Here is a 72089-nt window from a genome sequence, read left to right as displayed (position 1 = left end):
TTGAAATTAAATTCAAATTTATGGGTGAGTTTAAATAAAATACAAATTTAGTTTAAATTGGATAACCATTGGATTACTTAAATGCCTATAGATTTGAGATCCATCCTATCCCAGAATCCTGCAGAATTGTAGGGAAAGGAATTACTAGTATTAAGCGAGTGAATCCTACATTATTGCGACAAAAATGAGAAATCTACTCTTAAATGGGTGGGTAACTTATAATATTAAGTTTTAAAATTTTTTAAAATTACAAACTAGCCCTTGATTGAATTAAAATTTGCAAAACGACGGCCGGTAAGGACCTAAACCCCGGCATCTTTTTCTCCTTGTCCTGGTGAACGGTGGGTAGTAACAAAGTGGACAAGAATACAACTAAGGATCTTTTGCAAATAAGATGAAGACAAACATAAAATAAATAAGATCATAAAACCACAAATATTTGTAACATGATTCACTAATCCAAAATGTTCGAAATTAGCCACATTTACGATGAGGAATTTTACCATTCCAATCTTCAAAATATTACATGATTTTAGAATAATACAATGATTACCCCAAACTGATGGCATCACTATTCAAACATCCAATAATACATCATCTCGCATTCAAGCTCAAAAAAAAAAAAAACATTTCAAGCCAAACTTGAGCTTCAATGGAGAAGAGAGAACAAGCAACACAAGACCAAAAAATATTCAAAAACTTTCCATCCCCCCTCCCCCCTTTTTTTCTTCTTAAACTTCCTCTTGAAACTCACTAGAAATTCTCTTTTACTTATCTATTTTTTTCTCTTTCAAAACCCTCTTAAAATGTTATCTGACACCTAATTACTCATGTTTAACACTAAGTGTGATCCACCAAATTAAAAAATAGAACCCAAAAATCTCAAGTGATTCTCATCATCATTACATGATGTCATCCTCTCCGCTCCTAATTACCTCGCAGAAATGTGTAGGGAGATTTGAAGAACAGGATGATGGGCTTCAAAAAAACTTAAAATTTTAGATTTTAGGGGAATTGCATAACTAAATACGTGATAAAAATCAAACGTGAAACATGAGAATGAGAACCTCTATTTTGTCAAAAAAAAAACAAACAAGCATCCTATAGAATCCCTATAGAACTTTTGGTATGAACACGAAGAGTTAGGTATGATCTTTGAAAGAATTCTTTTACCGAAAAAAATATATATATTCAAAGAATTTTACAACCATTTAACAATTAGAAGAAAAGACCAAAAAAAAAAAAGAAAAAAGCCTTAAAGGTAGCATTTCTATCATGAGAGAAGAAATAGGTTTGGCAATGTTAGGTGAATAACGTATTATGTATCTTGAATTTCATCATGGGTTGGTTTCAGTTTATTTGTGTTGGGTAATTGTATTACAAATTTTTCTAACACACAAAAATGAAATTGTAACACAATTAAGAGATGAAGATCCTTAGCCAATTCGGAGAACTTGATGTTGCAACCGAACGAACCACCGGTCAATGAAGTCGAGTCACACCTTGAATGCTGTCTTTAAGGTAATTGATGCACCCTACTTCCAAGGGTTCTTCGCACCACCACCTCTAAGATAAAGCAACCCCCAACTAGAAGATGAGGTAGTTCTTCTAGTCCCTTCAAGGAGCCAAAAGTTAGAACACAACATTTAAACAAATTCAAAGAAAGAAATTAACTTTGTAACACAAATAATGTGAGAGTGAGGAGTGTCTCAATTGCACACCACATGCAAGGAAATGTTGGATTTATATAGGCCCAAACCTCACCTTACACCCCTTAGGATTCTGAAGGCAATGAATTGGAGAATCAATGGCTTGTCCCTTCTCCACTAATGAGAATAAACCACATTAACCTAACATCCCCACTACTTGGAGAAGTAACTCTCATATTCATTTCTTTGGAATGAATTGGATTTAATCCATTCATAGACCTTAACCCCACTCATGGTAATGGCCATGAATGGTCATGAAGTTGAAATGAGAACCGAAGGTCAAGAGTTAAAATTTGAGTAAATTCCACCATTCAAGTAAGCCCATCTCATCACCATGACCAAGACCTTTAAGACCCATGACCAATGTCATAGAGAGCCTCATAACCAAGGTCATGAAGGGCCTCCTTTACTCATGGTGCCTCATTACCATCATTACCTCATGGGTCCCACACACATGCAAAATAATTAAATAAAAGAAATACAAAAACTAATTAATTTTAAAATTTAATATAAAAATAATATAAATTTTAATAAAAAAACCTAACAATTTGGCTTTAGTTTTGGCTGACTTTTATTGGTGTATGCTTATTTGGTAAAGTGGAGATAGGAGCAACAGAAGAGTAGAGAGAGAAAATAAGATTTTGTTCTAAGTTTTGATGATTTAATCTTTTTACCCTTGCTTAAATAGCAAATTTGCACATGTTTATTAATTGTATATGTATAAATACAAATTATCAGATTATGTTGATAAATCGTAAACTTGTTTTGATTTATTTATAAATTTATGTTTGAATGGATTTATTTTAATGAGAAATAATGGTCCTAACTTATACCAAATGCATCTTTTTATGCTTGCATACCAAATAATTATGAATTTAAATTGTACCATATACATCCTTAATAAATTACATTACTATTCATTCTTTTTACCGTTGATTTGGTATTTAACATGCATCGCAACTTGCAAGACTATAGCGTCCGCTAAAGATATCTGTGCAAGAACAAAATTCCCAATAAAGGTGAATCCAAGGATTCGTAAGCTTTTGTATTAGGACTGAAATCCTTAGATTTCATTTCAAGTCCTTGAATCACAGGATTCTAATTTTCAGAGAAAAATAAAGATTATTGGGTTCTGTTTGTTTGAAAAACTTGAAGTATAGTAGAAAAAGAGTAAACTTTTTTATAAAATCCTAAATTATGATTTATTTAGTTGAATGTTGTTGGAAAATGAGCATTTAATGAAGTTTGTTTGTTGAAGTGACACTCAATATCATTAAACGTCATACATTTTTAATGGATTTAAATGAGGAATGATAAAAATGAAACTCATATTTTTTAATTTTTTTTTTGTTTGCCAACCTCGGTTATAACCGGTGTTCCCGGGGGGGCGGGGATTTTTGTATCCACAAGGACGATCCGGACCTTGCTTAACTTGGGCCAATCCCCGTTGGAAACTCATATTTTTAACTTTTCAATAAAACCTTTTCTTTCTTATTTTTCGATCCCTATATTTTATAAAAAGTTTTTTTCTTTCTTCGATTCATTCGGGCCAGCTTGAGCGCACCTTGATTATATCCTCAAAGGGAGATTTGTCATCTACAAAGGGTCGAATGCATAACCTCTCCACTAAGAAGTATGAATCTTACCACTCTACCACTACAAGTGAGTTCCACATGATATTCCCAACCAAATGGTTTTACAAAATTAGAATCACGATTCTATGATCTCAAGTCCATAAAATTCAATAATCAAACATACCATAAGCGGTTCAATTCACATTACAAAAATGTTGGGCCTCTACTGTTATCCTTCAACACTGACACACTAAAGCCATAACCCTAAGAGGTGGTTGAGTTAGTTGAAAAATAACACCTCCAAGTAAGAGGTTAAAAGTTCGAATCCCCTCATGACCAATAGCGTAACCCCACCTTATATCCGGCTACATTTGTTTGCTGAAATAAAAGTGGGGTGAGAAAATTCTTAAAAAAAAAAAATTCATTTAAATTTTAAAAATGTAGGTTTTTTTGGTTGCTTGAGGTAGAAAAATTAGAGACAAATTTTCTAGTGAGGTGGCAAGCAAATTTTCTCATCCTAAGTCTTTTTAAAACCCAACAAAATGTGTGATACTTTGTGAAAAATTAAAAAATAAAACCCATAAGGGATAATTACTATTGGCCCCCTGTACTTTGATTTTATTACTACTGTATTCCATGTATTTTTCAAATTTACTAATCAAACCTTCAACTTTGTCTACAATTACTATTGTCCCCCTACCGTTAAGTTCCATTAGTTTAATGATGATGTGGCATCTTTATATTTTCTCAAAAATCCCAAAATACCCTTATACTTATCTTTTTACGTATTTACCCTTTTGTCAAGTTACAGTAGTACCCTTAATTAATTGTGGACAAAAAAATAATTATAATCCATTTTATTTAAAAAAAAAATCACAAAATAAAGAAAGAATGATTGAATAACACTCAAATAGAAACCAAAGAGGAAGGTTGGTCCATGTGGTAAGCAGCTTGGTTCGCTTAAGCAAGGTTTCGGTATCGAAACCTTGTGGATGCAAAAAATCACCGCTGGAAGACTCACCCACCACAGCCAGGTGTGCGACCTGGGTCGAACACCGGATTAGTCATGGCAAAGCCTTGGAACCGGGGTTGGCAACAAAAAAAAAAAAAAACGAAGAGGAAGGAAAATCAAATTCAATTCATATTGGAAATTAAAAAAAAAAAGAAACCGAAGAGGGAAGGAAAATGGAATTCAATTCATATTAGAAATTGAATATCACCTCAAATATTTTCAAAATAAATGAAGTTTAGTGAAGATGAAAACCAAATTGGATTTGGATTTTGCAAATCATTTTCAAAAATAAATGAAGTTTAATGAATATCCAAATTAAATTGAAGTTTGCCCAGTGCATTAATGTGGGAAACCAAATTGAATTTGGATTTTGCCCATTTCATTAATTAAAAATAAATGAAGTTTGGGATAAAATTGATATTTAATTTGGTTTTATAAATGGGGAAGCCTCTGGTTTTATAAATGGGAAGCATCGTCTTTTGATTTTTTAATTTTAATGAAGGGCAAATTAGACATTACATATTCAAACTTAACGGCTACTTAAGAACAAGATTTTATTAATAATAAAATCAAACTATATAGGACAACAGTAATTATCCCAATCCATAATTATTATTTTTTCACAAAATCATTTTCTTCTCTTTCACCTCACTACACGTGGGACTTACATATTTTTTTTCCAACCCCCATCTTCAAAAACAAACGCAGCCTTGAGGAATGCCCTAAATCTAATCTCCAATAAATAAAATCGCGTGTTTGAAAAAAAAAAAAAAAAAAGAAGAAAAGAAGACACACTAAAGCCATGGCCCACCGACAAACACCGCATGCAAGTTGCGTGTTCCTCCTAACTATGCCAACTCTATAAATACCAAGTGTCCCTTACATGTTTTCCATATTTTTCCTTTTTCCGAGGCGAGACTTTTCAGTCGTATCGCTTTCCTCTTCGTTCTTGAGAGTTGAGACTTGAGAGATCTTCGTCTGCAATCGATCGAAAATGGCGGACACTTACTGTAGTGATTGTAAGAAAGAAACAGAAGTGGTATTTGACCACTCCGCCGGCGACACTGTCTGTTCCGAATGTGGCCTTGTTCTTGAAGCACACTCCGTCGATGAAACTTCCGAGTGGAGAACTTTTGCTAACGAGTCAGGTGACAACGATCCTGTCCGTGTCGGTGGTCCTTCTAACCCTCTTCTCACCGACGGTGGCCTCTCTACTGTTATCTCCAAGCCTAACGGTGCTTCCGGTGACTTCCTTTCTTCTTCACTTGGTCGCTGGCAGAACCGTGGCTCCAATCCAGATCGATCTCTGATCCTTGCTTTCAAAACCATCGCCACCATGTGCGACAGGTAGGCTTAGTAGAAACCGTTTTTTCTAGCCCTAATTCAATCGAAGTGCCGAATTGCAACCTGAACTTATACCCGAATTAGCGAGGAATTAGTCCCCATCTTAGTGTTAGCATTTAGGTTATTGGTTGTTGTTTATTTACTTTCTTATAATCTTGTTTCAGTTCATATTGATCTAATTCAATCAGTGACACTCATGACTATAGACTGCATCTAATTGATCAATTCTTCCCACGACGACTGTAGCTGTTCTAACAGTATAGTGTTTGAGCTTAACATCCTAGCAGAGCTTGTATCGTTCGATGTTGTTCAGATATTTTAACCAGGTTGGCTTGATGTCTATAGCTGCCAATAAAGAATATGTCTGTGGTCTCTAGTTCTTTATTGATGCTTGAACCTAGTGTCAGTTATTGCTAGAGCTCGTATCATCTATGTTATTGATTGTGCAAGATTTAACCCAATAGGGTTGAATCCCAAATGCTTCATTAAATAAAGATGGTGCTCAATGTGACTGATGTTATCTGCAATTTTTTGTTACAGGCTGGGCCTTGTGGCGACAATTAAGGTACCAATTTCTACTTCTTGTTATACCTTCATGGTTTTCGCTTTATAAGAATGGCATTTTCTGGGTTACCAAAAAAAAAAAAAAGCATGGCATTTTCTGGTGTTCACTATTCAACCTTCCATACAGCGTGATTAGTGACCAATGCTTTTGAAGTTTCTTAAAATATTTTTGTCAATATCCTTCTGTACACTGTTGGGTTTTTCTGCAATTGGAGTGAGTGAACTCCCATGTATTTGTACAATAATCTGAATGACTGATGTACACATTAAATCTCTGAGGGGGGGGGGAAATAAAAAAAACAGTAGCTGATTACCAAGTCACAGTTGTGCATGGTAATGTCCAAGTTGAAGGAGCCTGAAAGTATGTTCTTCTGATGGATAATGAATTTCTCTGTAACCTGGAAAAAACACATTTGAGTTTACATAGAGATTGCTTTTCCTTTTAGTTTAATGGTTTGGTATAGTTATTAAATCTCTATAATTTAGCATTTTCTTTTACCCTTAAGTATGTGATGGTTCTTAAATTTTCTGTTGAAGGACCGGGCCAATGAAATATACAAGAAGGTTGAAGATCAAAAATCTATTAGAGGAAGAAATCAGGATGCAATTTTGGCTGCTTGCCTGTATATTGCGTGCCGCCAGGAAGACAAGCCTCGCACTGTAAAGGGTACAGCTTATGCTACCTTAACACCTGGGTGCTTGCTGATTTATCTTTCTCAATGTGTATGAGCTTCCTGAATCTGTGGATTTCAACTAGAAATTTGCTCCGTTGCCAATGGTGCCACAAAGAAAGAAATTGGCCGGGCAAAAGAGTACATTGTGAAACTACTGGAGGTTGAGATGGGTCAATCAATGGAGATGGGAACTATTCATGCTGGAGATTTTCTGGTTAGTTTCTTAACTACTTAAAGGACTCCGGTTTCCTTTTTCTATATAGTACGTTATATCTTTTCATGCAGTGATTTCCTGTGGTACTGTTAATTCTCTCTGAATTAATGCACCACTGTTGAGATAACATTGGACCTACCTGCAGAGGCGTTTCTGTTCTAACCTGGGTATGACTAATCAAGCTGTTAAAGCTGCCCAAGAAGCTGTTCAGAAGTCCGAAGAGCTGGACATCAGGTAACTAATCAATTTTTTTTCTCCCTGCTTTGCGATCACAACTTTCTTTTATTTATATTAGTTCTGGTTGTCTGCTCAATTCTGGTGTTCTTTACTTTGTCTCATCTGTTGTTGGATGTACTCTGAAAGCTGAAAATATTCTTTTATTGCTTTGTTCATTCCTTTATTTAAATTAGTAAAGCATGTATAGAAACACTATTGAGGTGAAGAATCTGCACCCTGTAACTGAATAATCTCTGTAGAACCAGAACCGAGAAGAAGAGGAATGGAGAGATGAAGGGAGAAGAAGAGTGGAGGATTGTCAAGAAACCTATCGAACTTCAGAGCCTCCCTTAAACTGCCTTGCTTTTACCTATATAAATCATATTACAGCCAAAGGCGGATTCCTAATTCTATTAGGAAATCCTAGTTCCTTTGAGGAACTAAACAGAAAATAGAAACTAGGACTAAGCAATCCTAGTTATAGACCAAAAAGAGAAGGAACACATGGGAGTGAATCTTGTGTTAACTTGTATTTCATCCACTGGTACCAATAGTTCTGACTTGGTGATGAGCATGTACTCAACCACAATTGGCAACAAAGGTTAAGTTGTCCTTGAGAGTAGTATCAGTTTTGAATGGATTAGCCAGATGATTGATATGAAAAAAATACTTAATTGAGGGAAGGAAACTTCTCCCTTGCAAGTAGATGACTCTTCAGAGTTTGATATTTTGCAAGATGGAGCTTCATTCTTTGTTGTTTCAATTGTTCCAAATTGGTAGTGGTTGGCTTATGTATGTGGAGTTCTTCAATCGTACCATTTTTGCTGGCGAAGTATTCATTCATAGATTTGTCTTCCTGCAGGAAAGTGAAAAGTGTCTCATAGAGATCATAACATGCAAGATATATTTGTTTATTTGGAGCACCTTCCACTTAAATAATTCCAGATGTGTGTTAGGGGTGTGTAACATCACACTGGATGCAATTAAACAGACTCAACGTTGTTCCATAACCATATTTTGATAAAAGAGTTGTCACTCCTCCGCTTGCCATGAACTGTTGATCGTGGAGGAATCCTTTGGCTCATTAGTTAGAGGATCATCTCTTCTGTACAATTGTCCTTTTGCATGTATGCATGCATGTGCAGCCTGGGCCATCACTAAATAATTTGGATCCCAGAGAGTTTAGTTGAAGTGATCTGAACTAGGACATTTCAACGCTGGTTTAGGATCAGCCTTAAGGATAATTGATCAATCATGACTGGTAGCAGTAGTTCTGAAATAATCAGCTCTTCAATTGAACCAGATTGGGGTTTTACCTCAACACAAATGTAGTACACTGGTTGCAAAATTGGCAATATAAGGTTAATAACCTAAATCTCTACAATAATTGAATTTAAGGTTTTCTAACCCCAAAAGCCAGCAGAATGAATAGGCTGAGTGCTGTTTTAGAGCAGAGGAATCAAATCCTGAAAGCCTATACACTCCACAGATTATTGGATGGACTAGAGTGCTACTTGAGATAAAAGGTTGAGGAAGGCACTGTAGAAAAATAAAATACTTTGAAGCAACCAAGTAGATTGCATCTGCGGACTTAGATATTAATAGACCAACTGGATCAGAAATAAAATTAGTGTTGGTCTTCAAGAAGAAAATGCAGCTTGTGATAAATGATCTTTAATCAATCTTGCAGTTCAGGTAAGCAGTATAACCCTAGTTTTCAATTGTAAACTTCATCTAGGGTTCAGTTTGTAGTAGTATGCAGCATCCATCTGTTTAAGGAAACATGGAAGAAAAACCTTCAAACCAGAACTGCAGGCAACAGCCAATTAGGCTGTGCTCTGATACCATGTAACAGAATAACCAAATTGAGTAGAAGAGTGGAGGACCCCCAAGAGATGTATCAAATTTGGCAGCCTGCTTCACACTTTTAGTTATATGTACCTTACAACTGAAGGAGGATTCCTAAGGGTTAGTATTACAAGGCATAATCTCATAGTAGAATAGTTTTCCTGACCATTGTATTTTATCTTATCTGTTTGCACTGATGGTGTTAGAGCTGCTGAATGGCATGCACAAGGAAACCGATCCACAGTTTCATTGTGGATCATTCCCTTTTGGACTCGGTTTTGCTGTCAGACCTGGGAGCAGCGTAGTTTCTTGTGCCCCCCCGGGCCCCCTGTTTTTTCTTATCTTTGTATTTCGACTTCATAATTTGTTTGTTCACTTACTTGTTATGCTTGTGATTTTAAACCCTCCTTCCCTCGTGTTTTGTTTTTCCTTCCTGGCTCTTGGTTCTGATTGGTAACCGATCTACAGTTTCATTCCGGTGGGGGGGGGGGGGGGGGGGGGGGGGGGGGGGGGGGGGGGGGGGGGGGCCGCGGGCGATCATTCCCTTTGGCTTGTCACGACCTGTCCCTGAATTTTTGCCCTGGCCCTGATTCTGGCCCGAATCCTGTCCCTGATGCTTGATCTCAATGAATTAGGAACATGGACAACAAAGATAGGGCCAATCGGGGCTAGGGCCAGGGCCAGGACCAAGTATAGGGTCAATCAAGGCTAGGGCCAGGGATTTGGCCAATCAGGATTAGGGACAAGGTCAATCAGGGCTAGAGATGGGGGCCGGGGGGGGGGGGGGGGGGGGGGGGGGGGGGGGGGGGGGGGGGGGGGGGGGGGGGGGGGGGGGGGGGGGGGGGGGTTATCCCTGGCCGCGGATTGGGGGGGGGGGGGGAAAGGGCTTATATTAGAATATATAGGGCTGTGCTCATCCCCCCTTGTTTGGCCTCCGTGCTAGGCTCTGCTTGTGCTTTGCTTTGAAGTTGGTTAATGTCCATGACTCATTCAGTTTGGAGAGCTACATTTTTGTCTGGTTGTTCTCTCCTCTCATGCACAAACAAGCCTCCTCTTGTTTGGAAGCATGCTCTGCCATAAGCTAGAATATCTAATGCTGATCTTGATCCCCTGATTGCAGGAGAAGTCCCATTTCAGTGGCAGCAGCTGTTATTTACATGATTACTCAGCTCTCAGACGACAAGAAGCTTCTTAGAGGTTAAAAACCATGGCCAACTTCACCTTCATGGTACATACACTGAGATATGCACATGTACATAATAATTGAATCTCTCTGTGCAGATATTTCGCCTGCGACCGGAGTAGCAGAGGGCACCATCAGAAATTCGTATAAAGACCTTTATCCATATGCTTCCCGGTTGATACCAAGCTGGTATGCCAAGGAGGAGGACCTGAGGAACCTCTGCAGCCCTTGATATATTCCGACATAACATTGGCAATAGTAACAAAGATTGATAGTAATACAGGTCCAAATCAAGCGTTGTTGGACTGAGCATATAGTTAACATCGAGAGTTATTTATACTTCAAATATTTCTAACCCTTAGTAGCCTTTTCATCACATTTTGGTGAGTGCATGTTGTTTTACCATGATGTGTCTTCTTTGACTCTGATTATAGATTCCTAATTTTCAAGGACATCCAGTTTTCACAGATTTTCAGGGATACAAGTTTGGTAGTATGAAAATGTTAGGATTGCTAAGCCCCCCAATGGTGTTGCGATGAAGTAATTGATTCTACAAATCTTTCAGAAACTTCATTCCTTCAATATAACATACACCGTTCAAAATTAAGGAAAATAAAATAGAATTTGGTTCGAATAATCAGTTCTTGACGTCCTACTGTTGTATGTATAGTGGGTTAATGTGTAATACTGTACTGCCTATGGTTGAGATTTCACCGTAAGTTGCAGATGCTGCGCATTAATTATGCAGCATCCAAGCCAAACATTATATTCATTTTGAAAAACTATTTGGTTACTTAAATTTGTGGAATGAAATCTTTGGATTTCATCTCATGTCCATAAATTTACATATTCACGTTTTTAGTGTAAAATGATGAATCTCTAGATTCATGGAATCTAGAGATTTTCACAATCAAATGGTATAATTTCGCATTCATAAATCCAAATATTTCAAATCTCTGGATTCATGAAACCAAGCATGCCTTAAGTACGCAATGTTCAAAACGTCTTTCTCGTACACTAAAAATAAAGTCAAAACATTTTTAAAGCATACAAAAAAAAAAGGTTTCTCGCAAAGAACTATGGTAGTAGAAATGTTACTAAACACACTCTAGTAATCCCCCCTCAAAAAAAAAAAAAAGTATTGTTTTTTTTTAACAAATAAATGAATAACCCGTCCATAATTTATACAACCTTTTAGTAGTGTTTTAGAAAAAGTGATGGTCAAGGCCATTGCTAGGCTGGGCTTAGCGAAGACTTGCAAATACAATCTAATCTTATCTGTCTTTTTGTTTGGCCCAAAATTTGCATCTTGCATCTTGCATCCTCCTCACAGTGTTGGGGTCATCTGACACAACATTGGGTAAGAGATAGAAATTTTGTATTTTTTTTTGACCTGTCGGTTTGGCTTGCTTATACACGTTATAGCCCAATGTTAAAAATGCTAAAAAAGGATGTATAAAATTTAGAACAAATTACACTGGCACCCCCAAATTGAGGCCTTAAAGCACTGACACCCCACTTTATGTTTAAAAAGCAAAGAGACCCCAAAATTGGATTTTCATTGGACATATTTGTCTAATTTATCACTGAAAACCTTTCAGACACTATTTATTATAGATATATTTTTGAAAATAAATAGTAATTTTAATTGTTTTTAGTGATAAACTAGACAAATATATCTAACGAAAATCCAATTTTGGGGTCTATGTGCTTTTTAAACATAAAGTGGGGTGTCAGTGCTTTAAGGCCTCCATTTTGGGGTGTCAATGCAATTTGCTCTAAAATTTATCACAATGATGGTTTGCAAATAAACAACAAAAGGGAGATTTGAGATTAAATCACTCGGTGTCACAAGGGGAAGCGTACTTAGTAATGTATGGTAATGTTCTAATGGCAAGCCAGGCAACATTGCACATATCGATATCCCTAGAAAACTATTTGCTTTTCTATTTTTTTATCCACTATCATACGTTAAGAATCAAGGAAACACAACTTAGGTGTTGGATGCCCACATTTACCTACGCCTAGATATTTCCATACACGAATTTACCACCATGCCCATATGTTACCCGACAACGGAAATTGAGTGTTGTCGAGTTTTAGTCTCTTTATTAATATAAAACAAGGCGAATTTTATGTAGAAGGAGAAGTGAGTTTACAATAAGGAGCATGTTAAATTTTATTTCATACAGTCACCCAAGCTAGGAGATAGACAACCAACTCAACTTCCTTACATTTATATGTTAGCACATTGATAACGAGAGACTTCAAACTTCTCTACCACTAATGTGGATTTGCATAATCTAGACATGTTTATTGATCTTCTTCGCCTCTAAGCACTTTCACTTCACCTCACCCTGAAAACATAACAAAAACCAAATGTTAGTCATAAAAGAATCATTTAACCATTATGAAATTCTCATATCTAAGAGTTTGAGATCCACGGTAGGAATAGAAAGGATTTGAAAATTCATGGGGTTATCTAGATGAAGAAAATATACTTGGAGCAATCAATGGAAGGGCTGATCTTGTAGGGAAGGTGGACACCACATTTTCCAGGAAGTGCTGCAGCATTGACTGCCTTGATACCGGAAGTGGCTCTGTAGGCATTCTTGAGACAGTGACAAGCTGTTCGACGGTCAGGAGTGGTTCTTGCAGCCGAGTTGAGTACCTTCACGGAATCGCAACAAGCCCAAGACACCTTTCCTCCATTGCGCAGAAAGGTGAGGCAAGAAGCCAATCGAGAGACCACTTGCCCACATGTGAGGGCATCTGCAGCATGTGGTGCTGCCACAACCATGCAGACCAGAACAAGGCACACAACCTTCATGACACTAGAATTGGCCATAGTTACACGTACTTGCAAGTTCCTTGATGCTCACTTGTCTCTTTCCTTTCTCCTACTGTTTTGCTAGATGAATGCAATGACATACTCCTCTCTATGTGTTTATTTATAAGAGAATGGCGTAACAGACTTCTTAGGTGGTTCTGGTCTGCTTGTTTGGCTTGGAAGATTGATGGTGGTTGAGATTTGAACGTTTTTCGATGTGTTTGTTGTTTTGCTTGCGTGGATTCTCTCTAAAATTGGAAAGCTTAAATGATTTTTCTAATTAATTATTTTTGATTGGTTTTGCATTAGAATTCTAATTTGAATGAACAAAATGGTAGGCTAAGTGGACAATTTTGAGAAGCATGGCCCACCTACTCATTCGATTTGAGTTTGGTTTTGATTTAGTTTTTAAAACCAACTAGTATTTACATATCTGTCTGTAAATTTCAATCATTTAATGATAATCATCTATGTAGTTCTTGCACCCACTACATAAAGCATACATAGACGAGTGTGTGGAAAGACTAATCAACCCCCAGTGCAACCGAAAATCCTTACAACTCAATATATTTATTGCATTCCCATCCGTCTCCTTCTATATGCAAGATCCATGCGGGCGGTTGGTATTCTTTTTTATTTTAATATGTATCATTTCTTTTGTAGAAATCTTGATTATAAATCATATGTCCATGGGAATGTCGAAGGACAAAAAAAGTAATATGTGGAAAAATGTGAACAAAAAAAAAAAAAAAAAAAAAAAAAAGAAGGAAGAAAGCAAGGGGCCCGCCCGCGCCCCCCGCCCGCCCCCCGCCCCCGCCCCCGCCCACGGCCGCCAGGCCGCCCCAAACCCCGCCCCGTTGGGGAAGGGGTGGGGGAAAAAACCCCCCCCCGTTTTGAAGGGTATTTGGGGTCATTTTGACATGAAATTTGACGTGTAACCTAATTTGAGGCCAATAAACACATTGGGGGTGTTATTTTGACCTAAAACATCACCTAACCTAAAGTTTATAATTGGCACATGTCCAACTATATGGACCGGAAATGCGGGAAATTCATATAAACTAATGTAAATATGCAAAGAGAACACAAATACACAAGTAGTAAAGAGATGTACTAAAGTTTACAATTCCTTATACAACTATGTTGAGTATGGCTCATGCTTCACATATTGTTGCCGACGGATACGGGGGTCCCGCGCGGGACGGGGAACCAACGAGGCGGGGGCAGGGGGGGGGGGGGGGGGCGTAGCCGCCGTTTTGGGGGGTGTCGCCCCCGCGGCCCCGCCGGCGGGGCGCCCCGGGGGGGCGCGGCCCCCCCCCCGGGGGGTGGCTCCCGCCCCGGCGGGGGGGGGCCCCGACACAAGGACCCGGGGGAAAAACAAGGGCGCTATTGTATGAAAAAGAGAGGGGGAAGAAAGAAAGAGAGAGAAAAAAAAGGAAAGGGGGGAGGGGGGGGGGAGGGGGATGGTGGGCGGAAGTGCGGCCGTGGGCGGGGGGGGGCACGCCGCCGCGGGGGCGGGGGGGGCGCCGACGGGGGGAAAAGGGGGGGGGCCCCCCGCCGGCCAGGGGGCAAAAGGCGCACGGCGCGGGGGAAGAGGCGCCCCCACAATGAACCATGGTGTAAATACAAGAGTCGCTATTGTATTGAATTATATTGTAAGATTTGAAGAGTGACCAATCTAGGCCGTGTACTCTCTATCAAATTATCAAAACAGATATATCATTCATTTCCCCTTTCTCAATCTTACTGCTTTTGCTCTGAGTAGCCATATTAGGTTAGCCGTTGAAAATCCTAGAAGCAATTGAATGTTGCTTTCATGTTTTTTATTTTGGATTATCTTTAATCAGTTATAGTTTCAACTTATCTTTGATTTTGGGGGGGGGGGGGGGGATGGGATCCTTCTCATATCACCTAGGAGTTGTGCATTTCAATCCTCAGGAACCATTAATTTATGCCACAATAGTGAAACCTCCAGTAGCAAGAGCTTCTTTTGTACGCTAGAGTCCCAACTCTGTACGACAAGTATAATGCATTTCTCACCAATTTAGACAGTCTATCTGATTGTGGTTATTTATCAAAATTAGTAGCAAAGAAGAGAGTTTCTTTTGACTTGCAACCTTTTCTTCTTCCTATTGATAATGAGATGTAAGCTGATGCTTCAAAAAGATCCCAGTTCTGAAAAGTTTTTCACTTTAATTGTTTGGCAAGCTTGTTGCGATGGAAGCTGATGCTTAAAAAAGATCACAGTTCGAAAAGTTTTTCGCTTTAATTGTTTAGCAAGCTTGTTGCTTGATACTCGTAAATGAGAAAATGGAATCCAACCAGGTGTGTATTTTTTAATTTTATATTTTTATTTTTGGAGAATAAAGTTAATTTTATTTCCTTAAAATTCAAAGCCCCCTTTCAATGAGTATTATATATTCTTTCAATGTTATTTTTTTAATTATTAATACTTGTTAGGAACGGACTCTCTAGAAGTTGTTTATTCGACGTACTCTTATTTCGTAATTGTTTAAGAAATGCTTTTGGAATGTGTTTATCACACACTAAAAATAAATTCAAAACTTTTTAAAGCATACAAACAAGAAAGGGAAACACAATTGCTTTTTTTTAACAAATAAAGAACATTTTTATAATTTATACAACCTAATTTAGTAGTCTCTTAGAAAAAGTAATCGTCAAGGCCTTGAATTGAGACTTTGCTAATACAATCTAATCTTATCTTTCTTCTTGTCTTTGATCCAACTTTTGCATCTTGCATCCTCCTCACAGTGTCGGGGTCATTTGACACCACATTGGGTAAGAAATAGATATTTTTGTACATTTTTTTGACCTGTCGGTTTAGCTTGCTTATGCACATTATAGCCCATACAAATAAGTTTTTGTGCCAGCAAACTTGATGAATGTCATTTCTGAATTCTGATATACGTCTGTTAGCTAGTGCCCCCATTTCATGTGTTTTTTCTTTCATTCCAAGGGATGCCAACATTGTGGCTCATTCCTTGGCCAAGGAAGCCTTGGCACTTGAGACAACATTAGTTGACATATTTCCACTAACCGATTGAAAGAGCTTCTTCTTCAACCAGTCCTTGTGTCTCCTTTTGTTTAATTTATATTTCTATCCAAAAAAAATAAAAATATCCTAAAGAGGTTTTCATGTTTCCTAAAATACCTTCTTTTGTCGTCAATGCAAGGTTGGTTGAGTGGTAAAGATCCAAACTTCTCAGTGGAGAGGTCTTTGGAGAGGTCTTGGGTTCGACCCTTGCGACATTACATTTCAAGTATTAAAAAAGCACCAGTACAAAACACACACACACAAAAAAAAAAAAAAAAAAAACCTCTTCCGCGCATTTAAACCCCAAGTGTTTTTTTTTTGGGGTAAAAAATTCGATCAACCGTTAAGAGTAAAAGACAACGATTCTATTGGACGAAACATGTCACGAGGAGAGAGAGAGAAGCGGTGAATTCGCATTTTTCTCTTTTTCCCTCTCTGATCTCCATTTTTGATTCATGATCAGAAGAAGCAGAAGAAATAAAAAAAAATCTGAACGGAATAAGCTCTAGGCTCTGCATTAAACCACTGTTTTTCGATCTATAGATCTGTGCCGAATTGGAAGAAACTCACTGACGTTAAGCTTTCCAGCAATGGCGAGCATTAAGGGTGTAAACAGATCAGCGTCTCTCGCCTTCACCCATGACTCACCTTACCTTGCCGCTGGAACCATGGCCGGCGCTGTGGATATGTCTTTCAGTTCCTCTGCTATTCTCGAAATATTCAAGCTTGATTTCCAGTCGGATGATAAGGAGCTACCTGTTGTTGGTGAGTTCCCTAGCAGTGAACGGTTTCATCGACTTTCTTGGGGTAAGACTGGATCCGGAAGTCAAGAATTGCCTCTTGGTATCATTGCTGGTGGCCTTGCAGATGGCAACATTGATATTTGGAATCCACAGAAACTAATCAGGTACTTCTCACTTCCTTCCTCTCCTTGATTGAATTCGACTTCGTTTGCCTGTTATATGTGACATTGCAATCGTCGTGTATACAATTCAGATCATTTATCTGACCACTTCATTCGTTTTAGGATTCACTAGAGTTCGCAATTCTCAGACACGGGCATGTTGGGATTATAGCTGTTGGTTTTTCTTGATCAAATTTAAACCCTTTTTATTTGTTTTCTCAATGGGATCAGGGTGGCTTTTGTTTCTTATTGGTATTTCCCTTCTTCCACCTGTTCTTATTCTTCTTATCTTTTTGCTTTCGGATCTTTCCCTTCAGCATGAGGGTTATTTTGCAGTTACTTTGTTAGTTTCCTGGATTATATATTTTAATGTTTTCCTTCCCTAAATATATTTACCGGTCGGCAGATGCGGAGCAAAGCTATTTCATGCTCCTATTTTATATGTGCTCGGAAAGTTCCTGCCAAAAAAATAAATAAAAGAAATTGCATTTTCATTTTGTTAAGGAATTGGTTGTTTTGACTAGACATTTAATCTAGTGTCCTTTCGGCAAATGCTCTTTCGAAAAAAGAAAAAAAAAATCTTAACAGAAGAATCTAATTGGTGTCTAAATTTATTCTTTTGTTTTTTGGTTGGATCATTTTTGGGGGCGGGGGGAAGGGTTTTGTTCCTCGCGGGATTTACCTATTTGTTTGTCTTAGTTCAATGGTTTATTTAGTTTTATTCCTTCTGCATCATTGACATCAAGAATAGTAGATAAAAACCTTAATTATATTTTATGACCAATATCTTGAATTACCTACAGTGTGGAGGAAAATGAAGGTGCCCTCATTGGACGTCTTAGTAAGCATACGGGACCTGTGAGTTTCCTCATATGTATACATTTATCCTCTCTATGCTGGCAATACGGTTTTTTCTCCCTCTTCCTTAATTGATGTTTTGTTATATCTAGCACCCTCAGTTAGTCCTTAAAAGTTTTGCCTGAATACAGGTCCGTGGCCTGGAGTTTAGCAATATCTCAACAAATCTACTGGCTTCTGGGGCTGATGAAGGTCAAGTCTGCATCTGGGATCTAGCTAATCCAGCAGAACCCATTCACTACCCACCTCTCAAGGTATGTTGGCATCATATTTGCCTCTAGGACATGCTTATAACATCAGCATAAGTGCGTGTAACATAATGATTCAACCTTTGAGTGTCTTGCGCTCAGTTTTTGAGTATCTAGAGAGGCATTTAGTGTTTTTGTGTGTGTGTGTGTGTGGGGGGGGGGGAGGGGGGTAGCTTTATAATAAGTTACAAACGAAAGAAAAAAGATCACAATCAGTAATAAATCATTCCATTGGCATCATTCTGGGCAATCTAGGAGAGAGTTTCAGGAGGATCAGAGTCAAACAAATGAATCTCATGGACAGTAGCAACTAGATACACAAGGAAGTCAGCACCGTGGAGTTTTCTCACATTGTGGTTAACTGTACAATAATTCAACTGGGCAAGCTCTCTGATATCATCAATAAGATAAGCCACAAACCAAGGACGCAAAACCTTCCCCAGATCACTGACACAGCCGTGAGTGAGTTTGAACTAATCTGAACTTGCTTGATCGAAAGTTGCAAAGCACAGTGAAGTCCTTTCTTGATTGCTAGTAGCTCCATGGTCAATATATTTGTCTCCCAGATAGCACCAGCAATGGCAAAAGTCACGCTTCCAGTATCATCACAAGCAAGGATACCGTATCCACCCAAGTCCACCCGAAAGGAACCATTGCAGTTAATGGAAACCCAGCCTGAAGGAGTACAATTCTGGACCATTTCGAGGTGGGGATTCTGAACTGCACCTTGATCTTTCAAGTGTAAAAGAACTCACTGTCAGTGGTTGAATTGGTGACTGACGCCTGCAAATTGGAAAACCTATTATGTGTATCACTCAGTATATGTTGGAAGATGTTCAACGTCAATTCAGACTCACCTTGAAGATTCTGCCATTTCTTTCTAGCCATATTTGATAAACTGTGCAACCGAATTTGAAACTCCAATGTGGCCGGTGAGAGTGTCTCCATCGAAGTGATTGACGGTCCATTGCACTTCATCCTTCCAAGTTGCTTTTGGATTATAGTTGAATCTGTTAACTTGAAGTAAATTTGTTCTCTCCTGTCTTGTGTACGGGCTTCATTGCTGTCACTCTGAAGACTGCATTTAGTTTCAAAAACAGCGCCCCCTCCTCTCCACCTCTTAAAAAAAAAGGGGGAAGTATGAGGCATTTAGTTGATATTGGATGTGAGTCTTACATGCTCTACACGTACCATAGGTTCTTCTTTCTTTCTCTCTTCTTTTTTTTTTTTTTTTTTGGGGGGGGGGTTAAAGGTACCATAGATTCTCATAGTTATATATAATCTGTTGATTGTTTGTGCGTTGCTGTTTGCAAGCATATTTCTGCAAGATGTGTGCCATATTTAACTTAGTTTGTGCAAATTTTGCCAGAATGATAGATCTGGTGTGCAAGGCGAAGTTTCTTACTTATCATGGAACCCCAAGGTTCAGCCTATATTAGCATCCACTTCATATAGTGGAAAGACAGGTAAATGACCATGTGCACTTAAACTTCAAAAAAGCAAAGGAACATGTACCAATTATATGTTAGTTTATCAATGCACTTATGTTGCTTTTGCAACATTCCCTCCTTTTAACATGCACTTGTGAATTTCTACGTTTTCCAGAGGTTTGGGATTTACGGAAGCAGAAGTCGGTGATAACGTGAGTTCCTTTATATTGATCACGAAGTGTTTTATGTACTTCCAATTTGTAGATCTATATGTGTGTTTCATGTTGATATTACTTTGTGTTCCCTGGCAGTTTATCAGATTCAAATAGAAGGCGGGCTTCAGTGTTACAGTGGAATCCTGATTTTGCAACCCATCTTATTGTTGCATCTGATGATGATGCTTTGCCTTCTTTAAGAGTATGATGTTTTTGCATTTAATGGTTTGTGTAAGACATTCGTAACCTTGATTAGTCCTGTGTGGTAGATTTTGTAATTTTTCTGATATTTGTGACAGCTTTGGGACATGCGGAACTCATTATCACCATTGAAAGAGTTTGTAGGCCACAGTCGAGGTCAGATAACTTCTTTGATAGGGATTCTTCCACCACCACCTTATAAATAGATAACTTTGTGGGACCCGTTTGATAACTTCTTTGATGTTGCTTCATTTATTTTGTATTCTAAATGTAGTTCGCGATATGGCGTCATGATTTCTTCATCCCCTTGTTGGCAGGTGGGAGGGTAGGGTGGGGGGAGGTTCCAAGTGTAACTTATGATCTTTCTTTAGTTAACAAAGTTGAGGTTAACTTCTCAGTAATTTCTTTTTTACTATCCACTAGCTGCTGTATTCTGTTGAATTATCCTAATTATGTTTCATTTCAATTCAGTTTTCAATTTGGCTGCTGAAAACCTTACTGTATGATATTTTTGCAAAATTCAGCTAAAGCTCAATTTGTTTTCATATATTTGTGGGTTTCCATGTATAGCAACATGTTTGCTTGAACCAATCTTCTGTATGCATTTTAATCATTATGTTGCCGAATTTTTGCCACCTCTTCTTTTAGATGTTGATCTTAAACCATTTTAATCCTCTTTGCTTGTTTATATCTTCTCTGCAGGTGTAATTGCAATGTCATGGTGTCCTAGTGACAGTGCATATTTGCTTACTTGTGCCAAAGATAATCGAACTGTTTGCTGGGACACATCCACAGGAGAGGTAAGGATGTGTTTTGTTGAACTTCTCTCTGAGTTATTTACTTTTCCATAATCCAGTTGCCCTTCTAATATCTTGTTGTGAGACTGGTTTTCAAATGGTTTAGATCGTCTCTGAGTTGCCAGCTGGCACCAACTGGAATTTTGATATTCACTGGTACCCAAAGATACCGGGAGTCATATTAGCTTCATCATTTGATGGAAAAATTGGCATCTATAATATTGAGGTTGGTGGGAAATGTCTAATCACAGATCTATTATATTATTTGCATTTCCATACAGTTTTCTTTATCTTTGAGACCTATTTTCAGAAACTAATTATTATTATTATTTTATTTTTTCAAATTGTGTTAGTCATGATACATGAGTAGTGGTCTTTATTATGATTAATGCCATTCATATTCAACCTAATATGAAAGATCATATTTGCTTAATTGCTTTTGCTTGTTAGAATGGTCTTTTCACTCTTAATAACTTTTTTGTCATTCCGTACTAATTCATCACTGTGCAGGCTTGCAACAAATGTGCTGCTGGAGATGGTGTGTTTGGCATGGGTATGTTTTCTGAGCTGATAAGGATCTTAAATATTCAGTTCCTCCCATCCCTTGAATTCTACATCATTGCCATTCAACTGTTCGCTGCTTTGACTTTTGATATTCTTTCCAATCAGTTATACGACTTCCTATCTGTAATGAGTGTATTTTGTTTTAGAAGGAAGAAGGGATATAGAGAGTTAAAAAGAAGAGGGAATAAGAACAATATGGTGCTTGACAATGGTATCTTAATTACCTTAAGCAATACATTTGTGGATCCCACTGACATAATGACATTACAGCTTGTTGTAGGTACTTCAGGAAAAGCTAGTTTTGTAGATTTCTCAATTTTTTTTTAACTCATTTAGTCTGCTGAAAGTTCACTGAATGAAAGAGTGGTGCAGCAGTTAAGAGTAGAATAATGGAACTTACGTAATAGAGAGGGAAGTGGCTGGGACCCTTAAAAAATTTGTGTTCTCATGAATGGGATGTTTGGAAGAATATGAGAAAATTGTGGACTATTTAATGTCTTGTGTAATTATGAAGTGGTCCAATGCAGATTTGGGAGGATAGATTGGTTGCTGATAGAACTCATGCTTTTGTATCTCCACTGCCTTTTTCTTTTGGGGTTGGTTAGCCCTTTGGTGAATTGAACTCATGACATCTTAATTGTGAGCTCTAGATTTGTGCTAACTAAGCCTACCATGTTGATGTTTTCACGCTGGAGTTTTGGGGTGAACTTTTTTAGTTTAGTGGTCTATTGTAATCTGTAATGGGCACCAATTGGAATATGTAGTTTCAAAAAATTTAATGGATTGGGAGTTGGATGATTTATGGTGTTGCAGTAGGTGGCATGGTAGGAAATCTTGATCTTGAGGCTGATCTCAGTCAGCCTGAAATCTGAGATCTTGCAAGAGCTGCAAGATCTTGGCTAGGATATGCGATTTTTTGTGGGATAACTCGAGTGGACTCGAGGTGTTAGGTTGCTGAAACTTAGTATTTAACCTATTTTGAGCCTTCTAAACCCACTAGTGGCCTTAGATTTGTGAGGAAACAAGCCTATATATGAGTTGCAACTTGACTCTAAGTTTGAAATCCAAATCCTGAAGCAATGAAGATGCAGTCTTATAAAACATAAAATACAGAACCATTAATTTATATAAATGAAAAACAAGTCATAGCATATGTTAGAATCATTTTTTTAACCTAAGTCTTTTTTAATATTTTTTAATTTGAATTTATTAATAAATAAAAAAAAAAAAAAAATATATATATATATATATATATATTTATTTTAAATATGTAAATTAAAAATCTCCGTTAATAAAAAAATTAAAAATTTCTCCTTAAAATTGTAGATTAGACAATGTTGTTAAATATATATTCTATCCACACTCAACGACCTACTCTAGAACGTAGTATTTTCAAATAATGAAACTTTGGAAAAAAAAATCACCTTGCTTGAAGAACAGTAGAACACCTTCAAAAACCCTTGATGATGTTGTTTTGTTGTTGTAGATGAGCTAAGATCCAGCAAGTTCAGAAGTTGGAAGAGCTGGGTGTCGAGACAGAACCAAGAGAAGTCGAAACTTGATAAGGAATCTCGTCTTGATCTCACTCGAGTTTAGGTAAAAAGTAGTCGAGTTGGATCAAGATCCCAGTTGAACCTAGATTTTGAGTCGACTGAGATCTCAGTCAAGTTTTTGTATTTTTTTTTTTCATTTAGCTCATAAACTCATCTCAAGGTCTCAGAAAACCCTTGTATTTTTTTTTTTTTCATTTAGCTCATAAACTCATCTCAAGGTCTCAGAAAACCCAGATCTCGCAAGACCTTGAACTATGGTAGGTGGAATCTCACCTGATTTGAAAAAAATGGAAGAGTAATGCTTTACAGTTTTCATTTCATAGAGGTATATTCTACATCTTCACTGTATGCTAGTATAGAGCCATAATCTGGATTTTAAAATCATTGTGTGAGTTAGAGTTTGTCCATGAGATTCTCTAAGAAGATGCTTACCCCAGACATCTTGCAAATTAGGGGTTTCAGTCTTGGTAGCAAAAACCACCTTTATGCTGTTGTGTGGAAATGACTACGGTAGTACTGATTTAGAGGACTAAAACAATACCAAAACAGTCAAATTAGCAAGTAGTTTATGAATATCATAGAGAAGGAAAAGAAATTCTAGCTATCAGATGGACCTGGAATTCAGGTCTAGTTCTTCTATTAATGAAGGAAACTCTTGCTGAAAATACCAGGTTCTTCTGATGGGTAGATCTGGTTTGATGGAGGACTCCTACTATATTGAGTTAAAGGTGTAAAACACCCCCCGGTCTCTGGTTATGGGCACTAGGTTCGCATTTTCTTACTCTACCACAATCTGCTTCACTGCATAGACCTAAAATCTTATCCAATTCCTAGACTCCCAACCTGAGAAAACACCCTAATCACCATTTTAGCACCTCTGTTGAGTTTCTGATTGCAGCTTTAACTTAGAATTCATGGATTTAGTTCGAGTCTTGAACCTAGGGGAGGAGGAGAGACCTATATTGACTTGAGAATTGGGGAGAATATCATAGGAACCAGAACTCAGGACTGGTTCTGTCATCAGCCTCGTACCTTTCCTTTATTCTAATTATTTATTTATCTTGGTAGAAATTATTCGTTCCTGAAAAGCAGTAAAATTTTGTAGGTCTTAGCCTGAAAAAGAGGAGAATGTAGAAGGTAAGCATGTACATACGTGCACAAAATCACCAAGTGATGGCCATTTGTCAAAACAAAATTGACCTCACTTTAACCATTGAATATGACACCATACATGTTTCTTCTCAACCTGACCATCGGCTGCAAATTAGCTGAGAATGAGATGTTCCCTAGGTGGTGTAAACACTTTATCTTGGTGTTCCTTGTTGGAGGACGTACTTACAATGGGTTTGCCTAGTGAAGTGTATTGAAGTATCTATCCAACTCCTTACAAACAATGACTAGCCTTTTCCCAACTAAATGGGGTTGGCTACATGGATCCTTGCCTTCAATCAGCTTTATAGGCCATCTAGATGGTAGATACAAGGCCTAAGCTATGCATATCCTCTCTATTAACCTATTTTTGGAGGACAAAGGTGGAAAAACTGCCATGAAGTAAAATCTATCATCAGTCGTTAGATATGTTTATGTGTTAAATTCTTGGACTGGACCACTGATAGTTCTCTGTGGAGCATTGACATTACATCTGAAGTTCCATCTACTGAAAGTAAGTTCTGACTTGGTGGTTGCTTTAGATACCTCTAGATTTGATAATCATGTGGAAAATGTTGTAGTGCAGATATGTGGTGGATTAGTAACCTGGATCCATCCCAACTCTGTTCAATGTAATTTAGATGCAACAAATGTAGTACTTTTTGTTGGATCTAAACAGCTTCTCAGCATAAATTTGCTGGGTGTAAGATGCGTAGGAAAATTGCTCCCTCGGACTCTGCTTTTTTGGAAGCCTTCACTGAGTTTGCTCTTTTAAATGTTGTACTTTTTGTTGCTTGTGTGTCAAATTTGTACTCTCTGTAGCCTGTAAAACTTTCTTTTGGCTAGTGATGCATTCTTTATTTTTTTATGGTCTCTGGGATAGGTTGTCTGATGATCCATTATTAGATGTGGACAGCAGCTTGTTTTAACTGTGTACTTGCATCTTTTTAGTCTTCATCTTACAGTTTTGAAGTATAAGCATTTCAGGTGGTTGATAAACTAACTTTGTTTATATTGCAATCACCCAGAACCTCCACTATCATCATCAAAAAGCACCTCTTTGCTTTGCTTTTTGTTCTTGGGATTTGGTTTCACATACTTGTGCTTTATTTTGTTTCAAGAATTGGGGCCTTGATAACCTCTAATTAACATCTTCATCTTCAACCACAGTGCCCTTGAAAGCTCCAAAGTGGTTGAAACGTCCAGTGGGAGCTTCTTTTGGTTTTGGAGGCAAGCTTGTTTCATTCAACTCTAATTTATCATCTGCCGATGGTGTGCCTGGAAACTCCGTGGTACCTCTCTTTGTGGTATTCTGGCGCTCTGGTTCTTTGCTTCTGTCATTATGACGTTTGCCAATTTCTTCTATTTCTTTTCCCAGGTTTATGTGCATGGCTTGGTTACTGAACTCAGTTTAGTAAGCCGTTCGACTGAATTTGAAGCTGCAATCCGAAGTGGGGAAAAATCTTCCTTACGGCTTCTGTGTGAAAAAAAATCTCAGGAGTCTGAGTAGGTTATCCATGAGATAGTTCTGTTAAAAGTGGCATTTTCACTACATTTCAAAAGAAATTTACTCAACTTACTGGGCCATAATTTTTTCCTTTTGCTTGGCTGTTATGATTAGATTTGTGTTTGATAGAGAAACATGGGGCTTATTGAAGGTTATGTTTGAAGATGAAGGAACTGCAAGGACAAAGCTACTCAACCACCTTGGATTCAGTGTCCACACTGAGGTGAATGACAATGTACAAGAGGAGCTTTCCCGGGATATAAATGCACTCAGTCTTAATGAAGGAACAAATAAAACCGAATCTGCTGGAGATAAAGAACTCAGTTTCTTACCCACTGATAATGGGGAAGATTTCTTTAACAATCTTCAAAGCCCTAAAGCGGATTCTTTACCTTCAGCTACTCACTTTGAGAGTGATAATGCTGCTCTAAGTAATGCTGATCAATCCCTACAAGAATTGGATGGAAGCAGAGAGGGGATTGATTCCTCATTTGAGGATAGCGTTCAACGTGCTTTGGTTGTTGGAGACTATAAGGGAGCTGTTGCACAGTGCATATCTGCAAATAGAATGGCTGATGCTTTAGTTATAGCTCATGTGGGGGGTGCTGCTTTGTGGGAAAGCACACGTGATCAACACCTGAAAAAGAGTCACTCATCTTACATGAAGGCAAGTGTAATTTAAATCTTTTTGTCGTGAAACATCAAAGCAAATCTCACCGCATGTTAAAGCAATATGTAAGTGCCATAGTTAATGCACCATCATGGAAATGTCAGCTATTTTACTTGGCTGACCCACCAAACGGCTCCATTAGGATCTGTTGGTTTACATATCCTGTTGCTACTTTGTCTTCACCAGGTTGATTGGTTTCTAGTCTCGTCCTAACTTTTGTCCATTATGTGAATTACTAGAAGAATTACATTAATCTATTTAATTTTCTAGTTTGGGGATAAGATAATTAATTTTGCATTTTTACTCCCTATCATGCCCCTAGACACCAAAACCCTCCAAAAATAATCCCAAAAATCTTGTAAAACTTAAATAGTATTCCTATGTGGAGATTTTGACATTCTTGAAAGCATAACTGACACGTATTTTACTTCCGCCCATAGATCCATGAAACCCATATGCTCTTGCTGCATTAATATGGCACTGCATAAATGTCATTCAGTTGAGTTGGGGTTGCATTGTTCATTGTGATATGAATTTTTCATTGTTCATTGTGTTTAGCTCAGATGTTTATAATTAAAATGGGAAACATCAGAACTGCTAAGTTGTCTTTTGACAAACTGGTCAAAATGGTCGAGTTTTGAAAGTACAGTTTTTAGTATTTCTTACATTAGAGATGGAGACAATTTCATCTGACTCCTCCAGTGTTTCCATAGTAAAACGTCCTATCAATTTTGCTTCTCTAGTTATTAGCTGGTAAGATCAAATTGCCCAGGTGTTTTGGCTGCCTTAAGTACACTGCTGTGAGTCATAGAGGACACATAGTGAACTTGGATTTGCCGTGCTTTTCTCTACTATTTTGTTCATAGTTGTCAAGGCATTCCCCAGGCGTCTAGGCACTTTGGTGGTGCCCTGTCACCTTGATCACCCCCCCTCAAAAAAAAAGAAAGAGTAAAGAAAAGCAGTCGGCTACCTTGCTTGCCTAGTAGATTCGATAACAACTATGATATTGTTCCCTTTTTATTTTTTGTGTTAAACTGAGATGGTTCTATCTTTCTGTAGGTTGTGTCTGCAATGGCGAGCAATGACCTAAAGATGCTTGTGAATACTCGGCCATTGACTACTTGGAAAGAAACACTTGCTCTTCTTTGCACTGTAAGTTATTGAACTGCTTTTACTTTCACCATTATGTTTAATTTATGAAATTTTGGTCAACAGTCTGGTTATTTTCTATTCAGCACATGATGTTTATCACATTTAAACTTCCCTAGTGCCAATACTGTAATGATGAACCATCTGAAACAATTCCTCTACTCTATATCGCCCTGTTCTCTAGTGCCTTTAGATGTAGATGATGAAACCAAGGGAAAAGATCCCTTACAGTGAAATGAGGGACCCAAATTCTAAATTCAATATGGTATTCACCTTCTGTTGGTGCATTTCAACTAATTGATCTTTTATTTGCCCTCTAGAAATAACATATTTCTGCATCCAATAATAGTGTACTTTTCCATGATAGTATCCCATTTACCATTGCCTTTTACAGTTTGCACAGGGGGAGGATTGGACTCTTCTCTGCGATGCTCTTGCTTCAAGACTACTGCTTTCAGGAAACACTTTAGCTGCAACTCTATGCTATATCTGTGCTGGAAATATAGATAAAACAGTGGAAATTTGGTCAAGAAATTTGAAGGCTGAGCATGAAGAGCGACCTTATGTTGACCTTCTCCAGGTGGATGTAGTAGTCAGCAGTTCCCCTAAAAATATTTTACCTCTACTATTTTAAATTCAGGTTGAAGATTGACATCTTTTATATATTTGGGTAGGATTTAATGGAAAAGACTATTGTCCTTGCTTTGGCGACCGGACAGAAGCGATTTAGTCCATCTTTGTCCAAGCTTGTGGAGAACTATGCTGAGCTCCTAGCAAGTCAAGGGCTTCTACCAACAGCAATGGAATATTTAAAACTTCTAGGGTCCGCAGATTCATCTCATGAGCTTGCTATTCTACGGGATCGTATAGCTCTCTCTGTGGAAGGTGAATATTCTTTTGATTCTTTGTTGTTTATATATATTTTTTAGAAACTTCTTCACACGTATGTTTCTGTTCACAAGTATCTGGTAAGCAAAATGTTGACCTGTATTAAGCTTTATATGTGGTTTTGGGGCCTCTTGTAAGGTTTCTATTTCTTTTTTTTTTTGGATGAATAAATAAATTCATTAAAAACGAAAAAGTGAACATACAACGAAGCGAAAAAATGCGAAGCTAAAGCGAACAGACATAGCAACTACAACATAGCCAAAAGACAAGGTCCAGACAGAGACCAATAGGAAACTGTTGAAGTATATGTAAATTTGGGAGTTTTACTGTTCACGTGAACAGTGATTTTACTGTTCATGTGAACAGTAAAAACAGCTTTTACTGTTTACGTGAACAGTATTATGCTATTGTTTTGATTATATTTTCTATTTCTAATGTGGGAATCTTGCTACATAAGTTTTGGGAGTTTTTAGAAAGCATAGTTTCTATTTTGGTGGTAGTTCCTATTTTCAGAATTTTCTATTTTAGGAATCAGAAAGTTACTAAAGCTGTAATATTTTGTTTCCTTCTTCTAGAGGACAATTATTAGTTGTCTCTCAAGTTGTATTAGATTCATTAGAAGCTATAAATAAAAGTGCTCTGTGATTCTAGATTCTAGACTCTTTAGCTAAGAATCACAAGTCTTTTCTACTGGTTCTTCATCTCTCTTCTCTTCTTCTTCTTCTCTCTCTTTTCTCTGTTCAAGTTCAATTGCTATTTTGATTGTTTAAAGCTTGTTTTCTAACATGGCATCAGAGCTTTTTTGAATCAAAATAGTGTTGTTCTCAATATTCTCTTCTGAAATTCTTTTTTTTTCTTCTGTTTCCTTGGTGTGCAGCCACCTAATGCTGTATATTATGGACTATTAGATCTGATATTCATGTGAACTGATCTTCTCTACCTATTACCTTACTCTTATACGTTCCAGAACTTGAATACCTTTGTTACCTCTTTTTTTTCTCCTATTCTGTCTTAAGGTTGCAGAATTTTTTTTGTGTTCTTTCTACTTCAAGTTTTGGAAAACTGATTTGAGTGATATCTACCTCAGTTTAATGTCTTCACTTACACGTGACTCAATCATGAGTACGGCTGAATCAAAAGGATCTCAAGGAGATCATGTAAACGTTCAAATTACATCTATCAAGCTTAAAGGTAGTTCTAATTACTTGTTGTGGTCACAAGCGGTTCGGGTGTACATACTTGCAAAAGGTAAGCTTAAGTTCATTGAGGATGAACCTCCTGCTGAGACTGACAAATCTTATTTTAGTTGGATCCAAAATGATGCAATCATCAAAATTTGGATTTGGAATAGTATGGAACCTGATATTGCAGCGAATGTTATGTTCCATAAGACTGCAAAGGGAATATGGGATGATTTGCAAGAGACTTATTCCCAAGCTAAAAATATGACTCGGATTTTTAGTATTTATGAAAAGCTATTTCAATTTCAGCAAGCTGACAAGTCTCTTCAGAATTATTACAACTCCTTTAAAGGCATGATGGAGGAGTTGAATGTCTTTCAACCTCTCACCACTGATATAGAGAAGCTTAAGGCCCAACGGAATGAATTTTTTGTGTTTAAGTTTCTTGCAGGATTGAACCCTGAATTGAAATTTGTCAAAGGACATCTTCTTGCTGGTGAGCATGTCCCTAATCTTAGTGAAGCATATTCTAGACTTCAACGTATTGCCTTGCCTGAAGGGAGTTTTCCAAAAAAAAGTCCTAAAGGAGAAAATTCAGCCTTCACTACCTCTTATGGAAGGGGACGTGGTTGTGGTTTAGGGGGAGTTAGTAAGTCTTTTGGAGGTTGTGGTGTTCAAGTGTTTGATAAGACATCTCGACTTTGTACTCATTGCGGTAAAACAGGGCACTTAGTGGAAGCTTGTTGGGCCAAACATGGAAAACCAGAGTGGGCCAAGCACCTTGCCAATCATGCCATTTCTGATGGTGGTACTGATACTGTAGCAAACAACGATAGTGGTTCTGGATCTTTTTCAAGGGACTTGTCTAAGACTCTAAAAGATGATGTAAGCCAAATCCTTCGCCGATTGCAAAATATTAAAACTGGCGCTTCCACATCCACTAGTACTTCTGCTGCCACACTTTCTCACGCAGTAACACAAGACTTCTCACTTCTACTCCCACCCCTTGGATCATCGATTCAGGGGCCTCCTCCCATATGACTGGTAAGTCATCACTTTTTAGCTCTTTTTCTAAATCTACCACTAAAAATTCTGTTGTCATAGCTAATGGGACTTCCACACCTATTCTAGGCTCTGGAAGTGTTTCTCCTACACCTTCTCTTACTTTATCATCCGTACTTCATGTTGCTAACTTTCCTTTTAACTTATTATCTGTTAGTCAGTTAACTAAAGCACTAAACTGCTCTGTGACTTTTACTCCCACCTATTGTGTTTTCCAGGACCTTCACACGAGGAAGACGATTGGTGGAGAGTGTGAAAGGAACGGACTCTACTATCTGGACTATGCTACCCCTATTGCGGCTCTTTTTGATGATTGTGTAGATGCTCTCCAGTGGCACGTATCGTTTAGGCCATCTGTCTTTACCTAGATTAAAAATTTTATTTCCTTCTTTTAAATCAGTGTCTAGATTAAATTGTGAAGCGTGTGAGTTAGGGAAGCATCATCGTGCCACCTATCCTCCATGCTCTATCTCTCGTAGTGAGTCCTTATTTTCTCTTGTTCATTCCGATATTTGGGGCCCTTGTAGAATTAGTAATAGGCATGTTTTTTGATATTTTGTTACTTTTGTGGACGATTTCTCCTGTCTTACATGGTTGTATCTTTTAAAGGATCGGACAGAGTTCTTAACTACATTTAAAAGTTTTATTCATGAAATTCGGACTCAATTTTCTCTTCCTATTAAAATTTTTCGGTCTGATAATGCTTTAGAATATGTGCAATATGATATATCTAACTTGTGTGATTCTCTTGGAATGATTCATCAAACCAGTTGTTCATTCACTCCCCAACAAAATGGAGTGGTTGAATGCAAAAATCGTCACCTCTTGGAGGTTGCACGCGCTATTTTGATTCAAATGAATGTTCCAAAGAGTTACTGGTGTGATGCAATTTTGACTGCTGGTCATTTAATTAACCGCATGCCTATGCCTTTGCTTTCTGAAAAATCTCCTTTTTCAATTGTTTTTCCCAATAAAGAACCGTTTTCAGTTCCACCCAAAATTTTTGGTTGTGTGTTTTGTTCACATGCCACATCCTTTGGATAAACTTTCCCCCCGTTCTATTAAGTGTATTTTCTTGGGTACTCACGCACTCAAAAAGGTTTTCGTTGTTATGATCCGGTTCTTCGCAAACAATTTACAAGTGCGGATGTGACCTTTTTTGAAGACACTCCTTATTATCTAAGTCAATCTGTGTCTGTTGAAAATGTGTTTTGGATGATACTCCTCCTATTCCCTCTTTAGTTCCTTCCACTAGCAATGTTCCTCTACTGGTTTATCAGCGAAGACATAAGTTGCCAGAACATATTGTGGATAGTAGAGTTCCTCCTACAAATATTAGTGGCTTTCCTTTAGTGGAGCCTGAAGCTGGCCTTACGGATGTTCCTTCTTCATCCTCTCCACCGGCGGATTCTTCTAATGGAGATCCCACTCTGCCTTCAGATGACTTACCAATTGTTTTAAGGAAAGGTACTCGTACTTGCACTTTACACTTTAACATTGTTTATCTTGTTTTCAATTTTGTTTCTACCTCTTATCTCCCTCTTAGCTTTTGTTGCCTTGCTTTGTCTATGTCTGCCGTTCATATTCCAACCCATCATACCGAAGCTCTTAAAATTCCTAGGCTGGAAAGCCGCTATGAATGTGGAAATGGATGCTTTACATTCTCGTCATATATGGTCTTTGGTCAACTTGCCTCCTGGGAACGATGTGATCCGCTGTCGGTGGGTGTATACTATTAAGTACCGTTCTGATGGTATGGTTGAAAGGCTTAAGGCCCTCTTGGTGGCTAAGGGCTATACACAAACATGTGGTGTTGATTATTTTGAGACTTTTTCTCCGGTGGCAAGACTTAATTATGTCCGTGTCTTGATATCTTTGGCTGTGAATTATGATTGGACTCTTTTTCAGCTTGACCTAAAAAATGCATTCTTATATGGTGATTTCATGAAGAAGTTTACATGGAGCAACCTCCAGGGTATGTTGCTCAGGGGGAGGACAGTGTTTGTGTTTGCAGGCTTCATAAAGTGATTTATGGACTCAAACAGTCTCCACGGGCTTGGTTTGAGAAATTTAGCAAGATTGTGGAGTCTTTTGGTTTTGTACAGTGTTATTTTGATCACTCTATGTTTGTTAGACGGCAGGGTGATTGTGTTGTCATCATGACAGTTTATGTTGATGATATTGTCCTTTCAGGCAATGATGTTGATGCAATCCATACAATTAAGGCACACTTACAAAAATCTTTCCAAACCAAAGATTTAGGTGATCTATAATATTTCTTGGGGATTGAAGTGATCCGTAGTAAAAAAGGAGTAAGTTTGTTATAAAGAAAGTATGTGTTAGATCTTTTTACTGAGACTGGCATGCTTGCTTCTAAACCTAGCGACATTCCCATGGATCCTCAGTTGAAGTTAGGACGTGATGATGGTGACGTGTTAGATGATGTCCATCGTTACAGGAGTCTTATTGGGAAACTTATTTATCTTACTGTTACTCGTCCTGATATTTCTTATTCTGTTGGTGTGTTGAGTCAGTTTATGTAGTCTCCTAGGAAGGCTCATTGGGATGCAGCGATGAGAGTGCTTCGGTACCTCAAGAGTGCGCCCGAAAAAGGGCTCATCTATCGACCAAATCGGAGTATGGACTTGGTTGCCTTTTCTGATGCAGATTGGGCTGGATCCGTCATTGCCGGTCAACCACAGGTTATTGTACTTTTCTTGGTGGAAATCTTGTGACTTGGAAGAGTAAGAAACAGTCCACCATTGCTCAATCTAGTGCTGAAGCTGAGTATAGGGCAATGGCCCACACCGCTACTGAATTGATGTGGCTCCGTTCATTGTTAGAGGAAATAGGATTTCCAGTTTCTGCCCCTATGAAAATATTTTGTGATAATCAGGCATCCACTTACATTGCTAGTAATCCAGTGTTCTATGAGAAAACAAAGCATATAGAGGTAGATTGTCACTTTGTGCGTGATGCAGTGAAGAAGAAGCTTATAACAACTTTTTTTGTGAGCTCTACTGACCAACTAGCTGATTTGTTCACCAAAGCTCTATTCAGACCAAGTTTTCAGTCTATCTGTTGCAAACTGGGCATGAGAGATTTGTATGCTCCAGCTTGAGGGGGAGTGTTGAAGTATACGTAAATTTGGGAGTTTTACTGTTCACGCGAACAGTAAAAACAGCTTTTACTTTTCACGTTACTGTTCACGTGAACAATATTATGCTATTGTTTTGATTATATTTTCTATTTCTAATGTGGGAATCTTGCTACATAAGTTTTGGGAGTTTTTAGAAAGCATAGTTTCTATTTTGGTGGTAGTTCCTATTTTCAGAACTTTCTATTTTAGGAGTCAGGAAGTTACTAAAGCTGTAATATTTTGTTTCCTTCTTCTAGAGGACAATTATTACTTGTCTCTCAAGTTGTATTAGATTCATTAGAAGCTATAAATAAAAGTGCTCTGTGATTCTAGACTCTTTAGCTAAGAATCACAGGTCTTTTCTACTGGTTCTTCATCTCTCTTCTCTTCTTCTTCTTCTCTCTTTTCTCTGTTCAAGTTCAATTGCTATTTTGATTGTTTAAAGCTTGTTTTCTAACAGAAACCATTTTGCGGATTTTTTATTTTCCTTCTTTCTCTTTGAAGACTTGGGCTCAATCAAGAAGTCGTCACTGTAATGGTTGTGCCCTTTAATAGGACGGTTACTTTTTCTACACCTAGCACAGTCAAGATTGTGCGCTTGGAGGGGGGTAGGAGACACAATAGCGCGCTCAAAGGGGTTTAAATCTATGGCTGAAGATAGGGAAGGGGTGTCGGAGGATGAGGGGTGAGAGGAGGAATGAGTGAGGAGATAGGAAGAATGGGCCGAAGGGTTTATTAGAATAGGCCCATGGGGCAAAGAGTGAGGAGAGGGGCATGGGCTAATAAGGTTGGGTCCAAGGGGTGAAGGGCCCAAGATGGAACAACTAGGAGGGGGTAAAATGGGGAGGACATTTTGATCAAGGATAAGGTTGAGAGAAGAGGATCTGAGATTAGAAAGAGGGCAAGGTAAGCCGTTTACCAAAGAGGGGATATGCAGAGGCGGTGAAGGGAAATCAGAGAGATCAGAGGAAAAGTTTTCACCGAAGAGGGAGGGTAGATCTCGAGGGTCAAGAGAGAGCATCGACAACTTCTTAAGGGATTGGTTAAAGGAGAGAAAATTTTCAGAAGGAGAGAAAGGCGCTGCAGTCCTGGCTTCGACAGTGGTAGTAGAAGCATCGACTATAGCGAGCTGGCAAAAATTCTCGGAGGGAATCACGATCTGGATCGATGTGCAAGGAGAGGTCACTTTCCGATTTCTTCTCCGATAAGTGTGGGCTACTGGCGGCAATCAAGAACCACCATCGGGGGGCAAAAATTTACAAGTAACGGTGGCAGCGGCAACTTCTGTAGAGCCTTGATTGGCAGTGATGGCAATCGATCTTTCTTGATCTTGATCAACAACATCATCTATAACATCTAGGTCAGCAGCAATGGAGTCTTCAAGATCTTGATCGATAATGATCGGAGAGGGATTTAAGGCTCCAATTCTTGATTTGGCGGCGGCAGCTGGAAGAATCAGTTAGATTCATGTCAGCAGTAATTTTTTTAAGGAGATCGATCGTCTTCAAGGGAACTTTAGGGATTAGGGCCATCTTCTTTACCAAAGAGTCTGCATTGTGAGGCAGAGTTGCAGAAAATTTTGAGGCTCTGAGATATGCTTTTGAGGGTCCGAGATGGCTGAAGTAAAAACAGTTGATGAGCAGGAGATATCTTCGTGACCGAAAGAGGAGCAACGATCACATCGTAGAGGCACCCAGTCATATACGATGGTTTGTTCGTAATTCAAGCCATTGTCGTCAGCGATGGAAACAGACGCCGGAAGGTGTTTGGCGGCAGGGAAGTCCACGCAAATGCATCGTAAGAGAGTCTTTCCATTCTGATGGTTTTAGCATCGGTACGCAAGGGCTTCCCCAAAGTAGATCCGATACGGCTGAGGCAGTTGGAATTCCAAAATTCGAGCGGCAGTCCAGGGAGATTAATCCACAAGGGAAGGGAGTTGAAGTCGACCCTGCGGAGAGGAGAGGAGGGGGACCAAGGCTTGATGAAGATCTGGGACTTTCCAACAAACCATGGTGATCCCTCCAAAGCTCGAGAATGATAGTCTAGAGACGAAAATTTGAAAAGAAAGATTCCCGCTTCAAGCAGGTAGGTGTCCATAAGCCCGCTTGCATTCCATTGTTTGGAAAGGGAGGACTTAACGATGTTAAGAGGCCAAGAAATTGGCCAATGATGGCCGATTTCCATCGGTTAATACTAGATTCAGTAGAAGCAGAGGGGCAGTGTGCGAGAGGGGTTTGGTTATTGATGGATGAAGGTGGGATGAAAGAGAGGTTGAGATTGTCAACAGGGAGGGTAGGCTTTGTGAACAGTTCCAAGGTTTAGGAGGGGGAAGCAGGGGGGCAGAGGAGGGCGGAGATGTGGGGGGTGGATGGGAGAGGGCGGGGGGGAAGGCAGTGCCGGAGAAGACATAGTTACTCCTGCTGATCAGACATTGATATAACTGTTAGCAGAGGAGGGGGGCAGAGGAGCATATTAGTTAGTTACTACAGTTTCTAGCTAAGTCTTAGTGAAATATAAAAAAGTTCAGCTTATTTGCCCTACGATCATGGTAAAAAATTTGAGGGAAACTCAAGTTTCGACCGGGTGAAAATGGGAAACTTTGGTGGAAACTTGGGAAATTTCGAGGAAACCGAGGACTTTTCCGTACAAATTTCGACAAGTTTTAGAGAGTATTTTGGGGTGGGATTCTGTATTTAAGCTAATTAGAGTATAAAGAACACATTGGTTGTATTTTGCTAAAAAATCAATGTATTATGTCATTCAATGTACATAACATCAATGTAGAGTTGTCCGAAAAGTACATCATAAACTTAACTACTTAAGCTCATAACATTCAATATATAATTTCTAACTTTAAAATAGTTGACAATAAAAGGAAAATACAACTTAGTGCTAAGAGGAGTGCCAAGAGTGGTTTTATCCTGTGAGCTGAGTAGTACTATGCCTGTAACATTGTCTCCTCCAACCAACGAACATAGACATCCCATGACATTTTATGCCTATGGTTGTCAAGGTAATCAACAACTGTAACTTTATGAGTCTGGTCATCAACATGCTTAAGATAACCAGCCTGAGGGAATACACACTTTGGATAGGGAAGTCCTGATGGAGGGGGTATTTGTTGTGGTATTTGAGGAAACATGAAATAAACAAAAAAATTGAAAATTTGGAAAAGCTACAAATTTTACAGGAAAAAGTCCCAAGTTTCCACGAAATTTCCCAGGTTTCCACGAAATTTGGGAATTTTTTTCTCATGAACCAGCTGGTCCAATTGGGTTGAACCAAGTTTCGACAGGTTTTGAGGTTTCGACAAGTTTCGACGAAACTGAGGACTTTTTTTCAGTCCTCATGAGATTTGTTTCGCATTTTCCAAAATCCGAAATTTCGCACATTTCGACCGAATTTTGTACCATGCCTACGATAAGGGGTGGAGCTAAAAGAAAAGAATATTTTGAGATATTTACTAACGAAGTAGTCAAACATGGAAAGTGTGAATGTGAGTGAGACGCTGATAAGATGTGGAATGGGATGACTACTTCTATGAAAAATGTCCCGGGTGGATCGAAAGGAAAACTCATTTATCTAGAGAGACTTGGAGATGAGATGCAAAGGTTCAAACTGAGTAAATGTTTTGAAAGTGAGAACTTTGTTGGCAATGATTTTTTCAAGGTATATATATCTTTGCATGTTTGTTATCCTAAAAGTTTTATTTTCTTCATTTCCTGCTATTTATGCTTATGGCTGATTATTTTGACGCAGCACCAAGCATGATCATGCTAGTATGCTACAAAGTGAATGTGTTGTTAGTGAAAATACCATCTGTTCTTTTCTTTAACTGATGCCAATAATGTTTTGGTTTTATATTATTATTACATACCATCTGTTGATGTACTCATTCCCTTTGGCTGATCTGTATTAGCCAAGTTTACATGGCTGAGACTTAGTGGTCATATAAATTTGAACTGTTAAAAAAATTTGCTATACTTATGTTAGACTCCAGTTTAACATAAGGAAATATTCAGTTCATAGAACCACTTTGAAATTCCCAACTAACCTAATGCCTGTATCACCAACATCCTTCGTTTTATGATTTTTTTTTTTAAATTATGTTGTAGAGAGTGAAGTTCGTAGAAGTTTGCCCTCTGACAATTCTCAAGTGCAATCTGAACCTGTGTATTCCACTGATCAATCTGGTTTTGGAGCAGTTGATGGATCTCAACAATATTACCAGGTTTTTTTTTTTTTAATTTTCCTGCTGATGATACTGTTTTTAATGTTGATATGTTGTTGAAGAGAAGTCGTGGCAAAGGATGCACTTCCTTGGTGCAAGGTGTCTGGTTGTAAGACTTCCCATTGTTTCATTTTCCTTCTTCACAGGGAATACCTCAGTCGCAATTGCAGCAAGGCATTCCTGGTAGCACTTACGGTGAAAACTATCAACAGCCTTTTGGCACTTCATATGGGGGAGGATATGCAGCTCCTACCCCTTACCAACCTTCATCATCACCCCAGATCTTTCTCCCATCACAAGCACCTCAATCTCCTCAGGTATTTGTCATTGTTGGGCTGTAAGGATTATCTTGCTGAGTTTTATTTCTGACGAGTCCAGTCTACTTAATTATCACATGCTTACCCTTTTTCTGAATGACAAAAGTATTTGGTTCCTAAGTTGTGCAAAAAATAACTACAAAATGTCCCTATGGTAGAACTATATAAACAGAACTATATCGTACACTGAACAAAGGCCAGATTAACCAGAACTTCCAAACCAGAATTAGATGCTCATGAAACTAATGTCAATCACCATCCTACTATAGCTGAGCAATCCCTCAATTGTCACTGTCATCTGAACTTTCTGCTTCAGATTTGTTTTCATAAATAATGCCTTCAACATTAGAGATTTAATTATACCAAAAAAAAACATCAGAGATTTAATGTCCGAATAAGATCTCTAAGTCTTGTTCCTTGATATTTTTAATAATTTTTCTTGCACTTGATAAAGCAAGTAAGAAGACAGCGAATCCATGGGTATTTGAACCCGAGTATCCAGAAAAAAGCAAAATATTCGATGAAGAACAGGAGATCCTTTTGAACAACCTGTTCTAATAGGAAAGTCTTATATTCTGAAATTAATTCATCTTAATCCTTTTATAGGACACTGAGGTGCATAGCGGCCTTCATCATAGCAATGACACTTTGCAAAGTTCCTCATCCAAATATTTTATTTTCTAGTGTATTATTATTTTTGCACAACTCTTTTTCTTCTTCAAAATTTCCATTTGAAGCAATTCCTACTAACTACAGCTTCTTCAATGAATTCTTCTTGTAAATTGCTGAAGAATATCTCATAAGTGTAGAAAATCCAGCAGCAAATAAGGGTAGACCAGCAAAAAGTGTCCTGCAATGGGGCCAAGTTGCTACAGCAGTCAACCAAGAGGTCAGTTATAGTGGTTAAGAAACCAGTGTGATTAGAGAGGAGGGAAAGAATAGGGGAGATCACCGAGTTCTCTCAACTATGGCTTGGTCAGTTTTTCACTAACTACAGTGGCATCTCACAGCAACTCGGCCACAAAAAGCTAAGCCTTTCTCATAATCAAATTCTGGTTTATAGGCATCAAAGCCTTTTAATGTAAGACTGCAAACCCAAGGGTAGCTGTCCTAGATTTGATTCAAGTTCTAAACTAGAAGCAATTCAGAATTTAATTTAGTAAATAGATACCTAACCAGTCAGTAGAATGGATTCAAGTTCTGATCGAATAATGCTTGTATGATGAAATTCAAAATGCTGAAATGTTCAATATTTTCAGCTGAATCAAACAAGATATAAGGCAGCAACTCCCACATTAGTAACTAGGATTCTGCAGACCAACAGGTCAATAAATGCACCCAAAATTTGATAGAATGGTGGTCTAGTGATGATCAGGCTGTATTTGAAGTTTGGTTAAGTTCTGATGGCTGGAAGATGGTTATGAAGGTGGACAAAAATAGAGAGTAGGTGGTTGTAGGCAATGCATCAGGTAAATGGAGTGAATTGGTGGATTGAATGGAGGAGCTGGGATGGGATGACAGTCTTAATAGCCTAGCAGGTTTATGAATGGATGGTGGGAGCCAAGTAACTCACAAGACAGTGGAAAGGCCTACTTGACTGGGAATCAGCAGCAGACATCCAGTAGTCAATGGATGAAGAATCTACAACAATATTTGAGCTCTCTTCACAGTAGCAGCAGGAACTTGATTCTATTGGAAGAAACAGCAGCACGTGCTTGCAATCGCAGTCACAAACACAACACTGAAGGGAAATCCGGTTCAAGAGAAGGAAAAGAGAAGAGAAAAGAAGAAAGGGGATAAGGGATGGGCTATCACAGCTACTCAGTTGTTACATGCATTTTCATTCTTTTCCAAATTCTCATCTTCTATTGCAATTAAAAGGCCTATTTGTAGCTTGGACAAAGCTTTACAAGGAATAGAAACTACTAATTTCAAAATTCGATACAATTTCAAACTAGTATCAGAATGCAGCTTCTCAACATTTCCATAGGGGACTAAAACAGGAACTATCTAAATTAGAAGTCAAATTGAATTTAGAAGCTAGGCTTTACAAATCAACCAACAATGCACATTGGAAACTAAATAATTATGCGAACTACTAACGCTTCAAAGTCTGTAACTTAACTGCAGTCAAATGTTGCATGTGGGTCCCACCAAAATCTTCTATGTGGATTCCATCAAGGCAAACTATGGACTGTGGCAGTGATCATGCTAACAATGATTTTTCCCCTTCTCTTCATGTTTAGTCCTACACTCCTACTGCAGCAGTCCAAGTTGACTGATCAAATTCCTGGACAAGAGGACCTAGTTTTGCCAGCTTGCTGGTTTTAATTGGACATGATGCTGCATTGGATCTGCAAAGGTTCTAATATATGTAAGCTTGGGTTAACGTCTTGAAGGAAACGGGGGGAAGAAAAAAACAAGAAAACCCACGCACAATAGTGGTTGCCTTGGCACTATCAAGTACTCAAATTAGTGACTAAATTTTAACAAATAGAAACTACTAATTAAACCTAGGGGTGTCAACGGTGCGGTTTGGAGCGGTTTCGGGCCGGGCCTAACGGTTTCGGGCTGAAAAACCCCCAGCCCAAACCAGCCCATTTAAAAGATAACGGTTTCGGTGCGGTTTCGGTTTGGTGCGGTTTGGGTTCGGGTTGACTAATGGTTTGGCCTAATGGTTTGGATTCGGTTTGACTAATGGTTTGGACTAAATTAAAAATCAATATTGAAATTTAATTTAATTTTTTCCTCAACTCCAAATCTTAGTTTCTCACACACAAAACTACAAAAGATAGAGGATGAAGACTCCAAGTAGATCCAACGACAAGTGATGACATTAGCTTGATCCAAACCACTTAAGAGTTTTTTTTTTTTGGTAAAGACTTAAGAGTTAAGAGTTGTCAATTAAGACTTTTAAATTTTAAAATAATAAAACTAAATGAAATTTGAAAATTAAAAGTTAACGATTAAGGTTAAGGTTAAGGTTATCAATTAAGACTTTTATATTTTAAAATAATAAAACTAAATGAAATTTGAAAATTCAAAGTTAACAATTAAGATTAAGACTTAAGAGTCAAGAGTTATCAATTAAGACTTTTAAATTTTAAAATAATAAAGCTAAATGAAATTTGAAAATTAAAAAGTTAAAACTTAAAACTTAAAACTTAAACCGTTAAACGTATTAACAACTCTCAACTACTCAAACTCGATTCTCAACGTCTCAAACACCGAAATTCATGGATCATTAATTACATTTAAACAATACAAAAAAAATTACATTTAATATTTTAATTTTATTTATGTAAAAGACTAACGGGCTGACGGGCTGCACATGGGCTGGGCCGGGCCAGCCCGAAACCGTTCGGGCTGAGGACCCTCAGCCCAATTACGGCCCATTAAGGATCGGTTCGGGCCGGTTCGGGCTATAACAGGCTGGTTCGGTCCGGTTTTAACAGTTTGGGTTGAAAATTGACACCCCTAATTAAACCTACCATGAATCTGGTTTTCACTGAGCAGTAATACCTAGACCATGTGCTTTGTCTGGCATGAACCAAAAGGATTAGGTGAAAAAGCATGTGCATGGTTCTTCATTACTTCTGTTTGCTTTGAGGTAATACTGGTTGCACTTGAGAATACTGACTATGAGTCATAAATTGCCAAGACTTTGGAAAAGAAACTCAACTTTAGTTGCTTTTAAACTATTTTTTCCTTGATGGATAACTCAAGGAAGAATCACTGGAACTGCTGGTAGTCCATCTTTTGTTATTGACTGTTGCTTTGAAGTTAAGGGATATTAATGTATGTAATAATTCTACATTATTTTAGTGGTACAACAGCAATATTTTTCCTTAAAATTTGACCTTTTGTTTCGTTCGGTTATTTTTTCCTTCCTGCACAAGAATAGTGTTGAGTGCTGATATTCTTCTCTCTGATGGGATTTTCTTTTTACTTATTGCGTAGTGTCTTTTTGCTTTTATTTAGGCAAATTATGCTCCATCTCCTGTCACTATTCAGACCACAGCAAGGCCATTCATTCCTGCAGCTCCTCCACTGCTGAGAAATGAGCAATACCAGACTCCTACATTGGGTTCTCAGCTATTTGCTGTCTGTATTCCTGTCTTCATGGCCAAATTCACTACTTTTAGGCTTTTGCTTTTTTCAAAATAAAAATTTTGAATGCTAAAAACTCTTCTTTTCTCACTTCAGGGTGTTACTAACCCCACATATCCACCTGCAATACCTGGAATGCCTCTGGGGCTTAATAACCCCCCTTATCAACCTGGGATACCTGGAGCTGGCTCTCTGGGTTCCGTTCCATCTCAAGTGGGCCCTGTTCCTGACCACAAAATGCCTCCTCAATTTATGACACCTGCACACCCACCTGGGGGCTTTACCCCAGCGAATGATTCAGGGTTTCCTTCGAGGCCTGGAGTGGCTCCGATGCAACCATCTGATGCTGCACAGCTAGCTCAGGTACAACCAGCGACAACTCCAGCAGCACCACCACCTAATGTACAGACGGTTGATACTTCAAATGTACCTGGTAATCTCAAAATCTTTTTCTATTTATTAGCTATTTGTTCATGGTGATTAACATATTGTCCTACTTATTGGACCTGATTAATGAAAGTTATATCTAATCAGTCAGTTGTGTAATTTAGAGTGAAACAATGAAGGAGAAGGAGAGAAGCCACGACTTGGTTGTGGAGTCTCAGAATGAATTGTGAGAACTCCAGTAAGCTAGTCCACTATATATAGGTTGTATTACAATTAGAATTTAACTAGGAAACAATGTAGAAATCAAATAGTAGTTGTACCTCCAAGCGAATTCAACCTGGGACTCCCGGCTGCCTCCCATTTCCCATTTAGAGTTAGCGCCCTGAATATGCTGTTCTTAACAAGTTGAATGCTAAAACTATTTGTGCCAACTGGAACGAAACTGGAAAGGTAACCTGATTTCATCTCTCAACCATATAGCCTATTATCATCAGTGGAACTTCCACCTTCTATTTTATCTTTTAAACCAAAGACGTGAAGATTGACTCTTTAACAGTTCTCAGGCTTTATATATTACAGTTTAAGAAATACTTTTTTATTGAAATTTAGTGGATGAATAGAGGCTGCCATTGAACAATTTGAGTGCCATGTAAGCTTCCATACGGTGGATATTTAGGGCTCGTGGAGAACCTTTCTATAATGGCCTGAATATACACCAGCCAGTTATAGATATATTGATGTAGTCCTAGATTTGCAAGGGACCAACTTGGTGCCAATAAACCATGATCTTGTATTCAGCCCAGTGTAGGTTATTTTGGAATCAAGTGAGGGTCCACTTGAGGGATAGGGTAGGTCAAGTTATGTTGAGAAACACTATGTTGGTAGAATGGCTTATGGATCAATGATCTCAAGCCCTCTATTTATAATTAAGTGGAAAGAACATTATTACAAGGAATAGAATACATGAATACAAACTCTAATTTAACTTCTATACAAACTCTAATTGAACTCCTAGTAGAATCCAATACTCCCCCTCAAGTTGAGGCATAGATATTAGTCATGCCCAACTTGCCTACAATAGGAAGGAAATCTCTTTCTTTCAAACCCTTAGTGAAAACATTTGCTACTTGGTCTCCAGATCTTACAAAAGGCATGCAGATTAGCCCTTGTTCCAACTTTCCTTTGACAAAAAACCTGTCAATATCAATGTGCTTAGTTTGATCATGTTGCACCGGATTATTAGCAATACTAATAGCAGCCTTGTTGTCACAATATAACATCATAGAATTTGGAACTTGGACTCCAATATCTTGCAGCAAGCCTTTCAACCATAGTAGCTCACAAACTCCACGAACCATAGCTCTATATTCAGCTTTCTAGATAAAGCTACCACATTCTGTTTCTTACTTCTCCAAGCAACTAGATTACCTCCAACAAAGGTACAGTAACCTGAACTTGACTTCTTGTCTAAAGATCCAGCCCAGTCTGCATCAGCTTATGCTTCTACTTTTAAATTATTAGTGGGTGACAGAAGTATTCCTTTTCCAGGAGTTCCCTTCAAATACTGTAGTATTCTGGTAACAGCCTTCATATAAGCTAAATATGGATCATGCATGAATTGGCTCACTATCCCTACAGCATAAACGATGTCTGGCCTGGTGTGGGACAAGTAAATAAGCTTCCCTACCAGCCTTTGGTATCTTCCTTTGTCCACTAGTTCTCCCTCTTTTTCTTTAAGTTCAGCTCCAGCTTCAATAGGGGTATCAATTGCTTTACACCCCAACATTCCCACTTCTAATAATAGATCTAGGACATACTTTCTTTGGTATAGGAATATACCTTTCTTTGATCGAGCCACCTCAATCCCTAAGAAATACTGTAACTTCCCTAGATCTTTAATTTCAAACTCTCTGCCAAGAAAGTCCTTCAACTTTTGAATTTCTTCACCACCATTCCCAGAGATGACAATATCGTCTACATAGACAATGAGAAGTGTGATGTTAGTACCTGACTTCTTGAGAAGTAGTGTATGATCAGTATTGCTTTGCTTGTACCCAATAGAAGTCATTGCCTTCAGGAGGCGTCCAAACCAGCATCTAGGAGACTGTTTTAACCCATAAATTGACCGCTTCAACTGACAAACTTTCCCTGCAGTATTGTCATCGGAGAAACCATGTGGGATTTCCATATAGACTTCTTCTGCTAACTCCCCATGTAAGAAGGCATTCTTTATGTTTAGTTGGTGCAAGTTCCAGTCTTTGTTCACAGCTACAGACAATAGAACTCTAACAATGTTTAGTTTCGCAACAGGGGCAAAGGTCTCCTAATAATCAATCCCATAGGTCTGGTAAACCCCTTTGCAACTAGTCTAGCTTTCAACTTGTTGACTGATCCATCCATATTTTGTTTAACCACAAATACCCATTTGCAGCCCACTTGGTTTTTTTCCTGGAGGAAGTGTAACTAGCTCCCAAGTGTCATTTTTCTTCGTTGCTTGCATTTCCTCTACCATAGCTTCCTTCCATCTCTTATCAGTGTAGGCTTCCTGCCAACTTTTAGGAACAGATACAGATGACAGAGAAGATATGAAAGCACGGTCGGAGTCGGACAAAGAGTTATAAGAAACATATTTAGCTATGGGATGTTGAGTACAAGATCTGACCCCTTTTCTAACAGTAATAGGAATATCAGAAGAAGATACCTTAAGGGGAAGAGTAAAATCTGATTATGGAGCAGGAGATTGAAGTGGTAATGTATCACCTTTCTCCACCTGCTTTAGCCGGTTGTAATTCTTCCTCTGATAAGTCTGCACCTCCTTATTCTTGTCAATCTGGTTTTGAAAGACCCCAACAGTGTGTTGCATAGGAGTGGTCTCCCCCTGGCTAGGTTCTTCACATGGTTCAGAAAACTAAGGGGGAGGATTAGAGTCCTCAGGTATATTGGCCGAAGTCTCCCCCTGGTCAGGAAACTCTTCTGGGACTCTTAAGTTGTGTTGGTGTGTGATAGGAAGATCTAGAGTCGGAAAGAACACCTCTCCTCTACTCTCCCCCTGGAGAGGTGTATAATAAGGGCAAGACTCATTAAAAATTACATCCATGGATACAATGGTTTTCCTGGAAGGAGGATGATAACATTTGTACCCTTTCGAGTAGCAGAATACCCCAAAACTATGCAGCGTAGGCCGCGGGGAGCCAGCTTACTCTGGTGGGCTGTGATTCTGGCATAACACACTCATCCAAAGACCTTTGGAGGAATAACAAAAGAAGAGGCTCCCTGAAGAATCTCATTAGAACATTTAAAACCAAGTATCGTACTAGGCATCCTATTCATAAGGTAAGAAGCAATGAGTATAGCATCACTTCAATATTGGTCAGGTACATTCATAGCAATCATAATGGAACGGGCTATCTCTGAGAGATGCCGATTCTTCCTTTCAACAACTCCATTTTAGGCAGCCTTATCAATGCAACTGGTCTGGTGTATTATGCCGAGTCCAGAGAGGTATCTCTGAAATTCACCATCAATATACTATGTGCCATTGTCAATGCGAAGGATCTTCACAGTGGCATTGAACTGAGTTTTAATCATATTATGAAAATCATGAAAACATTAGAAAACCTCATTTTTTTTTTGTTTTAAAAGATAAATCATTGTAGAACGAGAGTGACAATCATTAAAAGTAACAAAGTACCTATGGCCAGTAATAGATACGTCGGTAGGGACCCCACACATCAGTATGAATTAGCAATAGTTTTTCTATTATGAAGAGAAGGTAAATAAGTAGAATGAGTCTGCTTCGCAAAAATGCAGGCTTCATAAAAAAAATTATCCCCATTACAAGAAGAAACCAAATCAGGAAATATATTCTTAAGAGTTCCTAGAGGGGGTGACCTAGTCTACGATGCCATTGATGAAGATCTGATATTACCGAATGGACTGGATTAGAAGATGTAGTCAAAGCAGAAGTAGATCCTCCAATCGGCTCGAGCAAATAAAGTCCATTGTCTAGTTTACCACGTCCAATCTCCTTCCCCGTTACCAGATCCTAGAAGACACAGTAAGATGGGAAAAAAGTCACTTTACAATTCAAGTCATATGTAAGACTATTGATAAAGTGCAAGTTAGAAGAGAAAGAGGGAACATGTAAAACTTTAGACAAAGAAAGTGATGGAGAATGCTGAATGGTCCATTTTCTAACAATGGAAGAATAAGAGTCATCAGCAATTCGAACTTTATCTTTTCCAGAAGTTGAAGAATATTGTAAGAAAAAGGAGGATAAACTTGTCACATGATCTGTGGTTCCTGTATCAATGATCCAAGGAGTAGAAACTTGAAAGCCTATAAAAGTGTTACCTGAAGTAGCAAGGTAGGAGTTGGTATGGGTAGTAGAGGAAGTAGTGGTCGAGGCTGTACCGACAGTAGAAGACTGCATAATACGTCGCAGAGTAGCGAACTCCTCCTGTGAAAAATCAATGTCTACAGAGGGTGTGGTGGAAACTGTCTTAGAAAGATTAGCCTTTGGTTTTCCCTTTCTTTGTGCTCGTTTTTGCTCAAAATCAGCAGGCTTCCCATGCAGTTTCCAACAATTTGCCTTGGTATGATATGGTTTGTGACAGTGCTCACACTTGATCTCCTTAGCCGGATCAGATTTAGTGCGAACAGACTGTAAGGCTGATTTCTCCATAATAGGAGTATGTAGTATGGTTAATCGACGACTTTCCTCACACTGAACAAGAGCATAAGACTGTTCTAGTGTAGGAAAGGGAGAACTTGTTCATAGACAAAGCGGATTCGGAATTGTCTTTCATTCCAAGGCATAACTTGTATCCATGCGCTATACTCCACATTCAAACCTGCTAAGAAGTCATATACCCGAATCTTATCAATGTGCTTCCTATAAGTAGTCACATCATCTGGGTTAGTGGAATGATAATCCCCATAATGATCCAACTCCTGCCAAAGAGATCGCAACGCAGCATAATATTGGGCCATAGTCAGTTCCTTTTGGATAGTCTCATGAAGCTTCTTTTGTAGCTCATAAACATGTGCATCATTCCCCAATTGTCCATATATTTCAGTAGTAGTCTTCCAGATTTGGGCTGCAATATCTAGTAATAGATATCCATGGGCAATATTTGGAATCATGAAATTCAAAAGAAATGACATAATAAGAGAGTCATTTGAGATCCATTTATCCTGTGAAACGCCTGTGGTAGTAGTTTTGATAGTGGTGCTCGTAATGTGTCCAATAAGTCCTCTTCCAGCAATAGTCAGGTAAGTAGATCGGGACCAAATTAAATAATTTGTCCCATCAAAGCTTACCGAAAGAGGATGAAGAGTGGGGTAATGTTCGGAGCCAATGGAAGCAGGAGTACCATCAATGGTTGTCATGTTAACAAAATTATCTGCAGTTTTTCAGTCTTCACCCTTCGAAGTAACAGGATTGTCGCAGAATGCAATAGCTAAACAATGATAGTTGTCATGTTGACAAAATTATCTTCTTCTTCTTCTTTTTTTTCTTTTTTTGGCTAAACGAACAGTAGATTTGGATAAAAAAGGAAAAAAACAATAATATGGTTTTGTTTGGTCTAAATTTAAAGAGAACCAAACATATAGTTCGGCCAAAGAGCAATAAGTCTGGTCTAAATTTAAAGAGAACCAAATATGGTTTGGTTTGGTCTAAATATAAAGAGAAGCAAACATATGGTTCGGCCAAAGGGTTAGGGTTTAATGGGATTTTAAGTATGAACCATTGTGGTGTTTCAAACTTTCAGAAGGTTACCTGGATTGCAGAAGGAGACGATGATGGTGATGCTACCCTTGCTCTGTGATTTTGTACATAACTATTTGTGTTGCGCACGATTGGTGCAATTGAGAAGATGATGCAGCAGCAGCAGTAACAATCTTTCTTCTTGTTTCCACTTCTACCGTTTCAACAATGGAGATCGAGTTACCTGAGCCGTGGCGATGGCTAAGACGATGGCTGAAGGTGACTATGGCGGAACTTCGATGGCGATGGCTGGTAGCTTCGATCTTTTTTTTCTTGGTTTTGTCGAATCGATCTCACCGTATGCTGTGGCAGTACTGAAGAACAGCCAGAAAGGGCGATGAGTTTCGATGGGTTTGAAGGATTGCCAGAAAGAAAAGGTGATGGGTGATGGGTTTCGATACTCTTTCTGCGACAACGAGAGAGAGGCGAGGAGGTAGGTTCGACTGTCCTCTTTTTTTTTTCTCACTTCCCTAATCGAATTTAGGCTCTGATGCCATGTTGAGAAACACTATGTTGGTAGAATGGCTTATGGATCAATGATCTCAAGCTCTCTATTTATAATTAAGTGGAAAGTATACTATTACAAGGAATAGAATTTTACATGAATACAAACTCTAATTTAACTCCTATACAAACTCTAATTGAACTCCTAGTAGAATCCAACAAGTTAGGATCTGATGGTTAGGTTTAGTCAACTTGATGCAACATAGAATATATGTTGGAAGTTGCAACTATATTAAGTTGTTAAATCCTGAGGTACTAGGATTAAAAATATTTTTTTGGGTATCAAACAAAATGAACATTTTACCACACTTCAGGTTTTTAGCAATGATTTACCATATTAAAGTTTATAGAATTTTTAAATTTGAGAAAAAAACGTCGCATTAAAAACTTGAAACTTGCAATTACTGTTGAAAATCCAATATTTGTTCTTAATCTAGGGGTCAACTTTTTTCCTTTAAGAATTTAATTTTTGGTTAACCTTTTTTATTAAATTCAAATTGTGGATTTGCTTATTTATGAATAATATCTTTACTAAATAAAATACAACTTTATTAACTTAAATGATTTTAGGCATAAATACATATTCATGGGGGAAAAGTGACTCTTGCCTATCAGGTTTTGCACAAATTTTGATGGGAGTCCAATTAGAGAACTTAAATAGGGTTTTTGGTTGAAACCTGTTAGAAAAGGGCAATTTAGGAAAGGATTGATCCATCGAGAGTTAGCGTAAATCGAGAGTTAGTGCTTTACGCTAACTCTCGATAGGAAATAGTGGTAGGAATGAAGAGTTTTATACCAATTGAAATTGGTTTATACTTGTAAATTAACCTATAAATAGTAAAGTTACTTTGAGGAGTGCTTGATAAGAAATATCGAGCCTCCACAACTAAGTCGTGGCTTCCATCCTCTTCTCTCCCTCATTCCTCACCCTATTCTTTCTCAAATTAACATGGTATCAGGGCAAACAGTTGATTTTATAGAAAGGAAAGAAACTGTACATGGTGTGAGAGTCGTTTCCAGCAATTAAAGGGATGCAACACCTTACGCTGCACTTGCAGCTTGTCTTCGTTGAAGAACTTGTCCACAATTGATGTCGAATCTGCATTTTTCAGGTACGAATAAACTCGATTTACTGAGATCTTTTCGTTTTATGATTTGAGGCTGAGAATGTTTGTCGGATCTGCTGGTTCTTGCTGTGGGTGGGAAACAAGTTGAAGTTCAGAAAGAGAGTGGGAGAAATCGATCCTACCTGCGATCGATTGTCTTAGAAAGAGAAAGTGAGAGAAATCAATCGCAGTTCTGGCTATGGGTTGAAGTTCAGAAAGAGAGAGTGAGAGATCGAGAGAGAGAGAGATATCATTTGAAAAGACTTCTACCGTCGATCGATAGAGCAGCGATCGATCTTTTATGACTCGGTTTACTGGTTTGGTTTGACTTTAAGTTAGTTCAAGTGGTCCAACTGGTTTATTTATGTTTATGAGAATATTCTGATTTTGGTTTCTGGTTCTTTGATTCTGATTCTGGTTTCTGATTTCTTATTCTGATTTATGGGATTTGATTTTAAAATTGTTTTGATATGGGAGAAACTTCAAGTAAAAATACTATGACTGAAATTATTTCTTCATCCTCTCATCGGTTAACTGAGAAGAAATTGGAGGGTGGATCAAATTTCCACCAATGGAGGGCTATAGTTAAAATTGTTCTTACTGGACGGGGACAGATAGATCATTTGACTAAGACTGTACCCATAGATGATGATACTTAGGCAATTGTTGATGCACAAATACTTGGGCAGATGTTTAATTCATTGGCCGATAATATTATAGATTTGGTTACTCACTTACAAACTGTGAAGGAATTATGGGAGTATTTGAATGTGTTGTATTCTAGTCAGAATAATCTGGCTAGAATCTATGAATTGTCCCAGGAATTTTATCAAGTAGATAGAAAAGGCAGAGATATTACCCAATATTTTGCAGATTTTAAAAGAATGTATGAAGAACTAAACTATATTCTACCTATCTCCTCTGATGTCAAAACTATGCAAAATCAAAGAGAACAATTAGCTGTTATGGGTTTCTTGGGAGGTCTTGGAAAAGAGTTTGAGGCAGTTAGAGCACAGATTCTTGGTAGTGATCATGTACCCACGTTAGCTGACACATTTTCAAGAGTTCTTCGTGTTGCAAGGGAGAGTACCAATAACTCTACAGAAAATTCAGCTTTGGCAACAGTTTCTCGAGGCACTTATGGTGGACAGAATATAAGACAAACTCGAGGAAATAATACTGAAAAATATCTAGGTTCACACAACTCTACTGACAACCCTGGACAAGTTATGACTTGTCATCATTGTGGTCGTCCAGGACATATTCAACGATACTGTTGGAAGCTTCATAGGAAGCCCCCACACATGGCAAATGCAATTATCACTTTTGAATCAGCGTCTACAACTACTAAAGTTCATCCTGAGGGTAAGACTGTAAAGATGACTGAGGAAGATTTTATTCGTTTCACTCAGTTTCAGGCCACTTAACCACAATCAGCCACTGCCACCCTTGTTCAAACAGGTAATGCTACTGCTTGCCTTTCAACCACATCTCACCCATGGATCATTGATTTAGGAGCTTCTGATCATATGACCGGAGCTACAGGTATATTTTCCTCTTTTGTTCCATCATCCTCTTTGGTTACACTTGTTGATGGCTCTCATATCAATGTTAAAGGAGTGGGTACAATTCAACTCACTCCATCCATTACTCTACCCTCAGTTCTTTACGTACCTAATTTTCCATTTAACCTATTATCCGTTCATAAATTTACCTCCACTAATAATTGTTTGGTGAAATTCTTTCCTGGATATTGTTTATTTCAGGATCTTACAACGAAGAAGATGCTTGGTAGAGGCCGTATGTCTGGGGGTTGTATCTATTCGAGGAGATATCCTCTACTGCTTGTTCTAGTATTTCCATCCCCCATCAAATACATTGTCGGTTGGGGCATCCCTCTCTGGAAACCCTAAAATTGGTAGATAAAAGTTTTCATTCTCTGTCAAAGTTGGATTGTGAGTCTTGTCAATTTGGAAAACTTCATCGTGTGAGTTTTCCTCCTCATATAAATACCAGATCAGACCACCCTTTCTCTCTAGTTCATTCTGATGTGTGGGGACCCTGTCCTGTTAGTTCTACTTCAGATTACAGATACTTTGTTACATTTGTGGATGGTTTTTCAAGAGTCACTTGGCTTTACTTAATGAAAAATCGCTCAGAATTATTTGACATATTTTGCAATTTTGTTATTGAAATTCGTACTCAATTTGGCGTTCCTATTCGTACTTTTCGTAGTGATAATGCCAAAGAATATTTCTCTGATCCTTTTTGTAAATTTATGGCTTCTAATGGGATTCTTCACCAATCCTCATGTGTCGACACTCCTCAACAAAATGGGGTTGCAGAAAGAAAAAATAGACACTTATTGGAGGTCACCCGTTCTCTCTTATTTGAGATGAAGGTTCCTAAATCCTTTTGGGCTGATGCAGTTTCGACTGCTTGTTATCTTATTAACAAGATGCCTTCATCTGTCTTAAAAGGTGGCATTCCTCATTCTCTCTTATTTCCTTCATCTCCCTTATTTACTTTGCCTCCTCGCGTATTTGGTTGTGTGTGTTACATTTGTAATCATCGCCCAGGGATCTCTAAACTTGATCCTCGTGCACTTAAATGTATTTTTGTGGGGTACTCTCGCACTCAAAAGGGATATCGTTGTTATTCTTCTGACTTTTGAGTCAACTCCTTTTTCCACTGAATCTCATAGTTTAACTGACCTAAATGATGATCTGTGTATTTTTCAAAGTGTGTCTCCATAAGGTACAGTTCCTTCCACTCCACCTCTACCAGACATCACCAAAGTGTACATACGCCGACCAAAACCACCGGCTCCCCCCTCTGCACCTACGGTCTCTACCTCTGTGCCGACTTCGCCTGTTGATCCTGCCAAATCTGACCTTGATATTCCCATTGCTCTTTGGAAGGGTACTCGTTCTTGTGTTCAGTATCCCATCTCCAACTTTATTTCATATTCTACTTTATCACCTGGGTTCTCTACTGCTCTATCTACTATTGAGACTTATCCTATTCCTAAGAATGTTCTTGAAGCCTTGTCTAATCCTGGGTGGGTCAGTGCAATGAACGAAGAATTACAAGCCTTAGAAGACAATCAGACTTGGGATCTTGTGCCTTTACCCTCAAGAAAGACAGCTATTGGTTATAGGTGGATATTCACTGTGAAAGTTAATCCTGATGGTTCTTTAGCTCGCCTGAAAGCTCGTCTCGTTGCCAAAGGCTATGCTCAAGTTTATGGCATAGATTATGTTGATACTTTTTCACCAGTTGTCAAGCTTACTTCCATCTGTATTTTAATCTCTCTTGCCGCCACATACAAGTGGCCCTTGTTTCAGTTGGATGTGAAGAATGCCTTCCTTCATGGAGATTTACATGAGGAAGTGTATATGGAGCAACCACCTGGGTTTGTTGCTCAGGGGGAGAAGAATAAGGTTTGTCACCTCCGCAAATCATTATATGGTCTCAAGCAGTCACCTCGAGCATGGTTTGGACGATTCACTACTGTTGTAATAGAATTTGGGATGACTCGTTCTGAAAGTGATCACTCTGTATTCTTTAAAAACTCTGACGCAGGCAAGATCTTTTTTGTAGTTTATGTTGATGATATTGTCATTACAGGAGATGACAATTCAGGAATTGATAGGTTAAAGACCTATTTACAAGAGAAATTTAAGACCAAAGACTTGGGCAAGTCAAAGTATTTTCTAGGAGTTGAAGTTGCCCAATCAACAAAGGGCATCTTCTTATCTCAACGGAAGTATGTACTGGATTTGCTTTCAGAAACAGGAATGTTGGGATCAAAACCCATAGACACTCCCATGGAATGTAACTTAAAGTTAATGCCGAGAAGATGGAACCATTCTTGATGATCCAGGAGAAGTACTGAAAGGCTTGTTGGGAAGCTGAATTATCTGACTGTGACTAGACCTGACATTGCCTTTCCTGTCAGTGTTGTGAGTCAATTTTTGTCTGCCCCACGAACATAACACTGGGATGCAGTTATACGAATTCTGAGGTATCTTAAGAAAGCACCAGGACAAGGGCTTCTTTACACTAATCATGGACATAGAAATGTAGAAGGATTCTCTGATGCGGATTGGGCTGGATCACCTATTGATAGAAGATCAACTACAGGCTATTGCACATTCATTGGAGGAAATCTTGTATCATGGAAGAGTAAGAAACAAACTGTGGTAGCAAGATCAAGCGCAGAAATCTGAGTATCGTGCTATGGCACAGGTAACATGCGAGATGGTATGGATAAAACAATTACTCCAGGAATTAGGAATTATTAATGACACACCAATGAAGTTATGGTGTGATAATCAAGCTGCAGTTCATATAGCATCAAATCTAGTTTTTCATGAACGTACCAAGCATATTGAAGTAGATTGCCACTTTGTTTGTGAGAAGTTACTACAAGGCATAATATCCCCCAAGCATGTGAGGACTGGAGAACAACTCGCAGATTTGTTCACCAAAGCTCTAGGGAATACAAGGGTTACCTATATTTGTAACAAGCTGGGCATGAGTAATATATATGCTCCAGCTTGAGGGGGAGTGTTAGAAAAGGGCAATTTAGGAAAGGATTGATCCATCGAGAGTTAGTGCTTTGCGCTAACTCTCGATAGGAAATAGTGGTAGGAATGAAGAGTTTTATACCAATTGAAATTGGTTTATGCTTTCCTATATAGAATAGACTTGCAAATTAACCTATAAATAGTAAAGTTACTTTAAGGAGTGCTCATAAGAAAGATCAGAGCCTCCACAACTAAGTCGTGGCTTCCATCCTCTCCTCTCTCTCATTCCTCACCCTATTCTTTCTCAAATTAACAATAAGCAAGTTGTGGTTCATATAGCATCAAATCCAGTCTTTCATGAACGTACCAAGCATATTGAAGTAGATTGCCACTTTGTTCGTGAGAAGTTACTACAAGGCATAATATCCCCCAAGCATGTGAGGACTGGAGAACAACTCGCAGATTTGTTCACCAAAGCTCTAGGGAATACAAGGGTTACCTATATTTGTAACAAGCTGGGCATGAGTAATATATATGCTCCAGATTGAGGGGGAGTGTTAGAAAAGGGCAATTTAGGAAAGGATTGATCCATCGAGAGTTAGTGCTTTGCGCTAACTCTCGATAGGAAATAGTGGTAGGAATGAAGAGTTTTATACCAATTGAAATTGGTTTATGCTTTCCTATATAGAATAGACTTGTAAATTAACATATAAATAGTAAAGTTACTTTGAGAAGTGCTGATAAGAAATATCAAAGCCTCCAAAACTAAGTCGTGGCTTCCATCCTCTCCTCTCCCTCATTCCTCACCCTATTCTTTCTCAAATTAACAAAACCATTGAAACCGCGTGTTTTTGAAGTACCAGCTTATGTTATCTTGGATTTCTAGGAAACCAAGATATCTAGGTCAGAACCAGCTTTTTTGACTGAATTCTGCTTCCATGTCACAGAGTGAAGTTAAGATGAAGACAAACAAGTAAAGTCAACTCATTTACTAAAGAATAAACTAATATCCAAAATCTATAAATAATATTAAACACTTTAAAGACTTATTAATGCATTCAACATAAAATTGAATAAAGAGCAAAACATTCTTCTGTGTCAAGAAAATTCCCACTTATATACTTAAAAGTCCACCCATCTCAAGTTATACCTTAAATGCTCAAGTATTTCATAATCAGTCTAATTTTTTCTTTCATGCTACTCTTACCAATTCTTTTTTATTTCCTTCTTTCTCTTCTTTCTACACATGCTGTCTAGTTCATGCAATGTCTAGGCTTATTAGGCTTTCTAAATGGTTTTTATAATGAGCTGTAAGCCAATTACGCTTATGCGAGATGGTTGAAAGAAATAGACGTAAAGCATCCCTTGGGCTTACTAACCAGATTCAACTAGCCTACAATCCAAGACAATACCAATAGTGAAATCTTAATAAAATTAATATCCAAAAGTTCTTGACTTGAAGCTCAATACATGTGGCAAAAAGGCCAGATTATTAAGGTAATCCTTTTTTTTTTTCTTTTTCATTCTCATCATCTTTTAATTGAAACTCAATGCAAACGGTGAAGAGGCCTGGTTACTAAGAAGATGTTTTAGAAATGAATGATTATTCTCATATAAAAGAACAGCATAGCCTTCCCCAAATTAAATGGGGTTGGGTACTTGGATCCTTGCTGTCCAGTCACTTCTGTTCAACGTCATACCTGGCATACTGGCATGAAGCTATGCAATGCCTTTCCTCATTTCTTCTCCAATGGTTGATTTAGGCCTGCCCGGGTTCTGATACCTTCACTCTGAATCAGATCAATTCTTTGTGCTGGTTTGTGCCACCTGAAACTGCTCTCAGTTAGATCATGAATCAGGCTACTCCCAAATCATTCTAATATGATCACTCTGATGATCAAAACATATTTACTTGACTTCAGAGGATATCAATGCACAAAATTCAATTTGATTTTGGAAAAGTTTTGCTCAAAATATTGGCCAGCTATCACTGTCTTTGGTGTGTTAAGTTTAAATCAGTCCTGATTTCTGGTTCTTTGGGACATTCATGATACAGCCCAGCAAAAATCAGTTATCACAACATTGACAAGACTTTTCAATGAGGCATCAGAAGCGCTTGGTGGTTCCCGTGCAAATCCAGCTAAAAAGCGTGAAATAGAGGATAACTCAAGGAAAGTTGGTACCTTGTTTGCAAAACTTAATAGTGGAGATATTTCTAAAAATGCAGGCGATAAGCTTATCCAGCTTTGCCAGGCTTTGGATAATGGCGATTTTGGTACTGCCTTGCAAATCCAGGTAGGGACTTATTGTTAACTTTGATAGTCAACTTTAACTAGATAAAAGGCTCTCTGCATCATTGATTTGTTACATTTGGAACAGGTACTTCTTAAAACAAGTGAGTGGGATGAGTGCAACTTCTGGCTTGCTACTCTAAAGAGAATGATCAAGACAAGGCAGAATATGAGATCAAGTTAGAAGGTAGAAATTCCCCAAGAAGCATATTCTTGTTCTGCAATTTTTTCACTACAGGAGTGTCGTTTTGCAGCGCTTATCCCTCATTTTCATGTACACAAGATTCAATTTACTAAATAGAAATTGCAGGTTTTGGTTCCTCATCAACTTCTGTCTCTCAAGTGTTCATCCCCTGGCCCATCCTATATGGCAGGTCACCCGTTTCACTTTTCTCCAAAAGCAGATACAGAGGCTGTTTTTAGGGAGACTAGTTTGCAGATTGTTGTTACCTCTTTTTTGTAGTGTTGATATATAGATGAAAATTTTTGTGTTCAATATAATTATTCTTTTGTATCCAGCTCCTGTCTTTTTTATATTTATTTTAATTTTTTTGTACTTTTCATCTGGTTTCCTACTAAAAGAGCTGCAGAAGAATGTATGGAAGTTAGTTGTCATCTTCTTCCATTGCTAACTTGGAATCTGACTCAGATCAGACTCAGATCATCCAGTAGCACAAGATTTTCACATCGTTCTTGATCATAAAAACATCTTTGCTATGGCATCATGCATCTAGTATTAGTTTTCAATAATAACAGGATTATAGTCAGACTCACTTCGCTTGATTTTATTCATTAAGTCCATCCCTGAACATGTTTTGGATTGATTTGATTCATTAAGTCATTGATTGTGTAACCCGTCTAGAATAAATACTCATTATTGGATATGTCTCAATCAAAATCTAATTTTCTTCCCTACCAAACCAACTGAACAAAAGCAATATCGTTACAAGCTTACATACATCTATTTTTATATTGAAGCATTGGAAATGTTGATAATTCTGGTAGAAGACATGAAGAGTTGATCATAAAGATCAAATTTCATTGCGTAGAAGACAGCAAATTTTTTCTTTGCCCTGAAAAAAATTCATATAGAAACAGACGGAACCAAGATAATTGACCAAATGTTTGGAAACTTTAAAGAAAATCAACCTATACCAGAAATCAGCTTGAAACAACTAAATACCTGCAAACTTCAAAATCATTCAGGTATGACATCAATCATCAACTTATACTAAAATTATGGAGAAAGAGAAAGATGAGATCAATACCACATTATGCATTAAATGTGCTTAGGAGCTTCTTGTGGTCCAAAGAGATGCTCATGGAGAACTTGGAAAATGGGCTTAAAATAACCCCATTGGTATCAGTTAAGAGACCAACATATCATAAGACCAAAACAGATGTACCAACTATGGACATAAAAAAACAGATCGACATACAAAAATCAAAACAGATGTAACATAAAAATATTTTTTGTCAGAACCCTGTCAGATCATCATATATTCAGAAAAATTAATCATCCCCAGCACTGAAATGGTATGTTGGCAGCAATTGTTGTAATTGGTTCGAGTTCAAAACTTGATAACAGCCTCTGCTATAAAGCATTTGGTGACAAGACCTTGTGAATTTATCTCTCTAAAATACACCTTACTTTTTTTTGGTAGGAAAACAAACTTTATTATAGAGAAAAACCACGAGTACAACCTATAGACAATACATCAAACAACATAAACCAATTTAAGTGAGGAGGCGGGCGCTGAGTATAAAGAAGGGCTTCCTGAGTTGAAGCACCCTCTTTCGCCAAAGCATCCGCAACCATATTGGCTTCCCTATATATATGATTGAAGGATATATACTGGAATTCAGATGACATTTCCTGTATGTTTGCAATGAGGAGAAAGAGTTTCCATGGCACCTCCGGGATTTGCTTTTTCAGAATAGCGATTAAAGCACGATTATCACTTTCCATATCCACATGCGTTAAGGAAAATTCTTTAGCCCAAATCATTGCTTGTCGCATGGCCATCGCTTCAGTAATAAGAACATCTTGACATTGCGTTCCCTGCCCAAAAGCAAAGATCATCTTTCCCTTGTGATCGCGAGCAATTCCTCCAAACCCCGCCTTATGAGATTCTTTAAAGACCGATCCATCAACATTGATCTTTATAATAGGATAAGTGGGGGTGATCCATTTGATCACTGCAAAATTGGGCTTAACTGCAATGCTCTCTTGCATATGTAATGAATAAAACTGAAGACTTTTCCAAATCATAAAACTGCGAGTTTCCACCTGTGGATGAGCATCTGATTTCAAAAGAGCTGTATAGGATTTCCATATGAGCCAGAGTATGAGCAGAGTGTCCCTAATTTTCCCGCTGGCCATCTTCTGTGTTCCGAAAGACAGCATCTGTATAACCTTGTCGGTAATCGAAGCCCCTATAGTCATTTCTGAACAATGAAGATCATTCCAGATTTGTTTAGAATAAGGACATAACCGGAGAATGTGGTCCACTGATGAGTCATGGTATCCACATAAGAGACATTGAGTAGGACAAGAGATTCAGGTTAGCTCTCAACTCTCTCAATGTTCAGTACTTGAATTATCCAAATCCAACGGTTTAGCGCAAATTCAAGTCCGTGGGAGGAGAGCTTCCTATCCATCCCCGATCAATACATTTTCTGTGGAAATTGTTGCATCAAAAACTCAATCTGGGATAGGAAATCGTGGTAATGGAATATTCAGGATTTTATCCACAGTACTATTGGGCCACTAGGAAACAAGAAGCTGTCGATCCCAAATCTTCAATCGGGGATGGATAAATTGTGCTACAGTGTTTGGGCCAATTGTCACAAAAGGAAAACAACCCAAATCCAATGGATGATCAGGAATCCAGTTAGAAATCCAAGGGTGTGTTTGGTCTCCTTACACTTCTCTTTGGAATCATCATTTCTAACACCTACTAGAATTTTGAATATAAATCTAAGGACCACCCATTTCTATAGAATTCATGGAAGATAATAACATTAAACAGTAATTAGGTTTGATGAACACATCTCTTATCCACCAATACCACACAAGTAAAGAAAAGAAGAGAACCCATTGAATACTATAAATCATAGACTTGAACCTTTCTGGTAAACGTCAGAAACTCTTGTCAAACCTTTTTTTTTTTCTTTCTGGTAAATGTCATAACCCAACTACATGGAAAACAACAAAACAAGGAAAATCTGCCTACTACTTGTGGTGTGTAACATACATAATGAAGAAACTAGGCTATTAATCCATGAAATCTATTGGTCAAGTCCTGGTAGAATCCAAGAAAGGATGTCTACTACCTTTTCCATGTATCTTCTTCTCTTGCATTGCTTTGTTCTTCTCTTCAAGGCAAACTGCTCAAGTCCCCTTAGTCTTTCCCCAGCTTTGTACATTTTTGGAGATTCACTTTCAGATAGTGGCAATAACAATTTCCTTCAGACACTTGCAAAAGTTAACTATAAGCCATATGGCATAGACTTCCCAGCTGGTGCAACAGGAAGATTCACCAATGGCATGACTTCTGTGGATTTTTTAGGTAATGAACACTATTCAACTTGATTTACAAAAGAAAATAGACTTTTTCCCCTCTCAATAGTTTTTGTCAATGGTTTAATTTTGCAGCAGAACTAATTGGATCAGTTCTGTTCCCTCCATACCTTGGCATTCTCTTCTGATCTTATTGATTTGTTTCTCTTGTGTTCTTTGATTTCAGCTCTATTTCTTGGTTTACCTTTAGTTCCTCCATACTTGGGTCTCTCAATGGCTGAAAAGAACAAAACTGTAACTGGAATAAATTATGCTTCTGGGTCAGCTGGTATCCTTAAAGAAACAGGATCTGCATTGGTAAGGGAAACAGAGTGTAAGTGTTAAATTTAAAGTTCAAACAAAACAGATTGATGCAATGGGTTTTTAATGCAGGGGACAAATTTAGCCCTAGAGGTGCAAATTGAGTTGTTCAACGAAACTGTAAAGCAGTTCTTGCCAGGGAACTTCAAAACCAGAGATGAGCTCTTGCTGCACTTATCCAAATCCATTTTCATTGTTACCATAGGCAGCAATGACTACATCAACAACTATCTTCTACCAGAATTAAACAGCAGTAGTCATATGTACAGGCCTGAACAATTTGCCATCTTTCTCTTACAAGAACTCAAACAAAATTTACAGGTAAAAGAAACAAGTTGACCCTTCTACTGAATAAGCCTTTTCTGTTCAAATAAAATCTCTCAGTTCTGGGTTTTTACTATTACAATGGCAGGACCTTTACAAACTGGGAGCAAGGAAATTTTTGGTATTCAACATACCTCAAATTGGGTGTACACCAGGCATGAAAACTAGAGAAAATATTACAAGTGGGTGTGCAGAGCATTTTAACCAGTTAGTTTCTCTTTACAATAAGGACTTCTCCAGTATGTTACAAGATCTATCTACCAGTCTTCATGGCTCAACCTTTGTCAAGGGAAACCTCTATGACAAACGAAACCCTTCTAACTATGGTGAGATATATAATTTATGAAAATCTTAATCATATCAAGCTCAATCAATTGATCTCCTAGCTTCTTGCTTTCTATAACTAATCAAAATCTACTTTTGCAGGGTTCACCAATGGAAACCCATGCTGTGATGCAAGCATTGAAACTTTGCAATGCCTAAAAGATTCACCACCTTGCTTGGATAGAAGTACACATAACTACTGGGATGAAGTTCATCCAACACAGAGGGTAAACCTGCTGATTGCCACGGATTGCTTCTACGGTAGATCTTCATGTACTCCAATAAATTTGCTGCACCTTGCACTGAAACGATAAGCCACTGCTTCTCAGCATAGTCATATTAATCTCAAATTTTCTTTCTTTTTATGTTTCTTGGCTTTCAATTTCTTTCAGTTTTTTTTTTAACAAAAAAAAAATTCTTCTAGGTTTCATATTACTTTGTAATTTGGTTTTTTTAGGGTATTTTTTATTTTCTAATTTTGTTGAACAAATAACTTTTATGCATTGGAATAGGAGTATTAAATAATATGACATTCAGCATAATCAAACCTACAATCTCTTTACAAAGAGGTGTTGGTCTTACCGGTCAAACAATCGATGGTAAAAAAAATGTAAGAGGTTCTAGGGTTTATTTGGTTGCAAGGAGAAATAAAGGGAAACATTTGCGATCATTACCATATATGATTACATAAGCAATGTTTTATACCGTATTTAGTACTGATGGATTTTGTATGTAATTTTTATTTACTTATTGAAATGGAAGAGAAATATATGCAGAATAAAGTGAAATTTGATGGAAAAAAATTTTTCATGACCAAATATAGAATGATTTTGAATTGATCATGCAATTACATAAAGTGATAAATATAAATGGTTACAAAAGTTTTTAGTTTGAGTCGCAAAATTTTTCTTCACTTCCATCAAATTTCTCATACAACCAAAGGAGGCTTATATATGGATTATTTGTTTCCTATTAAAGGTAAGGCTTCTTAATCTTAATGATAAGAAAACCTCAAAGTCTTTTTGAACTGCTTACATAGCAACAACTTCTCAAATTAGTTCATTAATAATATTAATAATGACATACTGAGAAATTAAATTGAGACTTTTCTATTGGAGTTGCATCCAATTGTCTATGCTTTCATTAACTATATGACTCTTCGTTGAAAGAACCCTCCCCTTAAAAATTTTTAAAAGTTTAGTTAAGGGTTATGTTCAATATTTTTTTAGGTACAAGTTCAATATATATATATATTATTTAGTTCTTAAATCCATACATGTTTTCTATGTTTTATTTTTTTTTATTTATTATTATTTTTTATTTTTATAAAAAGAAAAACTCCTCCTTATGAGCATACCTTGCACCAGCATGTGAGTTAATAGGGGACATGTATGAAAATCCAATAAGAAGCATAAAATGGTTATATTGTCTTATTTCTTTCCTTCTTCTTTTCTTTTCTTATTTATTTATTATTATTATTAATTATCAAACTTTCAATAGCTATTATACTTTCTATTAGAAAAAAAAACTAAAATCCAAACAAGTTAAACTAGTTTGCACTAAGTATGATATTCTCATTTATTTGGTAGACATCACAAATAAACTAAAAACTACTTATTTCTCTACTTTGTTCTCATCATAGTTCTTTGAAAACAATTTCTTGTTTTTATTCAATCTAAAGTTTTTGTAAAATAATAAAACTTACAACCATATACATGTCATACAATTAAAATAAACAACTAAATTATATAGCACTTCTATTGATTTCGGAAGGTCTTGTATGAGTAAGACATGAATTTTGTAAATTGAAGTTTCTATCTACCTACAAGAAACTAGAAATCCTCTTACCATGGTTACTATAAGAATTGGATTAAAATATATAGGGGTAATTTCAATCATGTACAATAAGGTGAGAGATTTAATGATAATAGAAATATGATTACATAATTACATTATACACTAGTAAAAAAATATCTTACGTGAAGAAAACTTTGTTCTCCATGAAGCAAGTCTATCAAAATTTATAAAGGTTGGAGTTTTCACCCAGACATAAAAGCATGTGCAATTGTTTTTATTTCGTAAAACCAAAATTATCATCGGCATTAATATTCATTCATAAATTCTTATCAAATTAACACACAACACCAATGCAAGGGTCATGCAACTAAACAACACTTATAAAAGTGATAAACCCAGTGAACAAAGGCTTTCGCACAAGTAGAGTCTCCGGGGACATTTTTCCTACTCAGCCTTACCCCAACAATTTTTGTTGAAAAGTTGTTTCAATACCTTGACCTCAAGCTACAATTGTGGTCTACTGACCTTGTGCCAAGGCCTGGTCCCTATTGAAACTGCACTTATCCAACTTATATTATCCTTGAAGCCCATAGGAATGCCATTAAGGACTTATGTTATATTCAAGACAAACTTCAGGCAAACATTGATCTTCTTAGTGAACATTTTCTAATGTTAGTAGCATTTTAACAAATATAGAAGAGTTTTAAATGAAACTTTTACTATTCTCATCATTTAACATGATCCAAAATTTAGATCATATGATACATGTACATAAGCATGGCCTATGTTAACACCCAATATGTCATTTCCTAATTTTAAAGGCAATGAAAATTTTCAAGGCTATCATTAGCTTCCTTCTTTAAAGAAATGTAAAATATTTTTGGATCTTAGTTCACTAAGAAATACAACTTACATTAAATTGCAGTTTAAATATGGTGCTAGGTATTTTCATCCATCCATTAATAGTCAAACTTTTACATTAAGGGTGTATGAGGGGGCAAGTATTTTTTGGCTAAAGATTATTGGAAAAAAAAAACATTAAACAATGAAAATTTAAAAGTAACTTATACAAGCCAACAAACTACTGCAAACAAGCTAGGCCACTACCATGTCAACATTGTCATCTAGGATTGTCCACTATAAAGTACCTTCAATTAAGGAAAAAAGAATGTCACATACTTATTTTTTTGTATATAATTAATGCCGCCGAATGGGTGATAACCCAAGACTTCCCCTAGGGAGGTTGGGCCTTTAACCGATTTACTAACCCATCATTGAAATTAAGATTCTCATAGATTGAAGGAGGTAAATTAATTTGAACAAAAAAAATCTAAAACCTCCCAATATAACTAAATTTGCCTATTAAAATAATGTGGTCACTTTCCACTGAATAAACTAAACCAGTGAGAGCCAACTTATTTTGCCTAATGAACTATGAAACCATATTTGATTACACAACCAATGAGAATGAAGATGAACTACAATCAATTTCAGCTTTCAAATATCAAAATTTTAGATATACTCAATGCTCAAAACTTTATTCATTATTTGATTCAACCCATTTGTGTACTTTAACTTGACATATAAGTGAACCCCAAGGGGTGGCTCAGTTGGCAAAAGACCAACGCTTCCACATAAGAGGTCGAGTTTGAATCCCCTTGGGGCCAAGGGACGAAGCCCCTTCTATATTAATTATATAAAAGCTCTCCTGAGGATGTAGTCGTAGTGCGCATAAGCTGGATTGGATGAACCTCAGATCCAGGAAGAAAAAAAAAAAAAACACTTAACATATAAGTCAGGCAATATATTAGTTTGCAAAACTGCCTTAAGTGTGTATTATGTCAAAAACACATATCCTTTAATATTAGGGGGTAAATGAACATAATTCTACAAAAATAAAAAAATAAAAAATTGGGAATTTGAGGTTCATCTGAGCCATTTTACATGTACCTCGACTACATCCTTAGAGGAGCTTTATATAATTAATATAGATAAGGCTTCGCCTCTGCTCCTAGGGGATTTGAACTTTGACCTTCAACTTTGGAAGCTTTGGTCTTTTGCCAACTAAACCAACCCTCGAGACTTAATTTTAGACCAATATTACGATATAATGAAACAATCCATTAATTGGACATGTTTGCATTTTTTTGTGTTATGGTTTCTAGAGTTTGACATTCATAAGTGTATTTCAATTATTTGTTTTGGATGATCTAAGAAAATATTAAAGAACTTCTCTTATTAATAAATACAAGAGTAATACACTTCACTGAATACTTTTTATTGTCAAAACAATGGGAGAATTGACCATAATATTATTTTATTTTTTATTATTTTTTTGTTTAGAGTCACTTACTGTGAAGAAAACATCTATGAATACTTCTCGAAAAGATCATTTATTTACAAGAGAAAAAAGGGGCGGGATAGTTAAAAGTTTTGGATCCATGTAAAATGGGGTAAGGGGTTAAAGAATTAAAGGAATGAAAAGTGAATAAAGAAATAGTGTAGACCCCAAAAGCGTACTTTTTGTTTTTCATGATTGAAATTGAATGCTAAATGAATTAAACTTTTGGAATTTTATTGAAAATACTGCTCTTTTTTCACTCCCTTTTTTTTTAGATAATTTTATTCCATCAAAACAGTCTCTTAACTGTAGGAGTTTTTTGTCCGTCCTTGAGGCATTTTGTATGTCCCCCTATGTGGGTGTATGTTTGTCCCCCTATGTGGGTGTATGTAAGTCCCCCTATGTGGGTGTTGATGGTTTTCTGGTGTCTTTGTTCTAAGGATTTTGTGGACGTGATCCATTTTGGACTTGACCCAACCCTTACCCTGATTGGCCATGTCTATTGCATGTACGACAGTTTGGTCATTTGTCGCTCCTTGGTTCGGTTCGAACCTTGTGTACTCATGCAGTTGTGTTTGTACTTTTTTTAGTTCTCTAAATGAAGTACTGTTTACCCAAAAAAAAAATTACAGTCTCTTATTTTTTTGTGAATAAAAATTTTAAAAATTATTTAAAAAGAGAAAGAAAAAGAATCTCGTGAATAAATCTAAAATTTCCCTTTTTGTTCTTTCTCATTTTTTTTCATTTTTACTTTATCGACTAAATAAAATGACCATAACACAACTTTTTTGTTTGGAGTCATCTACTGTGAAGAGGACATTTATGAATATTTATCGAAAAGATCATTTATTTGCAAGAGAAAAAAAAGGGGTAGCATAGTTAAAAGTGTTTGATCCATGTAAAATGGGGTAAATGGATAAAGAAGTGAATGAATGAAAAATGAAGAAAAAATAATGTAGACTCCACAATCGTAGTTCTTAGTTTTTCATTATTGAAAATGGGTGATAAAAAGGAGTCTAAAGTGTCTCCCTCAACAGGAGAGTGCTCCCCCGACAGCTGTTGACCACAAATTACAAGGAGGCCCATAGGGTCAAGTTGATTGGGTTTTATTTTTAAAATATTTTATTATTTTTTACTTGTGGCCCCCCCACATAATTTGTGGTTGTAATGCCGTCAGGGGAGTTGATCCACACTAAAAAAAAAAGGGTGTTAAATAATTTAAACTTTTGCAATTTTATTGGAAATAATGTTTTTTTTCTCACTCCCTTTTTTTCCAGCTCATTTTATTCCATCAAAATAATCTCCCATTTTTTGTCACTAGAAAATTAAAATTTTATTTTAAAAAAAATCTCCAAGTGAATGATACTAAAATCTTTTTTATTAGTTGAATCCAATTATCATCATTATTTTTTCATTTATTTTATCGACTAAAGAAACTCTTTTGTTTTCATTTAAGAAAAATATGTTGATAAAAAATTAGTGTAGGGTATGTGATTTTACAAATGATTTTGTAGTGTAGGTTCATCCATTATAGAGAAGACATTTACTAAAACATCTTGTATTGAAGGAAAATGGATTGTCCCTTATGTCTAAACAATTATCATTAGTCGACCATTTATTTACTCTATGTCCACTAAGATATATTTCTCCTATTTTCAAGAAAAATAATATGAATATGTTTTTTTCGAAAAAATATGTTCATTACTAAAGACTCGTGACTTATGAATTCATTCAAGGTGAAGAATACCATGCACTCATACTTCTTTTAAAAGAGATCGTGAAAATTCTTAACATTAGTACAATTGTATTGATCAAAATAAAAAACATTCAATACAATTTCAACAATATTATTCTAATTTCTCTCCAAACGGAAGAAAACATCCCCTTTTAATTATTTTTGACAAAAATGTTTCATAAAAGACACATTTCACCCATTTTTAAGAGAAATAATACGAACATGTAGCTAAATGTCCATATAGAAAACACGTGACTTACGAATTCATTCACCCTGGAGAAGTTCATGCACTAATATTTCTTCATTTGAAAGAAACCAAAGGATGTCAATGCAAGAGTTCTAGACCATAGGGGTTATAAAATTGAAAGAGATTCTCCTCGGCACATAAACATATATAGGGTAGTTGGCAATGTCCGAAATGCATTATAAGTATTGTTTTGCGTTTAATGTACATTATTGGCTTTGGCACAACAAAAAAATATTTGAATTTTATAAATCTAGATAAGCAATTGCAAAGAGATGACTATAGAGGGTTAGTGGAATGGTTGAGAATCTCACTTCTTAGTGGAGAGGTTGTGGGTTCAACATTTGCCAACGGCATATGTAATATCTTCATCCCTAATTTCCCTATATATAAAAAGTGTCTTTGTAAAAAAAAAAAACAATTTGTAGAGAGACCATCAACCATAATACTTCCTAGAGAAATTGTTTATTTGCATAGAAAAAGGGGTGTGATAGTTAAAAGTGTGAGATCCATGTTAAATGGGTGAGGGGATGAGAAAATATATGAATGAAAAGTGAGGGGAAAATAAAATATATAAGCCCTATAAACTTACTTTTAAGTTTTTCATTAATTAGGCATTGTTGTAAATATGTTTAATACTTAACTAATATTATTTTATATTTTTATATAAATATATGTTTTAATCATGTCTTTTATCATATGGTTTTTATATTGGAAATTTTAATCTCACATCGGGCTAAGAGGACCCGATTATCTCATTTATATATAGTAGGGACCTATGTAATATTACTTTGGGGTTAAGGATCGAACCATGTGCAACGTCAACCAAGCCTATACCCTATTGTGACCCAGCCATGATTGATATAGATATATATTAACTGATATTAATAATTTTATATGACTTGGGACTTGAGTCGTGGGTCATAGGCTTTGATTTGGAAGACCCATTTTGTCATGGGCCCTAATCTGAAAACCCGTTCTGGGTGAAAACGTGTAGATGCCATTATAGAGAGGCACTTTTCTTTAGGGAGGTCAGCTGGATAGGTACATTCTTATAGGGAGTTGAGCTGAATAGATACTCTCACAAAGAGAGATGACCTTATCCTTTCACCCACAACTTTTGAGGTTTTATATAAACCTATTTTTGAGTTTATTCTTTACACCGAATTTCCTCCTCCTCTCTCTCTCTCCATGTTGTTATTCTGTTAAGCAGTGAACATAACCTGATTCCACCTTAAGTAACCTTTATGGGATGCAACCTTAAGGCTGTTTTTGTGCAAAAGTGGGGTGGAAAAAAAAAAACATGTGAGCCCCATGTGTAGTGGGGTGAGGGAGAAGGAAAGGAAATAAAAAAATTTTGTAAAAAAATATTAATTTTGGGTCCCACTTTACTTTTTCATACTTTTGTAGGGTTTTGAAAAGGCTTGAGGTGGGAAAATTGGTTTGTCACTTCACCAGACAAGTTTCTTTAAATTAAGAAAGCTTGTCTCTAACTTTTCCACCCACAAGCAACCAAACAAATTACATTTTTATGATTTAAGGAAAAGTTTGTTTTTTAAAGAATTTTCCCACCCTTTTTTTCTCACCCCACCTTTATTCCAACAAACAAATGTAGCCTAAAGGTTTAGGCCGACTGATCTTAGGGTGAAGACACATTTGGAACCCGTATTGCACAAATCGAGGTGTCTAAATACCTTAAAGAAAGTACCTCTAATACGTTTCAGCTCTTAAGGAAGCATTGTTATTAAAACAACCATTTTTTTTTAGTGTTCATGGAGATTCCTCAACAAGTTTTCAATAGGCATTGGGTGAAAAAAGATGGACAGAAAATAAATTCATCTTTTGGAATTTTATTGGAAATATTATCCTTTTCACACACTTTTATGCCCACATCATTTTGTTCCATCAAATAAATGGTCTCCTATTTTTGGTCAACAAAAAACTAAAAATTTTATTAACGGAAATAGTCTCTTATTGAATGAAACTAAAATATCCCGTTATGAGTGATAAAGGATTTTCGTTTGATTACTCCTAAACATAATAATAAATATATATAAAAAAAGCTCCTTTGAGAATGTAGTTACGGATGAACCTTGGATCAAAATATATATATATATATATATATATATAAAAGAGGTTTGATACCATTGGATAATAGTATATTATATATAATTGGTTTGTTTTGAGTTGGTTATGATTTACCTTGTAAAACGAATATTTGTTTTAGTTTTGGTTTTGGGTTGGCTAGGTCTCCAATTTTCATATTTATTCTTCCATTTTTACTTTATCGACTAAATAAACTCTTTTGATTTTATTTAAGGAAAGTAAAATGATCGAGCTATAGAGCTAGAGTTAGTCACTAGACAAGTGATTCCGTATTATAGGTTCATCCATTGTAGATAAGACATTCACTAAAACATCACATATTAAAGGAAATTGGAATGTCCCTCATTCCTAGACTATCATCTACTCTACCATTCTTGAAGTATCATTCCGAGTGATTTGGGCAAGAACTTCACATAAATTATCAAAAGAAAATGAAACTTCATTTACAGAATCCGACAACCTGACAAGGTAGTTAGCACCTACATTGAGTTCGCGGACATGGTGATGAAAAATGCACGTGGTAAAATACCTAGCTATCTCCCTAATGTTCTCAACAATATCAACACCAAACCAAGGGGTTTGAAACTTGCCCCAAATCATCGCCACCAGCACTAACGAGTCCAAGTGAACCCAAATATACTCTCTCCCATTTATTTACTCTATGTCCACCAAAGATACCATTTATTTACTCTATGTCTGCCAAAGATACCCTCTCCCATTTTTTACAGGAAATAATACGAAGAAGTAGCAAAAAGTAGGTTTGTATAGAAACACGTGAATGATGGATTCATTCACCATGGAGAAGGCTATGCACTAATACTTCCTCCTTCAAAAGAAATCCAAAGACCTTTCAACTTAAGTACATTTGTCATAAACATTCTTCAACTTTTTTCTTTTTAAACTAAAGAAAGTATCCCTTCCAACAACTGGCTGAGTTGTCTAGAGTTATCTACCAGAGGCAAACTATAGCTGTAAAGTATTTTTCATCTCAAACGAAACATAGTCGTAAATGAAGAGTTTTATGAATATAACACATAGAATTATTTCATGTGATGCGATTCTGGGACACTTTTTGACACATGCTCAAAGAATTTCTTTGTCGACATAATAAAAGAGATGTGAGTAATGATGACTAATAGAGGAATTTTGATAAAAATGTACACTTATATCACATGACAAACCCAAGAATTATTATGAAAAGATATCAATACAAGAGACAAGAGTCCTAGACTATGGAGGATGTAAATCTAGAAGGAGATTCTCATCATCACATAAACATACATAGGGTAGGGTAGCTGACAAGGTTCAAAAGCCATTGTAAACGTTGCCTAGCCATTGGATGCACACCTAGGACTTTGGTACACTAAAGAAATTTTATTTTATTATTAATTTTTTTTTTTTTTTTTTTTGAATTTTAACTTTATCAGGGCCAACTAATGCACACCTCCGGCTACATCTTCGAATAGCATTAAATATTAAAAAATATTTAAATCTTATAAATCTAAATAAAAGAATATTTGAATCTTATAAATCTAAATAGGTGATTGATGTACTATTTTCAAATCCCTCAAAATGAAGGCGGGAAATTCGAATAAAAAACAAAGAAAGAAAGAAAAAAATTAGGGGTAAAACAAAACAAACAAGGAGATTTATAACACAGTAAAAAATATTCCTCTCAATTTCTTCTTTTCGTTTATCAAAAAAAAATTCCTCATTTATAATATAATGAGTTTGTTAAACTTACAGTGTAACTTCATTTTTTGGGTATCAGTTTCTACAGGCATAATGAAAACCATCACACTTTTTTTCTGTGTTGATGATTGAGTGATCTCGGGCGTCTGATCTGTGGGGTAGGCCATAAGGTAGTTGATAAACTCAAATCTCCATCAACTATCCATGCAGATGCATCTCACCAGATCATTCAAAGTATTTACCTTTTCTGAATCCCAAGCTCCCCAAAAGCAGAGCTTTAATGGAGGAATGAAGCGCCACCCGCCCTCAGACAACTGCTCTTTCTAAGAAGCTTGGCCCGTTTCACGAAATTCCCCCTTCTCTCTCTCTCCTCTGCTTCTATTTAAGCTTTGCAGAGCTTCAATGGTGGATTCTTGAGACGCAAAGTAATCGTTCTGGGGTGGAAAGGGTTGGCATATCAGTGCATTATGGATGATTTCTCAAGCTTTCTTTGCAACGAAGAAATCCAGAATGGGCCTCAAAAGAAGCTTTTCTCTTCTGCTTCTTGCGATGATTACAAGATAGTTTTGAATCTTCTTGGGAAAGAACTTGAAATGATGCCCAGAAACGATTACTTAGCTAGGCTCCAATCCGGTGCCATCGATGCCTCTGCTCGTA

General features: G+C 37.3%; 4 protein-coding genes and 1 pseudogene across 6 annotated transcripts in view; 4 read left to right on the top strand and 1 right to left on the bottom strand.

Annotated features, from left to right (window-relative positions):
• The first annotated feature begins 5213 nt into the window (after positions 1-5213).
• Positions 5214-10980, top strand: LOC149008355 (transcription initiation factor IIB-like). The gene is made up of 7 exons (XM_089165684.1): positions 5214-5642; positions 6180-6204; positions 6741-6870; positions 6961-7091; positions 7237-7325; positions 10276-10352; positions 10437-10980. Exons 1-7 carry the CDS (start codon positions 5290-5292, stop codon positions 10568-10570), a joined length of 939 nt encoding a protein of 312 aa, XP_089021810.1. The 5' UTR covers positions 5214-5289; the 3' UTR covers positions 10571-10980.
• A 1710-nt stretch (positions 10981-12690) lies between these two features.
• Positions 12691-13186, bottom strand: LOC149008354 (non-specific lipid-transfer protein pseudogene; annotated as a pseudogene).
• A 3421-nt stretch (positions 13187-16607) lies between these two features.
• LOC149008353 (protein transport protein SEC31 homolog B-like) lies at positions 16608-58528 on the top strand. Of its 3 annotated transcripts, none has more exons than XM_089165620.1 (23): positions 16608-17130; positions 17931-17985; positions 18117-18239; positions 19603-19699; positions 19839-19875; positions 19975-20080; positions 20178-20235; positions 20782-20879; positions 20983-21102; positions 21387-21429; positions 25313-25434; positions 25521-25648; positions 25764-26316; positions 27379-27471; positions 27863-28048; positions 28143-28353; positions 37854-37969; positions 38116-38286; positions 42268-42390; positions 42493-42829; positions 56752-56990; positions 57075-57173; positions 57297-58528. In XM_089165620.1, the coding sequence occupies exons 1-22, from the start codon at positions 16814-16816 to the stop codon at positions 57168-57170; spliced, it is 3429 nt and encodes a 1142-aa protein (XP_089021746.1). In that variant the 5' UTR covers positions 16608-16813; the 3' UTR covers positions 57171-57173; positions 57297-58528. The 3 variants fall into 3 exon arrangements, with proteins under 3 accessions (XP_089021746.1, XP_089021747.1, XP_089021745.1); XM_089165621.1 differs by having other exon boundaries at positions 57288-58528; XM_089165619.1 differs by having other exon boundaries at positions 57075-58528.
• A 1745-nt stretch (positions 58529-60273) lies between these two features.
• Positions 60274-61838, top strand: LOC149008352 (GDSL esterase/lipase 7-like). The gene is made up of 5 exons (XM_089166676.1): positions 60274-60558; positions 60736-60866; positions 60942-61190; positions 61282-61519; positions 61620-61838. Exons 1-5 carry the CDS (start codon positions 60312-60314, stop codon positions 61829-61831), a joined length of 1077 nt encoding a protein of 358 aa, XP_089022802.1. The 5' UTR covers positions 60274-60311; the 3' UTR covers positions 61832-61838.
• Positions 61839-71899: 10061 nt separating this feature from the next.
• The window catches only part of LOC149008351 (cyclin-D4-1-like), a 1313-nt gene continuing 1123 nt past the window's right edge, over positions 71900-72089 (top strand). The window contains exon 1 of the mRNA XM_089167228.1: positions 71900-72089. This exon is cut by the window's right edge and continues 26 nt beyond it. Within this exon, the coding sequence (XP_089023354.1) occupies positions 71900-72089 (190 nt within the window).

Source organism: Hakea prostrata, chromosome 8 (assembly GCF_041222555.1).
Source record: "Hakea prostrata isolate BN-2017 chromosome 8, UWA_Hpros_2, whole genome shotgun sequence".
In the NCBI taxonomy this organism is placed as follows: domain Eukaryota; kingdom Viridiplantae; phylum Streptophyta; class Magnoliopsida; order Proteales; family Proteaceae; genus Hakea; species Hakea prostrata.
This window is presented reverse-complemented; position numbering and strand designations above follow the sequence as displayed.

Bases quoted from the DNA above. Each gene is read 5' to 3' on its own strand.
- LOC149008355 (XM_089165684.1), top strand. From the start codon at position 5,290: ATGGCGGACACTTACTGTAGTGATTGTAAGAAAGAAACAGAAGTGGTA. The intron at 6,871-6,960 runs GTACAGCTTATG...GATTTCAACTAG, and splicing joins CAAGCCTCGCACTGTAAAGG to AAATTTGCTCCGTTGCCAAT. The intron at 7,326-10,275 runs GTAACTAATCAA...CCCTGATTGCAG, and splicing joins TCCGAAGAGCTGGACATCAG to GAGAAGTCCCATTTCAGTGG.
- LOC149008352 (XM_089166676.1), top strand. From the start codon at position 60,312: ATGTCTACTACCTTTTCCATGTATCTTCTTCTCTTGCATTGCTTTGTT. The intron at 60,867-60,941 runs GTAAGGGAAACA...TTTTTAATGCAG, and splicing joins AAGAAACAGGATCTGCATTG to GGGACAAATTTAGCCCTAGA. The intron at 61,191-61,281 runs GTAAAAGAAACA...TTACAATGGCAG, and splicing joins AACTCAAACAAAATTTACAG to GACCTTTACAAACTGGGAGC.
- LOC149008353 (XM_089165620.1), top strand. From the start codon at position 16,814: ATGGCGAGCATTAAGGGTGTAAACAGATCAGCGTCTCTCGCCTTCACC. The intron at 26,317-27,378 runs GCAAGTGTAATT...ATCTTTCTGTAG, and splicing joins GTCACTCATCTTACATGAAG to GTTGTGTCTGCAATGGCGAG. The intron at 37,970-38,115 runs GTTTTTTTTTTT...CCTTCTTCACAG, and splicing joins GATCTCAACAATATTACCAG to GGAATACCTCAGTCGCAATT.